This window comes from Corvus kubaryi, unplaced genomic scaffold (assembly GCF_017639235.1).
Source record: "Corvus kubaryi isolate FWS band 111438036 unplaced genomic scaffold, C.kubaryi_AGA036_p1.0 37398, whole genome shotgun sequence".
Lineage (NCBI taxonomy): Eukaryota > Metazoa > Chordata > Aves > Passeriformes > Corvidae > Corvus > Corvus kubaryi.
Window position 1 is genome coordinate 40,790,524 of NW_024581137.1, and position 72,089 is coordinate 40,862,612.

The following is a 72,089-nucleotide window of genomic DNA, read 5'->3' on the forward strand; positions in this document are numbered from 1 at the left end:
GGCTACGAAGGGCGAAGAGCTGCGGCTGGAGCCTCGGGGGACACCGCGCTGCTGCTCCCAGGGCTGGGGCTGTGCTGCCGGGCAAGCAGGGAGAGCCCCCGGGCACGGAGGAGCTGGCAGCAGGGGAGGACCGGCGGAGGCGAGACAAGAGCTCGGCGCCGGGAAGGATGCCTACAAGCCATGAGCTGCCATTTTGTCTCTTTTAAGAGGATTGTCTTTCCCCTCTCCTGGAGCGGAGTGCGCGGCGGTGGCAGCATCTCCCCTTGCCCTGCCCCTCCTCGGCCGTCCTGCAGGGAGGCAGCTCGGGGCGGCACGGGAGGTCCCCTCGGGAAAGCGCCCATCAACCCTAGCCTTCCCAGCCCCGGCGCTCTCCCTGCCACCTCCGCCCTAGGTGCTCGGGGTTTGCAAGCTGTTCAGCTGATTTGTTGCTAATAGCAACCACACGACAGCGATTTGCAGCCTTTGCTGCTGCCAGCGCCTCTCGTTACACCTTCTTCTGCAAACCGGGATACTGTCGTCTGGCTGCTGCCTGTTCCCACCCCTCTAACCGCAGCAGCCAGGGACAATAATGGTGTCAGAGGACGGGACGGCCGCGGGGCGAGCTGCGGGCTCCGCTGGGCACCGCGCAGATTTGGTCCTTCCACACCAAGAGCTAAATACTGGCTTTCAGCCGCAGCCGCGCAGGCTCCGCGCATTTCGCATTGTGCGGTAGCATTGTTGAGAGCTGCAATCCGACCGGCGCGGGGCGGGGGGGGTGGGGGGGTGGGGGAAGAAGCGCTGGTGGGTTTACATATGTAGATGCGGGCAGCGTTCAGCGCCAAGCCAACACACACCCTCCCCCGGAGCATCAGACACAAAGGAAGACCTCGTTCCTTTCAAGTCCCCAGAATAAATTAAGCTCTGGCTTTCAGTTTTGGAACGTCCCAAAAATATTTTTTTTTTTAATGGTACTGCACAAGCCCTGACAGTTCCGCAGGAAACCAGAGGTGTAACCATATGCACGTGGTAAAAAGGGCTCAGCCCTACCAGCTAATATTTCCCGGTCCCATCCTGCAAGTCAACCTGACATGTTTTGCCCTTTTCCGACTTACTTTTCCCTTAAAATTTTTATTCAGCCTTTCCTAGTATAATGGTGATGCACCAATCTCCATTAGCCAAATCTGTACCGTTTACACATTTACAGTTACAAATATCTGTTCAAATGCCAGCGTCGTCCTTCTGGGTGAAGAAAAAGGAGAAGTCCTCTTTCTAGTGCGTCTGAAGTGCCTCAACGATTCTGTCTGCGCCCCACAGAAATAATTTACTCTATAGGAAGGTCTTACAAACTAAACTCGCCACCAAAAATCTGGAGAGGGGACCCCAGAATGGCATGAGTCCCTGCAGCTCCGAGCCAAAGCTTAGGGAGAAAAAAGAGAGAACTCTCCATTCCCACCGTCTCTCTGACAGAGTTTTTGCTAAAATCAGGTAATGGCACAGCCCAACTTAAATTTGAGAAATAAACTATTCAAGGATTCAAATTAATTTTAGTAGAGGCTATACGTGGAGCTGGAGATTCTTCACTCAGTGTACTCTTCGAGAGAACACTTCAGTTACCTGCATCCCATTCACTCCCACTAACCTTTCCACGTTCAAACTCCTGGCTTTCAAAAGCCCAGGACTTCCAACTCCGATCCGTGGGAGAGTTTGCGCGTTGCTCTTCCCACCAAATGAGCTGAGTCGTGCAAATACAGGATTAAAAGTCCTAATTTCTGTAACCCTATGAATATCTCCTCAACGCCTTGAACAATTTGCCAGGCGTGTGGCAGGAGAAGCAGACCCTCCAGAGGCAGATGGGGAGACCCAGCGCCCCGCCGACGGGTCCCGGCTGACCCGCAGCCCCAGCGGGCTGTCCCGGGGCGCGGGGGGGTGGTGTCTCCCGAAGCCGGTGGGGAAGCCGCCGCACCGAGGCGCGGGAAGATCTCACCTTTTAATGGGCGTCGTGCAGTTTTAAGCCGTAGTGGAACATCCACGGCTTGACCAGCCGAGGCACAGCGGGGCATGAGCCGTCGAGGGGCAGAGAGCCCGGCCCTGGACGGGGCATCCAGTGCCCTTCCAGCCGCGGGGTCCTGCGGGGGTGACCCGGCAGCTCCCGGAGCTGAGTCACCTGTTGCCTCGCGCCCGCGGGGACGAGACCGAAAACCCACACCCTCGGCGACCCTCACCCTGCAAAAAACTCCAGGGGCAACTTCGCCCTTCCCCATCTTGGGGAAAATGATGCTTCCCCGCCCCGTTCCGGGAGTATTTCCGAGTGAATCAAAGTCTGAGATTAAAGAACACCCACCAGAAAGCGAAGGCACATTATTCATTTGGATAACTGTTGCCTATTCCCCTGGTCTCCGGTTTATTTTTTAAGCTGACGTGTGCGGTAACGCAGTCATTACTAACACTACCCATTTAAGGATACAGGTTTCCTACTAATGAGCACCCCAGCAGCAGGCAATGAAGTCTCACAACTACGTCATTTCCATAAATGATTTTCCGTCTTCAGTACTTTTGCGAGAACCGGTGACATTTCCGTAGACCGCATTTGCATGGTGTTTATTCCTCTTTATTATTATTAACCATGTGAACAGACTTAGTATCAAGCAACGAAGTGTAACAGCAAGTCTTGGTGGTACTCAGGGTGCGTTTGGTTGTTCCTTATGCAAACATTAGACTTAATTAGACAGATAAATCAATTTATCTGTAATCGACACATCTGCTTTTTTTTTTTTTAACATAACAAAAAAACCTCTGGAGGTAATTAATCACCATTTGTTTATTTTTTATTTAACTTAGGAACAGAAATAAGTATAAAGAAATGTGTTTAACAGCTGTTCCCTTCTCAAGTACACATGGTGATAATTTCCCAAAATATTTTCTGTGGCAAACGACCTTCTCACCAATCTGATTTTATTTGTCTCCTTTATTTGTAAAGAATAGCACATCGCCTGTTTAATTTGTTTGCTTAAAGAGATTTTTTTTTTTTTTTACACTAAATACTCCCAGAAACACATAGCTCATTTTAGACCATGATATTGTGTATATTAGCACCTCTCTTTTCAGCTGAGCAAACTCAGATGGTTTTTTAAAAAATCTCTTACACTTTTCTAAACTTTTAAAAGGCAGCTGAAGCAACTTCAGCGTTCCAACTTTAAGGTATGAGACAAAACTTTATATTACCTATCAGATGACATGTTTATATAGTGTCAGTCGTCTGATTTTGTACATTTAGAGCTTTGCAGGGCAAATTACCAGCCTATGAAATCCTAAAGCCACTATGCAATACTGTGTGACTACAGAAAGCGACATTCTTTATTAATATTAACTCTGATTTTCTGTTGTGGATCACAATTTCACTTGGAGCAGCCTGATCGATAGCAGAGCTAACTATTACCTTCGTTCACAAGTATCCCGCGTCTTGGGAATCGCCCTCAAAAGACACTGGGGTAGATGTAGAGTCTGTTTCTCTTCAAACCCCGATAACACTGATGCAATTTTCCAGTCCCACCGTTTGCATTAGTTGCTATACAGCCCTCCAAGGTTGTGTTTACTCGTAGATGCAACCATGTCTTTGCCGACCGGTTACAAAGAGAATTATTCGCAATTAGTCCTTATGGCCGGACATCAAGATGGGAAAAAGCGGAAGGCAGTGCACATCTTATCTACCAGAATGATACGCTGTTGGAAAAAAAAAAAAAAAATTACACCACCCGTTCCCCCCACTATTGTGCACAGGAATAACTTGTGTCTGTGCCAGGCAGAACCAGAGGGCTGCTGCCGGACCATCCTTCCCCGCCATGCCCCTTCCCGCGCCGCTCCCCCTGCACGGAGAGGGCGGATGCTGCTCCCGGCCACCTGCGGCCGAGCGGGGCGGGAAGCTGCCGCTGCGCGGGTCTTCTGCGCGGATGGGTGCGCTCGGGAAGATCATTAACTGCGCTGTGTATCGTCTGAGAAAAGCCTTTCCTTCCAGCGGGACACGGCGCTTCTTCTGCCGCACTTCTCCCATGGCTCCCGGCGGAGGCGGTGGCTGTAGCCCACGGGCTCGACCCTGCACGTCGACGCTGCCCACACTGCCCCGCCGCGTTCCGCGGCCGTGGGTGGAGGAGGGCTCCGCGGCCCTGCGCGGGACAAGTTTATTCCCCATGCGGCGGAAAAACCCCCTGCGTGGGTCGTCGCGGCGGCGTAAGGCAAGAGCGGAGATCCCCGAGGAGGAATTGCGTCGGTGGTGAGAAAGGAAAGAAAAAACTGAAATCAAAGGACCCCACTTCCCGAAGAATAAAGGCGCGGCGGGGGGCGATCAGCTCCTAGCTGCCCTTATTTTTCTTTTTTAATTTTTATTTTCCCTCCGCACCCAGGGAGCGGAGGGAAGCGGGAGCCAGGCAGGTGGACCCCAGAGGACCTGCCGGGAGATGCGCTGGATTTCACCAGAGCGGCGACGCTTTCCCTGTCTGCCCGCTGGGCTCTTGGCAAGTTGCGCAGCAGCGGAGCGGGACAAGGGACGCGCCCCCGGCGGAGCAGCGCGTCCCACCGATGCGCACCGGCGGGGCGGGCCCGGCGCCGCTCCCAAATGTCAGCGGGGGCGGGCAGGCCCCGGCCCGGCCGTCTGATAATCCGCCGCCAGCCTCCGCTGCGCGGGACTCGGCGACGCGCCGCGGCTGTGGCCCGGACACGTCCCTGTGATGAGCCCGGCACAGCTCCGCGGGCGCTGCGCGTTCCCTGCCCGTCCCCATCCGTTCCCCAGCGCTCCCGAGAGTAGCAGCTGCCTGCCGGTGAGAGGTGAGTGCGTACACCCGCTGTACGCGTTTTCATGTTACGTAATGTTGATACACCCCCTAAGGTGCCGAGTGTGTGTTACAGACGTGACACAGCGGCGATCCCCTCTCCGCGGAGCTGCTGGTCCGCACGCCCCCGCGAACCTCTGTAGTGCCGATACCCACACCTGTACCAGCAGGGAACATGTGACACACGTGTGCGACCTGCCGCCAGCCGGGCACAGCCCGCCGGGCTGCCGCTCATCCCATCTCACCCCATCCCAGCTGAGCTCGTCCCGTCCCGTCCCGTCCCGTCCCCACGGGAAAGGCCCGAGGGCGGCGCGCGGAGCCCCGCGGGGCGGAGCGGGACTGGGCGCGGCGGGCGGGCGCGCTGACGTCACGAGTGAGGCTCCGCCCTCCGCCTCTCGGCTTCCGCCCGGTTGCCTGGGAGACGCGTCCACAGCGCGGAAATCCCCGCGGGCGCGGAGCCCGCCCGGCGCCGCCATGAGCCAGCGGCAGGTCCTGCAAGGTAGGCTGGGCCGGGGGCCGGGGCTGGGGGAGCGGGGGTGGCGCGGCGCTCGCCCGCCGACCCGCTCGCTGACTCGGCGCCCCGGCGCTCCCACCCGCAGTGTTCGAGCAGTACCAGCGCGCCCGGGCGCAGTTCGCGCAGGCGGTGGCCGACCTCGCCGCCCGCCCGCAGAGCATCGACACTCTCCAAAGTGCAGGTACGCGGGAGCTGGCGGGGCCGGGCCGTGCGCGGCCGCGGGGTTTTGCGCGCCGCGGGGACGGGGACAAGGCGGAGCCGCCGCGGCCTTTCCTTGGTCTGCTTTTTTTTTATCTCCCTCCTCCCCCGTTGGCCGCTCAGTTTCCGGAGTTTTTTTTCTTCCAGTAGGATTTGGCCCCCGCCCTGCTTGTCGAGTCCCCCTGGATGCAGTGGGAAAGTAAATTGCGCTGGTCAGCTGCGGGCGGGTGCCCCGCCTGCCTGTGCGGGGGTGGATGTCTCTGGCTGTGACCTCAAGTTTATTTCAAGGAAAATTTCTCAGTATAACCTTTTTTAAAATTTATTTCCTCGTGCTTCCGATATAGCTTTATATAAAGTACAGAAATTGGAATTCGTGGTGAAGCCAGCACTGAGTTGCCAAGGAAATCCTACTTTTAGAATAAACTATTTTTATACTGGCTTTACAAGTTGTTCCTAAATTCTTCGATGCTTTCTGCCGGCAGATTGGCTCAGTTTAGGAGGGATTTGCTTTTGTTATATTGCTGTCATGGGATGTCGTGAGCCAAATTGAACGTTTTTAGAAAGAGGAGCTGCGGGAGCACTTCTACCAGCTGTTGTGCTGCTGGCATCTGGCAGACCCACTCCGCTTGGCCAAAGTTCCTGAGCTTAAAGGAGGAAAAAGAAGTGCTTGATAATTGATCACCTGAATGACAGTTTGAAAATATGCTATAGATCAGTGGTTGGTTTGCCATGTGGTATTCATGAATTGATTATGTTTCGGTGTGTTTAAATTTTGTTTTTAATACTTGTTTCCCAGATCTAGTAAAGCTGTAAGTCTTTTCTCAAATACAATGGCATCTAACAAGCAAACGAAAAAGAAAACCAATGGTGTAAATATTCACAGCTTTCTGTTATTGTATTTACAACTGTTTATTAAAATTGTTTTATTAAAAAATCTAGCACTTAAATTCTTGCTAAGGAAACATTTCCTTTCATTATGGGAGTGGCATGTTGACACCAGGCCTTTTGTATTACCTTGCTGTGGATCTTGATTTTTTTGTTTTGTTTTCCATCTTTTGGTGAGTTAATGCCACTGCTGTAGTTTATACAAGTGATCTCTGTTTGCCAAAGGGACGTCTAGGCTAAAGGAATAATTTATGCCCTATTTGTATGAAGAGGTCCCTCTGTGTCCTTTTACAGTCCTGGTTTTAGCAGCTCCCAGAGAGAGATCCCATATAGGCAGGCTTCTTGCAGCTCAGCATTTTAAAAATGCAGAAAGTTTCTATTTTAAGAATGCAATCAAAGTGCTAAGCTAACTTTAATTGCATTGTATTTCTTTTAAAAATAACTATTTTGATGTAATCTGGTTGGAAACTTTACCTCAGAACTGATTTGTTGCTTGTGCAGAACAAATAATTGGTTCAGAGGCCTGAAACTTCCTTCTGCACATAGCTGGTGTTCGTCTGAAGGTTAATTTTGCAAGGATCAGGCTCTGGGTGGTAATGTGGAAATGTGCATTTGTGTAGGTTTTCCTGCTTGGCTGTTTCTGGTACTGAGCTGCTTTTCCATAGGCTTTAGTTTTTCAGATGCTGGACAAGAGGGGAATGTCTGCAAAGATGGCTGTTACAATTTATTTGTATGGCCAAAAATATTTTACCATCTTTCCCACCTTTGTCTTTCAAAATATTTTGTAGTTATATAATTGCAATGAGAGCTGTTTGTTTTGGCCTTTTCTGGATGTGCTAGATACAAGTTTTAAAACCTCCTCCTAAATTATATATGATTGAGTGTTTTTCTTTAAAACCTCACATCAAATAAAATGTGATTTGGTCCTTTTATTAAAACATTTACACAAATGCTTTGGGACATAGTTGTCTAGCAGATAACTGCTGTGCCTTTTATGGTCTTAAATCTAGTGAGTGCTGGAGCCGTGATTTAAGAACGATGTCTGTCTATATGTGTTTCTTTGTATAAATCCATATTTAAAAGGATTTGGGGCTTGTTTCTTATTCTGGTGAATAAGAATTCTAGGCATACCTTATGGAGATCACTGTTTTAAGAAGATGAGGAAAATCTTTGCCCGCTGTCATTTTATGTTAGCTGTAGGAGTCAGGGGCACCTTGCAGGGTTCTTTTGTTGGATCTCAAAAGTTGCCAGGGTTTAGTATTTTTCTGGCAGAATCAGAAGGCAAGATTACAGTGACTTGAATCTGAACAAAATTATATCCTTAAAATGTACTGTGATGTACTCTTGTATTAATGGCCTCAGTTTATATTCTGGAATAAGAGTGAAAGATGAGTGCTCAAGGAATAAAGTATCTGATCCCATTTTAGAAGCCCTTTTGATAAATACTTAATGTCTTATAAGGAAAATAAATACTAGTTTGAGACCTTATTCTTTGTGGAGATGTCTCTGGATACCATGCTAACAGCATGAAAGATGGAAGCATTGAAAAAGTAATTCTTTACTACCCTGTAAGCCCTGCTTCTGTGGTATTAAACCAGGTACAAGCAGTGGTATTGTTGCAAATTCAGAGACTGCAGCCTGGAGGGGAGCAAGCAGCCAGGATCAGAGGCATGAGTCCTGTACACTGGCTTGACTGTTGAGAAACCTTAAGGTACCATTACTGTGGAGACTCCTATGTATAACCTGTAAGGAAAACTGATGAGAAGCTGCAAAGAAGGTCAGAGAGGGCCAACAGGAAACCCACCTTTTCTTATGGCATCTGTCTTCTGAAGCCTCTGTGTCTCATCAAGTTCCAGAGCTGCTTTTCCCACTGAACAGAAATCTTGAAGATGTTGTAACCAGGGAACTGGAATCTAGCCCTGGACTTTGACACATTTGCATGGCACTCTTTCTTGGTCAGGAATGTCCTCGGGGGGTTAGTGCCTGGGAGCTTAACAGCTTTCTGGTGGCAAGAAAGTGCAAGGAATGATCAGAGAGATTCTTTTGTTGGAACTCATTCCTGTGTGTTTTCCAAGTCTCTGCTTTGATAAAGTTGTTCCTTATGATTAAATACTACCATGAATAATTGCAGGATTTGTCTGTTGAATGTTTAATTAGTTGATACTTGGAGAAAAAAGTCTGCTCCAAAACTCCTAGACCTTTTCCATTTAGTAAATATACATGTGAAACAATGACAGACATTTTATCGAATCTTGTTTCTTGAGGGCTGCTGACTAATGGGAGAAGCTACTTTGGTAGTAACTACTTTAAATATACTTTTTAAAAATAAGTCTATTCATTTGGCAGCTACTGCCCATGAAGTTTGGTACTGAAATGCATTTTTCAGCTCACACCCCCTCATCCTCCCAAAATTTAAAATCCCAGAAACAGGCTATTTTCGGTTATAATGGCAGATGAACTTGAGCTCTCATTCTTGCACTGAGATTTAGGCAGCTCTCTGTGTTTTGGAAGAGCTAGGTGAAAATCTGAAGTGCTTCTAGTATGTTTGTAAGAGTGGTAGTCACTGAGGGTCTAGTTCTTCATTTTTTTCCTTGTGAAGTGCAGTGCTCTGTAAATAAACAAACCCTTTGAAATTGTTTTGATTTTTTTTGAGGCATTTACAATTGAGGATTAATACATGTATCAGAATAATTACTTCTGGGTATTCGTTTCTGATTGATTATTTTTTATTTATTTATCTTGCATTAGAACATGTAGTGATGAGAATGTTGCTTTTAGTATGTGAGTTATTTAAGGCTATCACTGTGATTAAGAAACAGTTTAGTCTTGCTACTTTGACTTTAAAGATATTATAAGATCAGCTCTTTAACCCCTTTCTTGGGGCTAATCACATTCTTAAGCATAATGGCTGTGGAAGTCATTGGGAAAGCTGAGTATGGAACATGGAAAAAGAAATCCAAAGCTGTGTGGTGCAGCAGCCTGTGTGCTGGGGCCCTGCACACCTGGGTTCCCTTCACATTGCTGCTAGATATTTTTATCATCTCGGGCAGATAACTTCAACTGCTGTTCCTCTGGCTTGCTGGCCAGTCTGCAGGGTTCCAGGAAAGTTCCAAAATATCACTGTAAATAAAGACCCTTTCCCAGTGAATCTCTTCCAACTTCCCACTCCCTCAGCCCACAGCCCTGAGCCCAGGTCTCCCTTCCATTGTGCCTGATATCAAGCTGCTTCTCAGGCCTTATACTCCAGGACTGAGCTCTCTCCTCCCCTTTTACCTCTGGGCATTTTCTCCTGTACCTGTTCCTCACAGTCCACGTTGGCAAGAGGCTAAGGGCTAGAGGCAGGGCTTATCTGAATCAGACTAGGGCTCCACCACCAGCCCTTGCGACATGGCAGACTTTCCCCTGTTTCGTGGTCTGTCTTTCTGTAGGTAAAGAGTGCTGTTATCAGTGTTAGTTCTCTCCTGACTCCAGACCTATTCCACTGGCAACAGATTTTAGAAGCTATATTTCCAAATCTCTAGATTGCTTTTAGGAGCCTTTATTTTTAAGAAAATACTGTTCAAATTGATTTCCCTCCTTCATTACATTGAGTTACATTGAGTCTTTTTGCTCATGCTTTTCTCAAATTTTCTTTCTTTAACTATACTTTTTTTTCTTTAAATGTAGCTTTTTTGAATGTGACAGTTGGACACTTGGCCCTGTGTAATTAGAATCAGACTCTGGAAACGGATTTTAGGATATAGTTTCATATCTCATATCATGTTAAAGACTGTGCTTTGATAGCACAGTGCTTAATAGAAAGCCTACTGGGAGCATTTGGACCTTGCAAGTGGATATGCATGGACAGACACCAGTGCCCCCATGTAGCCAGTTTCAACACTGGGGTTTATGTACCCTCTTTTGTAAAGGATGCACACAGGTTTGGGGATTTTTTTTTGTTGGTTTTTTTTGTTTTTTTGTTTTTGTTTTTTTTTTTTGTTTGTTTGTTTGTTTTTTGTTTTTTTTTTGTTTTTTTTTTTGGTTGGTTGTTTTGTTGCTGTTGTTTGTTTTGGGTTTGTGTTTTTAAAAAAATTGGTTTTATTTCGAGTTAAAAGCTTTACTGAGCTTTAGCAGCAGGAAAAGTGAGAGAGGATTATGCAATGTGGCATGAAAGGCAAAAGGTTGCCTTTGCAGTTACAGTAGATCAGGTGTGGAGAGTGGCTTTCCCAAAGGCTTGACATCGTGGTGCCTGATGAAGGGAATAAGGAGGCTGTTTTAAGGAAAGCACAAGAGATGACAAAGAAGGAGAAAATAAATGCAGCTGAAGCTGGAGGATTGACTTTTTCTGTAACTCAATCAGCTGAAAGCTCAGCTGTTCCAGGATACCTCCTCTTCTCAGTCTCCCGGCCTGTCTGGAGATTTGTAAGTAAAATGTCAAAACCAGAATTTTTTTGAAACTTCAGTCTCATCTTAATTGAGTGGATGTTAAAAAAAAGCAGCTCCTTGTGACCACCTTCGTTTTGGTGTGTCTGTTCATGGCTGCATGGTGGCCACTAATAGCCCTGTAAGGGGTATTTTCAGAAATTTGTCCTCTTGTAACAGGATTAGTTCTGCTTCATTAATGCAGAAACAGGGTCTGGCATCTAAGGAGGAGAAACTTACTGTTCCTTGATCCTTCAGGAATCTTCAGTGATCCTGTCAAACTGAATCTTCATTATGTCCCACACCATCTGGTAGTTGCTGTATGAATTACTTGATTAGCCAGAGTCTGTTACCAAACTGAATTCATGTTCCCTTTGATCTTTGAAGGATTGTAGTTGTGCTGTGCGTGGAACTGTTGCTCTGAGGAGTTCTTTCTCATGATGAGTCATACTTGAGGAGTATGTACTCGAGGCGTGCATACTCTGCTGTCTCTGGAAGAGGCTGTGTCAAGATGAGTGAGTGTGAAAGTTCTCTCTCACTGCTCTTCTGGAAAGTTTGCTTTAAGTAGGGGACTTAAAACTCACTGCTATGCAGCTCTTAGAAAGGGGTAGTTGAAGATAGAGTTTTTTTCCATTTTCCATTTTATTTCCTTGTTAAGTCAGCTGAATTTGACATGAGGAGCTCTGAAAAATCAAGCTGATATTATGAATGTTTGAGTACTAGTGTTAGCTCTGTGAATGTTCTAAATGTAACAGGTAGTGCACAAAAATGAGAAGATGTTGTCTTGGTCCAAAGCATAAATTAGAAGGGCAGCATCTTCAAGACAAGAGTGTGTCCAGAGACAACAGTAGTGTAGAATGACTTTATTTCCACATTTTAAAACAGAAATTATTTTTACTTTAAGGAAAGAGGATAAGGTAGGAGTAGTCATCTTTAGATGCAGAAATGAAAAGAATTTCCAATGTAGTGATGTTTCTCTGATTTGTGACTGGTCAAGTTTGACAAGGACTCGATGGGGATGGGGGGAGGGTAGAAGTATTCTGCATGAATTCCAGGTTGTTTTCCCCAAGAAATCAAAATGGCCAAGCAAAGATAGCTATCTCCAGAATAGTGACTGGTTTTTTACTACAGAAACTTAGAAGGAAAAAAATTGGAACCTGCTGCTGCCCTGAGTGATTTTTTTTGTTTGTTTGTTTTCCAGATAGGCAGCAGCCAGCACTCGCTTGCTAAAAGAAAGTGCATCAGGCCTGTATGTAACAGCTCCACTTGAGAAGTGTGTGTTAAGAGTGATTCAGCTTCTAAAGTGTGTCATTCTTTGAAACAAATTTGAGTGGGAAACTGAGGATAGAAAGGGGAATCGTTCCTTGCCCAATGTCAGTCAAGGTTCTGTGATGCAAGAGAGAATATTTGGCAGTAATTCTCTGTTACTCAGTTTCTGAGTGCTAGTGGGAACTCTTCCAAAACAAATCTAGTCCAATAGTCTAAATGCCTTATTTTGTAGTTTACTTTCTGTGTGGTTGCTTTTGAACTAGAGTTAATGAATTTCCTACTTCTGTCACAACAGACTTATTTAGAAGAAGACCAAAGAGTTCTAAAGTTTTCCGCAACAAGACACTGCTACTCCCTGATCTGTATGGCCCTGTTCACTTGAGTGAATGGTCCAGATAAAAGGAAGTTGTTGGAAGGTTCTTGCCTATTTTCCTGGGCTAAGTAATGTTAAATACATTTGAAGTTAATTAAAAATGCTGATAGGGATCCTGGCTTGGACCTCTTTGGAGGAGTAGACTTTGCTGTAAACAGGATAGATGAAAGGAAGAGATCAAATAGAGGAGGTGACCAAATACAGCTGTGTCTGGAACAAAGAGCTGGGTTGGGCCCAGTGCAGGAAAGCCTTATCCTGTGTCAGGCGCATCTGTCCTTTACAGCATTATGTTCAAAAGTCGTAGACGAAAAGGTTGGATATCTTGGCTTTCCTGTAGTCTATAGTCCTATAGACTGTAGAATCTTTATGTAGCTGTTTTCACACTCTGAGAATGAATTCTTTTTTTCCTGAGTGCTGTAAAGAAAGAAATACTAGGTTTGCTGAAGATGCAAAAATGATGGCAATGGTGAAAACTCCTCAAGCAGTTGGTCTTGCAGAGTAATTGGAGCTGATGGAAAGCATCTTGACACAGAGAAAGAAAGTGGTTTTAAGAGAAGGTGGAAAGTAGAGGTAAAAGCTTTTAATTATGTTCAATGCACAGGCATAGTTTAGGCCTATACACTTCCCTCAATTCTCAGTTAATTTGATGTCAATATAAGGCTTGTACAGCAACAGGAATTGATTTTTCGATGTCTTGTTTATCCAAAACTCTTTCCATTATAATTATTTGTACACTGTCTCTTCTTACATTCAAACATGACTTTAAGAAAATATAGTCTCCTTGAGGACCAGCACAGTTGCTATTATTTCTAAACCTGTTCTTTTTTTTTCTAACCCTCTTGTAGCATCTTGTGTCTTTCTTCAAACAGTAACTCCCATGTCATTTTTCATCTCTTTCCTCAGTATAAGTTGTACCAGCTAAAGTAATTCTCAGTAGAACATTTTGTGCTGATGCTTAAATGTCATCACCAAACTTTACATGTTTTATACTGTCATGAAACGAAAGGCATTGGTCATGGGGAGGCGTGCTGCTTGGGAGCATTTTCAGATTGAAGGCTTTTTAGGCTGTTCCAAAAGTGAAAGCTGTATCAGCTAATCTTGAAAATACAAATTAATTAACTCTCACATTTGGAACAACTTAAAGCATGTATGTATGTAAACCTTGTTAAATGTGGTTTTACATTTTGCAGTGCCTAAGTGTGTCATAAATGTCAGAAATGTGTCACGTGGTCTGGACCTAGCTCCCAGGTAAAGTGATTCTAGTCTGTTTAAATTTCACTGGATTCAAGATCATCAGAATTGAACTGTCTGACACATCCTAGTTTAATGTCCCAGCCATCAGGCTCTTCTCTTTTTTAGGGTCAGGGCACTGCATGCTGAAGTGCTCCGTTTCCTCTCCTTCAACTACTTGCAACAGCCTCTTTTATATCAGTAAAACTATTTTTCCCCCTCTATTTTTTTTTCTTTTCTATTTATTAAATAATCTTGTTTTCATATTATCTCAAGACAAGGGCTCAAATGTAATATCTGTACATTAAATATAAGTGAACTATTTCTAGGTGTTCCTGCTTCACTGAAATACCTTCAATCTAGACAGTAAGAACAGTGTGGGGTCCCCTTAGGAATTTCAGCAGCTATTTGACCATGCAACTGATGTTAGAGGGAAGGACAAGAAAATACCCTCCCACAGAGGATGCAGATGACTGGCTAGAAAATAACAGATGATACATGGTGTTGGCCCCAGCTCATATGTTTGTTTTTACTTTTAATTTGTCATATAAAGTATTTAGGGGTTTTCGACATGAAGCATAACATGCTAACGACACCATACCTGCTATGGAGAGTTCGTGAGAAGATGTCAGTATAATGACCACATTCTGAAGTAGTGATTTCTGCAAAGTGCTAAATGAATTCACATTGATCTTACAATAGTGGAGGATCTATCTTCTGTCATTTGGTACACAGGAGGCCTCTTTCAGCTTCCCAGTGGCTTTAACAGAAGGATGAGGAGGCCCCAGCTATATTACAGACCTGTTTCCATAGGTTCATTTTACTTTTCTGCTTTTGTTATATGTCCCCCTGAAACCTATGTTATTTTGTCTTGCGAACATGCTGGGAGGCTGTACCTCTCATGACAGTGCAGCTTTTGTCTGGAGTATTGTCCTTCCTACAAATTTGTTAGTAGATAGCATGGCCTCCATGGTTAGTTTTGTGTGTCCTCCTTCCCAGCCCCTTCAGAGCCACGTATAGATGATTTGGCTATTTTCTTCTTGCTGGGAGCAATTTGGTTTTGATGTAAAATAAAGGTGAGAATTTTACTGCTGCTCAACTTACTTTTTTTCTTTTTAGGGAAAGAAGTATGCTACAGCTGTAACTTGTTATAGCCTCCATCCCTTTGGACTATTCCTTGCTCTGAGGTCCTCAGCTTTTCCTTGTCATGGAGTGTCTGTTGAACACCTGGGTGTTTGTTACTTGCCATTAGGCAGTGATCCCCCTGTTGTGGGACTGTCGCACCAAAAGGCCTTGTTCAGTGCTAATAACCATAGGAGCCCTTAAGAAGGGAAATCTTGCTTTCTTTCACTGTACTCAACTAGATTTTTATATTAGTAAAAAAATTTAGTGGAAAGGGCTGAGAAAGCTGATACGAAGATACCTGTAGCTCTGAGTGTTCGCTGTTCTGTTGTAGCACAGCTCCGTTTTCAGAGACCACTGGTTTCTGGCTGAGGTATAAAGCTCCAAAGTATTAATTCATGCAGCTGGCTGCTACAGGGACAGCACATTTGCGGGATCACAATACAAGTAATTTTCCCTTCCCAGACCTTACAAATCACATTTTTAATGTAACCATTTGGATCTCATTTCTATCCCTACTGAAGAGTCTTAGTTTAACAGGAGGAGCTTCCACATACATATTGATCATCTTTGATCATCCTTGTTTCCTTTCACTGAACCTTTTTCAGTTCTACTCTAGTGGAAGGTGTTAAATGTAGGATAGTGATGACCCCTGCTTTAGCCTCTACCCCTTTAGAAATAATCATGAGCACTCTGTATACTTCTGTGGGTAAAGTTTCTTCTCTACTACTGAGCAAGAGCTGGAAACTCTCCATTCTAACAGGGAGATCTTTCTCCTGGTTGGTAGTAATCTCTTTGGGGTCCATTACTGCATATATGAGGTTGGAGTTGGGTTCCCTGCATGAGCTCCATTTCACTTTCCATTTTGTCATCCAGTCATTCAGTCTGTAGATGCTTATAGTTTCCCTTGCTGCTACTTTCACATTCTTTATGCTTAGCTGATAACACTGTGAACTCATCAGTGAAAACATATCATAAATAATAACATAATAAGAAAATCTACAAGTCTGCTGTCTGGAGTGTAATATATTATGGAGATTGGTCTTCAAATCAGTCATTGCTTATAACAGATGAAATGTAATTTGGTATAATTCAATGTAGAGGTTCTTCTGGCATGATGAACGAGGGACATGCCAATGTCTTCTCACCAGGATGTCCAGATGGAGTTTCCTGTGCACCCAGTAACACATGCATTTTATGTATGTTTGAATGTATCTTATTTTCTCATGTACTTTAAGATATATTTTATAGATATTTGTTTACACCTTATTTCTACATGTGAGTTTTTTTATGTTTCAGAATTGTTTTGTACCTATGAGAAATGGGCAGAAACATTGCTATATGTCAGCAGTGCTATCCAAGTGCCGACTTCATTTCAGAGGAGCACCTGGATTTCCTACATGTTCTTATTAGCTGGAAGAGTAATTTAATAGGTTTTTATGAATAAAGGCAAATGTTTACAAAAACTTCCGCTTACCAAATCAGCTTTTCTCTTCCTGCTGCAACTCAGGTGTAGTGTGTTTGCTGAGACCTCTTTTGCTGGATGTCGTCCCAAGTATTCGACAGACTACTGCCTTGGCTCTTGGGAGACTTGCTGATTATGACGTGGACCTGGCAGAGGCAGTTGTGAAGGCAGGCATTCTTCCACAGCTCATATGTGCATTGCCTGAGGAGAATGTAAGGCATGATTGTTCTTTTAAGTAGTATTTTTTTAAACTGTTAAACAGGGAAAGGAAAATCAGCGTCTGCTGTTATTCTAATAGGACATTAAATGTACTGAAGTCAGGGCAGCATGTATGTTTGAACCTATGAGAGACCACTGTGTACTGTATGTCTGACTTCAATAAGCTTGACTTTAAAATATCATATTACTGTTTAATGCACTATAGGAAATACATTCATTGCACTGTAACATTTTTAAAATGTTGAGTGATGCTTTGTAAAAGGTCCCTTTTCAAAAAGGAGACAGTTTGGAAGCTGTGGTGATAATTGACTAGGTTTTGTCAATAATACCAGACACTTGTAAAATACATATAAAAAACCTGAGCTTCTGTAATGAAATACCTAATATCCCCAAACGTAGGCTGTTGGAAATCTGTAGCATGAGAAATAACAAACCTCTGACACAGGAAAATATACTGAAAGGTTTTCGTCTTCATATTTGTCAAAACCAAACAAGTACAGTCACAATTGCAATGCAAATAAATCTGTTGGTCTCTTTCACCCCCTTCCTCACATTTTTCTTCCAGCTCTGTGTCTCTTTCAGCTTTGATTTTTCCAATGATGCTAACCTAGATTAACAGAAATACTTTCAACTAGGGTTCCTAACAGCTGGAAAGTGACAGCTGAAGGCTTAAGTGTACTGATATCACAACCATACTTATGTTGCAGCTTTGATTTAGGAAAAGTAGGTTTTCAATGGAAATATAATTTGGAAAACTATATATTTTCATTTTCAATCTTTTGAGAAAAATGAAGATGTAAATGTACTCATTGCATACTTTTTGTATATATAGAATCATTGCCTATACAATTAAAATTGAAAAAGAAAAAGCTAAAGAAAAACTTTGATGGCAAGATGGTGGTATAGTATGAAAAGAAAGTAAAGATTTTAATTAGACAAGGTTATAAGCATTTTGGTTATTTTATTTCTATTTTTAAGGGAAGACGTGGAACAAAAATCTACCCTCCATTGGTTTGGAAACTACCCCCTGCTACAACTTGCAACCCTCACTAAATTAGCTTGAGTACTCTGAGATAGCTGTAATTAGGGGAAACAGCAGCAAGACTTGTGTGAGGTCATGGAAAGCCTACTATGCCTTGTGACTGAGGGCAAGTGAAGGAAACTCATCCAGTTCATGCAGAGTTTAGCAAGCAGTTTGTCACTTCCCACTGGCAAAAAAAACCTTTTCCATTCCACTCACTCTTGGTGTATCATCATCTATATTTAAGGATGAGATTCTCTGAGCACACAGTGAATACTATTTCTGCTGATTTATGGGGAACAGTCACAGGGTAACATCCCAGATCAATGTTTTATCAATTAAACGGGGCAAACCTTGGTTTTACAGTGTGTTCTGACTGTGCGTGTGAATACGGTTTGTTTGTAAATAATATGTTTTGAATAATGAAAACAAAGAAGTGTTTTTCTTTGCCAGGAGCATAATTACTGAACAGAAACAACATACCCATATTTGTACAGACATAGACTTATGCAAACAACTATGGCCCCATCGAGTTCAGCAAAACTTACAGTAACTTACATTATCTAGGGATTTGACCATTTGTCTGTAGTGTTTCCCTTAACTTCTGTTCCCCCTAAATGAGGTTTAATGCTTTGCTTGTAAATTATGTTTAATGTACCTGCTTGTAGGCCTTAACTTAGAAGACTGGACTTTTGCCATTAAGGAATTATATCAGTACTGGTAAACTAAGGAAGGTAAGGGCATGTGTTGGAAGATGACTGTGCTTGTTAATCAGTAGCATGCTCTCTGATGTGGTTTTAGCCAATGCCAGCCATGAAACTACTCAACAATGCTTGGACGTGGTTTAAGGCACAAGGCAGGGACAGTTTCCAGTAGAATAGATGAGGCCATTGTGCTTTGAGGAAACAGGAGTTTAGGTGGATGGATGTGTTATGCTGTGTCACCTTCCTTTAGGGCCAGGGTACATTTTACTGCCTGGGGGGCCATTGCAGGTACTGCTCTGTTGCCATATTTTAGTGCTTCAGTCAGACTTTTGAAGGTGTTTGGGTACCTTACAGGATACACAAAAGCACTCACATGGTTCTTTGTTTTTCTGGACTTGATCCAGAGGGAATGTGGCCTTTGCATTGTTTACATTTTGGGTACCTTGACAGTAGAAAGTAAACTGCCAAGGCTCCCTGTGCAGAGCAGGGGAGAATCAGGCATCTTGGGATGAGATCAAAGCCAGCTGGCATATGGAGAGAGAGTCCTCTAGAGCTTGTCCATAGGGATGATCTGTCAGTACCCAGGCTGGAGGGTATGCTCCAGACACATAGACACAGCAGCAGGTTACTTGTGTCCCCATGAATCTTGTCCTTCATGAGGGAGGGAAACTGTCACAACATGGTTTTCTCTGGCCAGAGTACTTTAACTGGGCTCTGGATTTTGAAAATGTAAGGCAGTAGAGGAAACTTCAGCTTCCATATCCTAATGGCAGTTATAAAACTGCAGGAGGAGACTGAAATGTGACTTTTTTGCAGGAGGACTTAACTGTGCTTTTAGAAGAAATCACTGCTGCAGTTTATGTGGAAGCCCCATGATGTGTGCAGGGTTATGTGTTATATGTACATGCTGAAAACATGTATTTGGTCCAGCACTGAGGGAGATGGGTAGAATTGAGACAAGAGCTTAGACTTTGCTTGCTCTTATGACAGAAGGGCCAAGATGCTTAGTCTTGTTCAAAGTGAGATTTTGTCTGGACACATGCAGGAGTAAAATTGCAGGTCAAAATGGAGGGTTATTCAATATTGGATGTTGGTGGGATGGGTTTTCAGTATCCTAGCTGTATTTAGGCATTTCAGGATTCAGATCCTGAACTCTTTTATTGTATCTAATTCTCTCTGTGTCAGTTTCCTGTTTGCAAATGTAAGTAGTGTTTTCTCATAGAGATGTTGTGAGGGTATCTGTATTAGAAAGTGTAAAACCTTGCAAGTGTTACAGATGGGTAGAATTATTTTAGGAGCTTGCCCTGCATAACCTGTGTAATCTGGTGAAATATGTTAAGAGTTATTGTTTTTGCAGCTCTTGGTGTTCACTACTCACTTAAACAGACTTACCTAGACTACTGTCTTTTCCCCTCTTAGCTCTCTCATTTTTTTTCTGTTCATTTATGCACTTACTGCAGATTTTATATCATGAGCTGTCCCAAAGAACTGTAGCTTCATTGTTTGTGTGATGTCTAGTGGTCCTGATTTGGATCTGTATAAGATATTGCTTCTACTAAAAAAGTCTAATTTAGGCATGTCTGTACTATATTATGCTTTGAACTTCTCAATGTTAGTGACTGTTTGTTTCTGATTTGTCTAGCGTTACTACAAGAGAACAGCTGCATTTGTGCTAAGAGCAATTGCTAAACATTCTCCTCAGCTAGCTCAGGCAATAGTTCAATGTGGAGCACTGGAAATGCTGGTGATTTGCTTGGAAGATTTTGACCCTGGAGTCAAAGAAGGTGCATCTTGGGCATTTGGGTATATTGCCCGACACAATCCAGGTAACAAGTTTCACGTGTGTTATCTTTGAGCTTAATGTTATGTGATAATTAAAATAAATTGCATTATTTTGGTAAATAGAACAAGATGCTTTTTCTTCTCTACTGTTGCAAAGTTTTAAATTTGGGATAAAACCCTAGTGTAACTGTACCATTCCAACAATGCTGTACCTTTTTGTGGGAAACTGGCATACCTGACACCAGCAGTGCCCAGTTATGAGAGGTGCTTTAAGAGGAGATTGGGAGTAGGGCCTGTGGCCTGGAAAGGACACTCTGCTTTGTTCCTCTTCATGAAGAGATTTCTGAATCTTTATATATTGTTTAAGTGTTACTGCAGAACCAAATTTCTTTTGCTTGACATTAGTTCTTGTTTTATATACATAGTTGAATGGAGAAGGTTAGGGAGAAGCAAGTTTCATTCAGCTTACAGCAGTGTCTACAGGATAAATAGGCCAAATTTATTGCACTGACTGTTATCATTAGCCAGTGGACCACACTGCTCTCTGAGAGTCAGGAATAGATCCTAGGAATCCAATACTGAGCAGTTCACTGCTGTCTCACAGGCAGTTGTATAACTCACTGGTGGTGTCATGTTCCTATTTAAAAGCTGATCCACGTGGTTGATAGTTCTTTTACCAGCTATTTATATAGTTCAAGTAAAAGTTTAGACTGTGAATGAAAGTACTGAGGGAAGAAACTGCTAGCTGGAAGGGGTGGGAGAAATGGTTAGTGTTCATATTGTTTAAACTAATTTTAGGATCATAACATTAACTCATGGTTTTATATTTGGTTTTGGCTCTAAAATGTACATAGACTGATTTTGGAAGTGATTTTCTTTGTTTTTTAATCAATACAGTGTGTTGGACTGGAGAAGGCATGGGAGATTCCCCTCTTCCCACTTAGAGGGTTAGCTTTCTGGGACAGTCTCCAAAGTTGTTAGCACCTTTCTAACAGACTGCATTTTCTGGGGAACAAATTAATTATTGGGAGACCTCTCTGGTAAAGATCTTTTATCTTTTGGTCATCAGGATTGAATTCCACCCTTGTGGAAAATAATTGTTTGTTCCATCTGAAAGATATTTATCTAAATATCAAAAGCATTCATTTGTATAAATCTGTGTAGTGTGTGTGTGTGTGTGTTACTCTTAACATGAACATTTCTGCAGTTTTGTTATGTCAGTAAATCAATATTGACTCACTTCAATTGCCCTTCATGCTATTCACTGCATGAATGCTGACTGAGCTTTAGGGTGATCCAGTTCACTCTGTGACAGCCTTGTCTGCAAAGATGGAGGTGATGTGGGGGTATTGAAGACAACAAATTCCTTGTACAAATTTTTATTCTATGGTTATGAATAATTTATTCACTGATGGTGAATGGGTGCATACGTTATGTCAATTTACAACGACAATAAGAACAGCGTCCTCAGAAATTAAGTTGAAATTGTGAGTGCTACCAAGCTGCAAGCATCAGGACATAGATCAGTAGATGTAATCAGTAAAAAACCCCGAATGCCAACAAAAACCCACCAAAAGATCCCTGAAAAAATTGCCTGGCTACAGCCAATTTAGGGGATTTACCTGCCTCTATAACACAGTCACAGTATGTCTCTAAAATGATTATTGAAAGTAGAGGAGTTATACTGTGCATGATATGTTTCTTACACTGCTACAAGCATGCCTTTGCAACAGGATATTGTTGGAGATGGGATACAGAGATAGAGAAATGGGATACAGAGACTTTTTCTTATCAATAGCTGGTGTTTACTGTTCGTGAAACTCTGGATTAGACTGACATGCTCCTGATGACCAAATTTAGCAGTTATGATTTTCTGTCATTGACTGTCTGTGGACACATAATGCAGCTTTAAAAATAGAGCTGGGTGCGAAATGGTTTCCCCCAGCCACAAAAGGTTTTTCAGTTTCAAAAATTGTTACAGTTCCGAACTGGGACAATATTAAGACAAGAATTTTTCTCTCTCCTGAAAAGGTTGAGGAGTAGGGAGATTTGTTTGCCCCAGCAAGAAAAGTTCAATAATTAGGGCATATCTCTGGGGTTAAAGTCCTGATCTGTTTTAGGCAGGATGTGAACTTCTGTCTTTATGAGTGCAATCAAAGGCTCTCGGCATTCACCAATAACTTCAATGGTGAGGGTCTTTCTCTCTGCTTTTTATCAGAAATGCATCCATGACCTACTAAAACTACTGTCTAAGAACTGCAGTGTATGTTCCCCTGAAAAGGCTTCAATTTTGAGAAATCTAGGCTTTTTTTTTTTTCTCCCCCTCTGATGAAAACATTCTCTGGTTAGCAAGTTCTGTAATGACTTCATATAAAAATCTCTTAAAATGCAGTTCTTATGTGAACAGATATCTCCAGAAGGCCTGTGAGATTTTAGGTCAAGACAAATGTCTCATGAGGTTTTAAGGCACTAGAAATCTTGCCCGGTCAGATTCCAAAATTTAGGCAGTTCTGCTCTTTCTTTCCCTTTGAGCTGAATTTCAGATACTGATCTCACTCCAAAGTGTACAAACCAATGTGCTGTGATTTTGCTATTCATTATTTGTACTATTTGTGTTTAAACAGAAATGTAGGGTGTTTCAAATACCATAAATACCATCAGGTCCATGAAAAGTATTTTGTAACATTTTACTTATACCATATTCAGTTACTTTTAAAGTGCAAAGTTCTTTTCTTTGAAGTATGCAAATAATTTGGCTTTCCATTTTATTAGTCTACATTAAAGGTGTAACTTATTGATTGTCTCATACCTGCTTCAGTATACTGTAAATTGATGGGAAAACAAAAATAAACAACACCATTCATACTGAAGCATATTGCTAAGAGCAGAGTTTTGCTCATTTTCTGTCATACAGTGGATCATAGCTCAGCTTGGAAGGGATCTTGGGAGATCTCTAGTCCAGCTTCCTCCTCAAAGCAGCATCAGCTACTAGAACGGGTTTTTCAGCTCTTCAGTCATTTGAGTCTAACCTCCATTCTCATTATGAAAGGTTTTCCCACTGATTCCAGTGGAATCTTTAGCACTGTGGTTGTAGTGGCCTGCATAAACCTCTGATTTTGAAGTGCAGCCTTTGGGCTACTTGTGGGAATTAGAGTTTTTCTATGTGGCCATAAAATGACCACACAGTCCTCAGAAAAATACGGTATTGGTGGTTGTTTTGGTCAAAACCTGTTGTTTCCTGTGGATGCACCTGCTACCACAGCAAGGTCTGTTTGAGAACTCTGGTCTGAACTGAAACTTGCATTTCCTTCCAACTGCTGCTGCTCTACTATGTGGATTTAATATCGTATATTGTCAATACAATATTGAGCTGATTTTCTTTCTCTGGTGACAACCTGCATGTTCGCTTTCTCACCTTCATCTTTTTTCCCTCATCTGTTTTTTTTTTTCTGTACTATTATTGCCAACATGTTAATGTTAGTGGGGTTTTTTTTAACACCTTAAACTAATTTAGATAATCCTGTAAGACTTCCCATTGTTTTCAGTGGGTATGTAGGTAGGATGTTGACTCCACTTTGTTTGCTTTCCACTCTTCCTGATCATGTAAACTCATGACGAGGCTTCAGACGAGGCTTCAACTTAGAATTAATGTCTTCGTCCCTGATGAGTACTTTTATATTAACACAAACCAGCGCAACTCTAGTACAACTTCTAGTTGAACTGGTGGCATCTCAGAGTCCAAAATCTGTCTTTATTAGTCTTTCTTCTACATTCATTTGAGTCTTGTCTGCAGTCTCTCCACTTGCTAAAATCTTCCTCATGTAGATCTGGGTGAAAGTGATTAATTTATGGTCAGTTTTGAGCCATAGTTTTCTTGTCTCTGAACATATAGAGTTAGGTTTCCTACTTCCACTCACATAGGGAGAAGTTCAGCTTTACCATCATGTACTCAGACAAGTTCCTTGAGTTGTACCCCAATGTGAGTTCCAAGCCTGTAGTTTTCATAACCTTCTGTGGAATTAAATGAGGTTCATACATTAGCTCTTCTCTGCTGTCGTTATCCTCTGCAGCTGTGGGTCTTGTCTTTGCCCTTACAATACAGCCTTGGCGTAGTATTTGGAAGAGTCTTTGTGATTTGTTCCAGTTATTTTAATTTTTTCTGGCTGAATATTTGGTTTTAAAAATTTCTTCTTGACAAGTTTATTTTCTCCTCTAACTCCTTCTCAGTCTTAATTTTTTCCCACTTCTGTGTTTCTAGTTGAATGGCAAAGTTTCATGAATCCTTTGGTGTATAGTCGGCATTAAAGATATTCTACCAATATCTAGGAAGATTAATTGACCCTTTCCTTGCGGGGGAAAAGAAAAAGAATTACAATTTATAATAGAATCATTAATACTTAGAATTGTAATTTTGCACTGAATTTGCAGGGAAACATGATGGGAAGTACTGTATTTCCTTTCTTCCCTGCCTAAGCTTTTCTGTTTTTCTGACAGTCCATTTACGACTTGTCTGTCTTGACACATGGTCCAGCGCTCCATGTGGTAAGTTATTAGCCATGAACTTTATAAACACCACTGGAAGAAAAACCGTTTAATTACCCATGACCAACAGTAGCCATCAGTATTTAAATGATATCAGACTTCTAATATCAAGAGCTGATCTAAATGGAATCAGATTTAGTTTGCTCTTTTGAAATAACTTTCATGGTTGCTTTTGCATGCCTGAGTGTAGCTGTGACCTGGAAGTATTGCTCTTTCTCTCCCTGCTTGAACTTCATGATTTTAGCTCATAAGACATCAAAGAAGCCCATTCTTCTAGCACTGTGTCCCTCTTGACATCAGATTCCTGATACTAGCATTTCCCAGCAGACTGTGGCCAATGGAGCTGGTTGGTCTGAAGTTCTGAGGCACAATCGGATGGGTTGGTCTAGACTGTTGGTCAGTAGATCACCAAGTATTCCACTTGGTCAGTGTACAGCAACAAAGCATAATCTGAAGAAACTGAGCATGGCTTTTTCCACAAAAAGCTGACTGTAGCTCATAGCACTTATATTGATTAGCTCGTTTCCAGATTTGTTTTTACATACATTTCAGGTACATTTCGCTTCGAGTTTGTAAAACTGAAGGTACAGCATTTGAGTTTTGTTGAAATCTTATGATCTGAGTGTATTTTGAGGATGCATGCGATACATTTTCAGTCAAATAGTTATTTGAAGAATGAACTTTGTAGAGTTAATTTTACAGATTCACAGAATGTTCTGAATTGGAAGGGACCCACAAGGATCATCAAGTCCTACTCTTAAGTAAATGGCCTTTACAGGGGTTGAACCCACATCTTTGCTGTTATTGGCACCACACTCTAGCTAACTAAGCTAATTTCAGGGTATTGTATTAGTTTAAAAATTGCTGCTATATTTAATATTTTTGATGTAATATTTACTTTTTCTTTAAAATATTGTATCATAAAATAACATACAGTGTAAATATTTGACTTATCACATGTATTGCAGTGTGTGGCTATAACTCACTAATTGAAAACAAATCTGGTCTGGAACATTATTTGGATATTAACAACATAATGATGACATGACTTACAGATTTCATGAAAAACTATATTAGTCTATGTATATTTAATGAAGTATGCTGTATTTTTCTTAGTATGAAAATCTCTTTATGGATGGACTATAAATCAAAAGCTAAGTTAGAGTCTTGAAATACAACAGCCATATGTTGCCATGGTACTGTAAGTCAAGATAAATGTTAAAGATAATAATGGATATGCATAATAAGGTGTAGCAAAACTGAACGAAGAACCTAATAGATTATTGAATCCCCTATGGTTTTTACCACTTTTTCAACACTATTTTAAAATAGCACAGCTTGGTTATAATATAAATTTTGCTTCTGATATCCAGTAATTCTCATTTTAGGACTGTGATTAATGCTGCATACACAGAGAGAGCTAATGAATTTCTAATAGTGTAATTTTTGTCCATGTCAGCTAATCACATGCTCAGATTTTTTTTTTTTTTTTGTTTAAGGTGCAGTTAGTTAAAGATGTTGTGCTAATCTCAGACACACAATATCACTGATGATATTTCTCATTTGTCTAATTGTGTATGATAACATTTTCTTGTCATTAAGATATAAATTCTGTCTCATCCTGTGTATGGTAGCAAAGACTAGTTTTGATCAGCAAGTTCCATTTTTCCAGTATTTTATGTAAGATAAATATTTTATGTATGTTTTTTGTATTTTTGTTTTTGGCATTTGATCTATGCTAATATCTGCTTATCATTTGAAGAGGGTAAAATGCTCTCTAATTAGCTGGTTGGTAAAATTTTGGTACTTTGGCTTTCTGTGTTGTTGTTAGCCATGCATAAAATGCTTTCCTATTGATCAGTGTAGAATAGCCAGGGTTTAAACAGCTGACATCTGCTTACTTTAAAAAAAGAAAAAGAAAACAGAATAACAAACCATTTCAGCCTAATCTACCTCAAATGTGTGCATGTAAATGGGGGTCCATCTATTGACCTGCATTCTTTTCAGTTGTGGATTGGTCCACACGGTTTATGAAACCAGGAGGGCTGATTTGAAATGCAGATGTCGAGACAGTGAACTACACCCTCCCCTTTTTCCTTTGCTGTATCTGTCAGGGTGAAAAATGGCTTGCACAAGGGTCAGTCACCCATACTCACTTAATTACTTTCCTTGGACCTACAGAACTGTCACAAGCTGTGGTGGATGCAGGCGCTGTTCCTCTTTTAGTGCTCTGTATCCAGGAGCCAGAAATTGCTTTGAAAAGGATTGCTGCTTCAACTCTCAGTGATATTTCAAAGCATTCTCCAGAGTTAGCACAGACAGTAGTGGATGCAGGAGCTATCGCTCACTTAGCTCAGATGATCCCGAACCCTGATGCTAAACTGAAGGTACATTTAATTTTTTTTTATCTCCATTATACCAGTCATTACTTGAGATTGAATCAAAGACACAGATGTGCATATTTATTTAGAAGCTCTGGGTTTGGGTGTTAACAAAATGTAACTATGTAGTTAGTGACAAAGAGTTCTGAACATATTTACAAATTTAGCTACTCGTTATAAACTGCAGCTCTATGAGGAACAGCTAAACTAATCTTTAAAGTGAATAGTATGGGTTTTTTTAAGAAATATGTAGTATATGAAGAATGCAACAGATACTTTCAATAGATAAAATTGGCACATTTCAGTTACAAAAAAGGTTTTGCATACTAAAGATTATACAATAAGCCTGTTAATAGTGAACTTATTATTGTTTTAGAATGTACTATCTGATGTGAATAGCTGTTGTCAAAGGTTTAATCACTAGCGTTTAATTGACAAAAAAATTGTTTCTTGTAAGTTTTCTGTCTTGCTCTAACAAACAGAAGACAACATAAAAATGCCACAAAAATTTCTTAATATAAGATCTGACAGATCCAATTTATGCAAATAAAAATACTTTCTATAGATTTTACTAAATTTTAAATTACAGTTTTAAATGGTGTGTTTTTATTGGTTTGTATTTTTTAATACATACAAGCTTGAATGGGGTAAAACAAAAGAGAAACTTTTATTCAGGAACCAGCGAATGTTCTATGCCATTATATTTGTCCATGAATTGACTCAGTGAATTGTGAAATAGCTGTAATTGTTTTCCCTATCCTTCTTTGTTTTCCTTGATGCAATAGATTTTTGTGTGCAGGGGGAGTGTGTGTTGTGGGATGTTTGTATACTATTGATTTTATAACAATTTTTATTTACTAGCGTCAGGTGCTGTCAGCTCTAAGCCAGATAGCAAAGCATTCAGTGGATCTTGCAGAGTTGGTGGTTGAAGCAGAAATTTTCCCAGTTGTGCTCACATGCCTGAAGGATTCAGATGAATATGTCAAGAAAAATGGTGCGACTTTAATTAGAGAGATAGCAAAGCATACGCCTGAGGTAAAACCTTGAAAATGCAAATACAAGGTCATATCATTAGATTTTACACTTTAAATAAAATACAAGATTATTCTGTCATTTGCTTTTCGAAAGGGAGGGCAAATAGCTGTTTGGCATGTTCATTGGAAAATATGGAAATGCTTGCTGATATTATGAGATGTGTATTGAATATGAATTGGGTTAGGAAACTGGGAGTCATAAAATGTATACCTAGCTACTTCATTCTATGAGATATCAGCACAGAGGGGGAGTTCTAGGCTGACAGTACTGTCAGTCCTAGATATTAAAAATCTTATGAGAAAAGCCTCACAGAAGTCATGATACCAGCTAATAAATTGCAAGATCATGCTTTAACAATAATAGATGGTGTGTGTCTTTTTAAAAATCTTCAGGGGTACTGGGATCACGTTTTAATTATTTTTCCAATGACAGCGCAGGTCAAAAATTCTCTTTATTTATTATTAACTTGATGGTAACTTGAGTTTGTAATTTGAGCATTTAGAGTGTTTTTGCCTATAGGAAGGTGGGGATGTTTGGCAAAGCCAATACAAAATAAATAGGAAAACCGTATGATTATAACTATGTTAATCTGCCAGACCACAGAGATAATTAAAAGGCTCTTAATATGACTTTGGAATGAAATATAAGCCGTGTATTTGTGGAACACACTAATGCTGAGCATAGTCATTTCAAAATCATGGTACTAACTTAACAACTGAGTAAACATGAATGTTGTGCAGTTTTTTCAGCCTGCCACTCTTTAAACTGGTGATAAAAGTTTACAGTCTTGGCACATTTCCTGCTTTCTCTCTGTACCTCATGGGCAATGCAACTTCACTTCCTCAAAGAAGTGAAGAAATTATCATTATCAAAGGGTGCCCTAGAGTCAGAAGCCAGAGAGGTAAAGTCAGAAGAGCTGCTAGCACCAGATCTTCCATGCAAGAGGAACTGGCTGTGCTAGCAGCTCTCCGAAGGAGCAGTAGGAAGGATCTTGGTGACTCCCAATGGAAGGTCACAGTCCGTGTCTGACTTCAGAGTGACAGAGATGACTGTCCATCTCTGGGCAGCTCTATTCAAGCAACACGTGTTGCAGCGGAGACAGGCTGGCAAATGATATTTCTAGAGGACTTGGCTGTCAGTTGAGACTCATGGGTTCTCAATCTTGGCTCTCTATCTGTAAATGCAGTAAAATTCCCGTGAAGGTCAGCATCAGAGGGACTTAGAGCGAGCGCTGAGGGACGCGGCAGGAGCTCTGCACATGCAGGTGCACATGGCTGTGTCCGGACGTAGGACTTGGTTGCCACGGGCTGTAATTCACAATCATGTGAACAGATTTTCCTAAGTAATAACTGAAAATTTAATCTGGCTGTTTCATGAAGAAAATAATCCCCTTTTAAAGGCTCTAAGACAAAGGTGGATTTCATATTTATAGAAATCAACTGGATTGGGAATTCATGTGCCTCAGTTTTGTTAATTTAATTTTGACTTTTAAGAACATGTACCTTTTGCTTTGGAATCTGTAGGGAGAATGGGATATACCTAAAAATGTGGAAGAAAATAATAATACTACTAAGAAATAATTTTAATTTCTATGCATTATTGATATCATACATATTCTACTGCTGTCCCTCAACTGACGTGAGAAGTTTCCTTTTGGAAAAAACCCATGTTGCATAGCTTACAAGCATGGCTGTGTAATTTGGCATTCTGGGGCAGACTCCATTGCCCATCAAGTGTGTTTCCTAGACACTTCCCTCAGAGCATGCTAACATGGCGGAGTGGTGCAGCCCAAGTCGGTTTTGCACATCCAGAATAGTTGTCCTTGGCTTCATGCCTCAGTGTGAGGATCCACAAAGGATTTTATGTCACAGAGGTAATTTAGAATGCAGGTAAGAGGAGGAATGGGCCTTTCCCTCTGTTCCTGCACAGAACATAGGATGTTAGCTTGGGAATGAGGGAGCACTAGGATGAAACAGTATCTGGCTCAGTAGGTGCATCTTCAAGATCATTTTTGATAGGCTGTCATTTGCACATTCTCTGGCGTGTGATGATGGAGTTGAGAATATGTCATTCAATGCTATACAGAATCAAGAGTTCAGAACCCTGATTTCCTTGAAGTAAAGTCATTCAAAAACACAGTGGCAAATTAGCTTCATTCTGAAAACTTCATGCTGCACTTAGTTCCCAACAGTCTGTATGATACATTGCTCTTATTCTATCTTTATTTTGTAAATCAGCAGCGATACATTAAAAGACTACTCTGATGTAGTACTTTATGCCTGTTGATACTTCACAGTATCTAATCTCTTCTGTTTATCTTTTCAGCTTTCACAGCTTATAGTAAATTCAGGCGGAGTTGCTGCTGTGATTGATTGTATTGGCAGCGGCAGAGGGACTGTCAGACTGCCTGGCATCATGACACTTGGTTATGTGGCGGCTCATTCGGAGAACCTGTCAATGGCAGTGATTGTCTCCAAGGTTAGCTATTACTTTGTTGTCTTCGTATGGTTCTTCAGCAGTATTCTGTGGTACAGATACAAATTAACATAGGCAGAGAATGTATTTTGTGACAGGATTATATACTTGCTCTTGATGAATGCACTTTCTCCTCGTATTGCTGCTTGCTATGAGTGAAATTATGTGGTAACCTGATAACAGGGTGTCTTTATGGTGTTGAACCTTTTACAAAATACCCTAGTTGGTACTACAGTGCATGATTTTTCTGTGTTGCAATTGCATGGGTACAGAAAATAAGACACTGAATTTCTGTAGTCTGCTTCCCCTTAAAATGTGTATTTGTGGCTACGTCAAAACCTTCTTTGAAACAACTATGTTTAATGGCATGTTCTTCATTGTACTAGCATGACTCTGCTAGTACTGCTAGAGTATCTTGCAACAGCAGTCTTCAGACTTGGAAAGACCTCAGTTTCTAATGTAGTGTGGTTTGATTCAGTTGTGCAAGTGACATTTCAAATGAGTAAAATTAAACATTTAAACATTTTCAGGTTTAAATAAATTCTGCTGGGCAATGATATTGGAGAGGGAGAATTTGCTATGTTTGTAATAGGTGAAGTTAGTGCCTGGCATAGTAGTCTGATGTGAGTAATGCTAACTAATGACAGAAGGAAGGAAATTATTTCACAAACATTTTTGACCCATTTTCACACTATGTCAGTCATTTAAAATATACTGTATAAGTGGAAACAACAAAACAATATAAACAGAGGAACGGAAGTGTCTTCTAGTAGAAATGCAAGTTGAAAAATGACAGGTGCTACCACATAACGTAATATAGTATGCAAGGAAAGTAGGAGTGATCAAAAAAATGCTCCTCTGTATTTTAAAACTAAAGAAATAGATGCTTTTTTCTTTCCCTCTCTGGAGGCCCTTCTTCTCTGGATGTGTCTGTCTTTCCACTTTCAGGGATGCCTAGAGCAAATACGCTCCTCCTGTTGAGTGTTTTAAGTGGGATGAAACCAGGATTAAGTTCTAGAAGAAGCCCCTAAGTGTTAAATTTTTGAAGAGTAATAGTGATTCCTGTAATAACTGAGTGGAACTGCCATGAGAGCTGCTATAGGGATCTGGGCAAACTTTGATGAAATTAAATATGTTAATGAATGATCCACAAAAGAAATAATAATAAACCTGAATAAACCCAAAACCCATTAAAAAAAACTGCTTCAGAGGAAGCTAAGCTTGTGGAGCAGTTCATAGTGCTGGGGACAGGGCTTGGTAATCTGGAACCATAACCACATGCAGTTAGACGCTGATGATGTTACGATGTAAAGTGATAGCTCCATTCCATGGTACTCTAACCTAGAAAGGATGAATTTTGAACAATGATTTTTGGAATCATACTGGACAAACACTTCATTGTGGTCTTCTGCTGTAATGCAGTGGCAAAAAAACCTGCAACAATTTAGTCCTTTGTGGTATGAAAGAATAGAAGATGAAGCATTATTGGAAAAGAGGAGTTAATCTATCAGTGGTAGTAATATATATAGTTCTACTGTCTGTATTTGAAAAGGCTCTTGGGAAAAAAAACCAAAACAACAAAGCAGAGAACTGTGCAGAAAAGACTAAAGAAGGATTCATGGGATGGAGGAAAAGGTTTTTGGGATAAAGGTTTAGTAGCCTTGCCTTACATAAAGTAGCATGAAATGTTTCCTATTGGAGTGTTTTGGCATAAAATACCAGCTCCTAAGTAGTTGTTGAGAAAGTATAAAGACCCTGAACCAGAACAACTTTAGTAAGAGCTGGATGTGAGATCTCCATCTCTTGATGCCTGCAAATTATGAGTTGAAACCTTTCTGGAAGTGATTGGATTAGTCAAACATAAACTACTGGACTCAAGAAGAGGTTGATAAGTTGAAATTTAGTGCTTTGGGTAATAAAAAAGAAAGACTCAGTGATTGAGCCCTTCTGGTCTTAAACTGATTTCATAGAATTATAAGCACAAATTCTTTTATTTTCAGTCTGAGAAATCTGCAACCTTTACTCAGTACAGTCTGAACTATGTTGTGTATTCTTTTTATACCTTAAATTTGCATTTTTTTCAAACTGCCTTCTGACTTACAACATTGAATCTGTTTCTCTTTAACTGTATCTATTAAGATTTATTAAAAATTCTTGCTAATCATGATGATGTAAAAATATGACACCGCTAGCATGCATTCTCTTACAGCTTTTTTAAGAAGAAGGGTGTAAATAGAGAAACATTTTCTAACTATCTGTATCTGCTTCGCATTGTCATTCCCTGGTCTACATTTGTAAAGGTTGTGCTTTTGATTAATGCTACAGGGAATACCACCACTATGTGTCTGCTTGATAGAAGAACATGAAGATCATATTAAGGCAGCAGCTGCTTGGGCCTTGGGACAGATTGGAAGACATACTGCTGAGCATGCACGTCATGTTGCAGTAGCAAACGTGCTGCCCACACTGCTCGATATCTATGTGGACACACGCAGCTCAGAAGATCTTAAAATGAAAGCAAGTATATTTGTAGTATTTGCAGTATGGTATATTAATTGTAATCAAGAGGTTTAAGTGCTTAAAAACGACTAAATTATATGTGTTTTTATTGATGCTCACCAAGTCACAGCTTTCCTGGGTGCAGGGTGTCTGAAGGCTGTGTCATTTATTAGGGGACTGGCTGGTCCTAATGCATGTGCATATGGTGTATACCCAATCATATGCTATAGCCACCGCAGTCTAATTCCTTATTTTTTTCCCAGTTTAGATCAGAGTTGCATAGACCCGTAAATGCTGTAATTTCTTGTGACTCGTTTCTAATTATCTACTTCTTTTTTTGCAAGTATAAGCTCTTGTAGAAAATATTGTAGTCCTTTTAGAAATTTTGCTTACATTTTTATTATTGTAATAAAACTGTAACAGCTAATCAAGGCTCTGCTCTTTAAAACACGCAACTGCCCATGTTTAGGGCCTTTCCTTGTGTGGGAGCTAGTGGAGTTGCAGTTTAGTAAAGTGTGCTTTTTAGCAACAGTAAGTGAACCAGCTGAAGAGTGTAATAGGACAGGGTATGATCTCCCATGTTGCATTATGCTTCTGCACATTCCACTGAAATATCACATTCCAGATCTGTAAAGTAACTTTCATATAGTAATTTCTAGTGGTCCCAAAAATACTGAAACCAAATTAGCTGTACCTGTAATCTTGTTCAAGAAGGTCACTACTGCTTGTATCGATCAACATTGAGTTTGTTTTCAGAAATATGCAGCAATGCACAATTGTTTCACTCTCTCTTTTCCCCCCTGCCTGGACAGTACTGCACTTTGCTATCCCAGACCAGCAGCCTCTCCTAGTAAGCCACTTCTAAAATACAATCTTTTAAAATGTGTTTTGATTTAACTTTCTTATTATATTAGAGTACTTCAATTTACCTAAAGGGTCTACTCCAGCTCATTATAGTCAAAGGAAAATTGCCATTACTTTGACTGTAGATAACACAATAAGAATATAATGCACTGTAGGTTTTGAGGTTTAATAAATCTAAGTAGAAAATTGATTCTTCATTAAGTGACCTGATAGATACCATAGTTTCTATTCAGAAATTGCTCATTGAAAATTCTGATCAATTTGCTTTTTTGATCAGACTTCATAAAGATATATATATATATATATGAATTCTTGTTGTTTTCATTGATGTCTTACTAGAGAAATTTTATTTTGCATTTCAATAGACTAAGAAAGCCTTAAAGAACATTCTTCAGAAATGCACGTATCTTCCAGCACTTGAACCATTGCTTCATGAGGCTCCTCCCAATATTATGAAGCATATTATTGGGCAGTTTAGTAAGGTAAGAAAAGGCGCTGCTTGGTGTGTAATTTGTTAGTTGTTTCCCATTTAGCAAGGAAGCTATCTTTCCAAAGAAGAAGTCGCTCTAAAGGTGTTATTGTTTTCTCAGGGTGCTCAAGCATCCTCTTCAAAAGCAGTTTGGATCCTGTTCTTTTGTCTGATACAGCTGGATACTGTTTCATTTGGAATCTGTTATAATTCATGCTAAGACTGGAAAAACAGTTTCTTAAAAGCAAGGTGTTTTTTTCTTCCTTGCCTCTTGAGATTAAGTGGAATATTAACTCATGTGCAAATATTTTCGCTGAGCCAATGTATCACATAAATCCCAGTCACATCTGTTTTAGATAAAGTACAAGCTGTCTGTACAGGAGTGACTTAAGTCAGGTATTTTACAATAATATAAAGGCTTCATTCTTTTTATCCCGATTAATTTTCAGTCTCAAGCAAGTGTAAAAATTCCAAATCTTTTCTCATCCCTCTCAAAGTTTTGAAAGTTAGTTGTTAATTACATTGTTGATTTGAACACAGCATGTAAAAGTGATACAATTTAATAAAAATATTTAAAATTTGTAAGTAATTGCTAACTAATTGGGACATCTGCAGTGTCTGTCATGTTCAGCATGTGTTGGGAATCCTGTTCAACTATGGACTGTTTTGTGCAATACTCTGCAGTGTAACCTGTTAGCAGGGTATACCAAGTTCCATTGGTGAGATGTTCTTTGTGGAAATGGCCAAATAAAACACTCTTGATACTCAGTTCTGATTATGACAGATCTGGAAGCCCTGCTGTTGGTAGTGCAGATTCCTGATTATGTTGCCACAGTTGAATTTGTTCTGTCTTATTGCTAATTCTGTACAAAGAGTGGAGATTTGCACAGAATCCAATCCGTTTTGCTTCTCCATGCTGACTGGAGCTATTAATGAGCCAAGTGCATAGCAATTGGTTACCCAGGGTATATTTGAACATTGCTTGCTATTGAAATGGCTTTATGCCCTTCATATTAGCTGATATTTTGTTTTGTTTTGTTTTTCTCCTTTGCCTATGTGTTATTGAACTATACTTGTCTGGCATTTGCTCTTCTGAAGTATACTTTTAAAATGAAGTTCTCTGTAGTAAAAGCATTTTTCTTTCCTGTACCATAGCTTGGGAATTTCCTATTCTTAGAGCTGTGGTCTATTACTTCTGAGGGCTTATTTATAGCACAGTAAAAGCCTTATTTCCAAGCTGTGCTTCAAAATGGGGTGCTATTTGTTTTTCATGCTGGACTGTGCATTTTAGCATTAGCATTTTCAGGATTTGTGCAGTTCTGTGCTGTCTCAGGTTGGACTAGGGGAAGGGACTGTGTCTCAGAGGTGCTCTCTCTCTTTAGGGCCCCTTCCAATAGAGTTTTCTGCTGTCTTATCCAGCCTGGAAGTCACAGTGTGGAGGAGGAAGGCAGGGAAAGGGCCATATCCTGTCTCCTTGCTAGTTTCTTCTTGGCAGTTCTTGTTGTGGGAGATATGTGAAAACAGACGTCTGTTCAGTTCCCACAACGAAAAGATCACAGTTGCTCCTGACACTTCTGTGGAGTATATAATAGAGAGAAGTCTCTGTGCTCTCCTGCTTTTTCTTTACCTGTCTGTTGATTTTGTACAGCCTAGAGGGACCACAGAAATGAAGGTTGTTTGCCTGTATGCATGGAAGAAATCTTGTTCTTTTTCTTCATCCTTTTAGGCACTCCCTTCCTCATTTGAGGCTCTTGTTTTACACTGAAATACTGTCACACTTATGGCTTAAAGTCTGACCAGTGTGGAAGCTTACAAAATGCTTTTGCCTTCATAATCTGTAAATCTCAGAGTTGGTTTTAAATGCATCTGGTTTTGCTGTAGATGCAGCTGACATCTTGCATTATCTTTCCGTCTTTCTCTATCTCTCTCTCTCTCTTTTTTTTTTGAATAATATTGCAGCCCTATGGGCCTATGGACTACATGCTGTCATTCTCGCTTGCCTGGCCCAGCCCCCGCCTCCCTCCCTTCATCCCTCCCTCTCTCCCTCCCTCCAGTCCTCTGGACAGAGCTGCGTATTGGCATCACTCAGGGAGCACAGAATGTTATTGTCTGATCATTTCTGCTTCTCATCCCCTTTGGCTGCAGAAACTTCACATTTTTGCTTTGTGTGTGTGTTTGTAAAAGGCTTCCATGGCTACAGTGTGTTAAAGGATTTTAATATCTAGAAATTTAATAGTAGCATGTAATGCTTCAAGGCTGTATTGTTCACTTGCAACAATTCTCAGTATTGTTTTCATGCACTAATCTATACTAGATCATTATAATGATATAAAATTCAGCTCTACAATTAAACTATGGGAACTGACATAAAAGACCTGAATAACTTGGTTTAAGTGGAACAGATGCTGTTGTTATTCCATGTTAGTGTTCTGTTTTTATTATCTATTTATTCTCCACAATCTTATTGTCACTGTAGGAATAATACAAGAAATATTATTTATGTAAGGATAAATATTAAATTCATTATTTTATGTATGTTATGTTTTAAAGTACATGTTAAATTATGTTGTTATCATAAAGGGCTGGTTTATGGTTTTTTTCCCTATACAATGGGGTGTTACAATACAGTTGTCATTACAGATTTTGTTTCTCTGATTTTCCATTTTATCTGTCCTCTGAATTAAAAACAAATAAGCAGTATTTGAATCTAGTGGCATACAGATTCCTTCAAACGAATTTTTTTTAATGTACTATTCTGTGTGTAGGTGTTACCACATGACAGTAAAGCACGTCGTCTCTTTGTAACAACTGGTGGACTTAAAAAGGTTCAGGAAATAAAAGCAGAACCTGGGTCACTTCTTCAGGAATATATCAACACTATTAACAATTGCTATCCAGAGGAAATAGTAAGGTAGGGAAAATGAAATCTAAAGAATTCCTATTTATAACATTGTTAGATGTTTTTCACAGGAACAACACAAAGGAAGGATTTAAAATAGTAATTTAACTCCTCTGTGAATTTTGGTTTTAATAAAACCAAAGCATAACATTTGGTTAATTGCCCCAGTGGTTACACAACCTTTGGACACATTAGAACACTTTCTCTTTTTGTATTTGGAATCAAATTTCTTTGTCTGTAGACAAAGCCCAAATAATCAGGCTCTTGCAGGAAAGTGTGAAGAAAAGTCAGTCCTGCACTGCCCAGATGGACTCTGAGTCTTCAGTACAACCACTCATATTTATGAATGTCTGTGGGAAATTTAGTTTATTTTGGTAACTTATTTGTGGATTACTTAGGCTCCAAAATACAGGTATTGGTGAATCTTTGGTTGCATCCTTGACTTTCCTAATAACGTGTCTGAACTAGTATATTCAGAGGCTCCTTTGAAACTTCCTCTGATGTACAGAGGGTCCAGCGGCTCTCCTGCACAGTTGGTCTGCCCACAGCTGCCCTTCCTCCCTGAGCCTCATCATGAGGCTTAAGTGTTATATAAAAGGACCATACACCAGCTGTCTGCACCAAGTTGAACTTTGCCCTTAATGAATACAGAAACACTATTAAATAGCTTACAGTCAAAATGTCACCATCCTAAATTGTAATAATGAGAGAAATGCCCTCCTAGATTCTAGATATCCATTTACCAGTCCTTCACTCCATCAACACATCAGAAGGATGTTGTACTCATGTACTCCCTCTACAGGCTCTGAAAATCTGCATCATGAATTTTAATTATAGCAGCAGAGTTCTTCAGCCAATAGTAGCTACAAACTAAGTCACACAAAATGTAGCCCTGTTTGTCTCCACAAAGAAAAGCCAGTGGCTGTCAAATGGGTAGAAGCAAAGTCAAAGAAAATTTATTCTGCAGCTAGTACTTCAGAGGGAAAGAGGATGTTTGCTTATGCCTTTTTGGATATTAATACTGTTTCTTTGTTATAGCTATTTTTTCACCCCTGTAAATGAAAAAAGGTTACTCATCTAGCCTAGGATGTAATAAAGAAAAAGGCCCCTTTGAGCATCTCCTGCTTGCCTGTCTGTGCTACTGCCTGATGTTGGTTGTGCTGCCTGAGGCACAGCAGCTGTGATAGAATCCAGCTCTGGGTTTTTCCTGGAGACCTGTTATTTTAGTCTGTTTGTGGGCTGAATACAGTAATGCATTGGAAAGTTATCTTTACAATCAGAGAAGTAATGTGAGGTTTAAAAAGAGTTGAATTATGCAGAAATTATCATGAAAATGAAAATCAACAAGATAAATGGATCTTCCTTTAAGGGAAAGCATTGGGGATTTTTTTTTAGTATATTTTAGGCCTACATTACATGGAGGTGTGTTCCTCTCTCTTTATAGTTGAAGCTTTCAGGGCTCAGAAGTGGCAATCTACGTGCCTGCAAAACAAGAAATATACTGAGATGTATGTTTTTAGAATAATACGGTATTAAATTTCAGATATCCTTTAACCTGTAAAACAAGAACTAAATTCAGCTTTGATGCTTGCATATTGGATGCATGTAGTTGGTCTATTGTGGAAAACCAGTTGAATAACAGCAGGACAATAATTGCACCATAGAGTCCTACTCTAATGAGAACTTCTGGATAATGTCCATCCTTGAGTGGCATTAGAGAGAGAAGGTCACCATGACAATTTTTTTTGTTCCAGAATCAGTGTCCCTCACACGGATTTAGACTGCACGTGAGTTTTGGGGTGTGTGCTTATGTCTGACAAACAGCAGTGAACTATTGTCATTTGGCAGCCCGCAGTTCTGTGTAAACTCATGCTTTTTTATTAAAGGCCATAATTTCAAAAGAACTCAACATCTACATTTCTTAGTAAAGACAGTGCTTATGGCAGCTGAAGCTGAACCTGTCTAAAATGTAGCCACTTACCTCCATGCCCTAAAAGAAGCTAAATATATTTTTAAAAACCTGACTTCCAAGTATAAATGATAATGTAAGTTGAAATGCAGGTTGTTAAAACATTGTAGGGGAGTAACTGTAGAATTCCTTGACTGGTGTTTAATGCTAGGATTTTTTTCCCGATCAGTAGAAATATGCATAGTGTTTCATTACTTTGCACAGAACATGCCTTGTAGTCTAACACACAAACAAAATGTTTCTCTTTCAGGTATTATTCCCCTGGATATTCTGAGATACTTCTGGAAAGGGTGGAAAAATACCAACCAGTTTTATAAACTTCAGTCTTTTATTAGAGCTGCATTTCACATTTATGCCTTTATGACTGTAATACAAATACAGCTGTTGAAAGCCTTGCTTGATTCTCAAATCTCCTTCTACTGTTTGAACTACTGAAAAAGCTCAGAAATTCCAGCAAGCTTTATTTTGTTCTTTATAAACTTGTTTGTTGCTAAGTTTTTGTTCCCTTTTGTTTTTCTTTAGCATTACTACCAGATATTCCCACATTTATGAATGGAATTTCATGCAAGAGGGATGATTTATCACAGAAGCTTTTTTAGAATCAGTTCCTTTTCCTTCCACAAGAAAGATTTGTTATCTCATTCAAATTTTAGCCTTCTCAGTACTATTGCCATTTTCCCCTTTTGCCTTTGCATGTTGTTTAAAGCTTCCCAAGCTTGATGAGGGTGGAAAAAGCTGGCCCCTGTGCTTTTTCTAATTATGGTGTTTTTTCTGCACTGAGGTATCTCCTACTGCTACCTTTGAGGAGGTAAAATGTTGTGATTTTACATCTCCAAACATGTTAGTAGCAGCTAAAGAAAGAAACAATCAGATCTGAAGATGATACAAGGGCTGAATTCTGCATGATATGATAGTGTGGTGATCCTGGCCTGGTAGATAGTAAATCTTCTGCAGAAGTCCTCCTAATTGAGGCAGGATTTGCTGTGGAGGAAAGGAGCAATATGCTGTTTGGCCTGTGCGTTGTTGTTCCACTTGAGAAGGACAGAGTGAAGTCAGAACTTTTGTGGAACACAAAGGGAAGGACTGCAGGAGTTTTGGCTCCATGGGGGTCAGCAGCACATTTGTGTGGCTGCAGGAACACTGTTAGCAAAGTTCTGAGCACATTCAGAGGAAATCTGAGCACACTTAGGTCGCACTGATTGGAGTGATGGGACTAAGGTGGCTTTGGGACTTGTCCTTCAAGAACTGAAATAGCTGAAGAGTTGAGTTGAAACACATTTGGAACTTAAGTCTTGAAGCTGCAGATTACATTGACATAGAGGTATGAGCTCTTTCCCATCTGTAGAACATCCTGAAACTATTTTTACCTTCTTGTGGAGAGTGAAAAGACTTTTACATTCTGCTTACTCCTCTGGTGTATCACACAACAAACAACCCTCTAGTCTTCCCTAATATGTAACTGTCATTTACCATTTTTTGTTCTAACCATTTTTCATTTTCTCGTATGCAGCAGTTTGGGGTGTGCGGTTTTTTTAATTTCTTTTTTTTTTCCCCCAAAGACTATTAAACAATATTTCTGGAATGGGATATCAAAATACTGGAAGCCACAAGGAAAGACAATATTTGAAAACCTCCCCAGGAGAGAAACTTGTCTACTTTTTTAAACATAACTGAATGGGTTTATAAAAGAAGGATAGTCTCATCTATTACTTATAAAGCAGGAGCAAAGACTGATTGCAGTTGGAAATTATTTAGAGTGGCTTTTCTTTGCCAAATTCCGAATTACTATTTTTTAAAAATTCTTTTCAGCATAGTTTTCAACAGTTCACAGAAACATTGGTGGGCTATCCTGTGTTAAAATTTATTTCTACAGAGGGCTGTGCTCCTGCTGTGAAGTAGTTGGTGCTCTCAGACTCTGCTTTTCAGGAGGAGCAGGGGATGCACAGTACCTTACTGTATGGAGACTGAGACAGAAACTGTTGGTGTCATGAATGTTGGTATAGAATCCACACCAGCTGAGTTCTTTCCTTAGCTCACAGCTAAGTGAAAAGCCTTGGAACTGACTAGCTTCTACCAAATGCCTTTTTGGTTTTAGTGTTTATATTCTGAATGCTAGGACACTAGTGGAAAAACTTTGGGACTCTTAACAAGATTGTTGTTAAGAGTAATTTTCTCATGTGCATTACGGATATTTAAAAATCAAATCTTGTACAATCTCTGAAACAAAATGCAATGGAAGGGCTTTGAGACAGTCTCGAAGGATCTGAAGCCTCTGTTTTCCCTGACAGAGCAGAAGTGGTGCAGAGGGCTGCGTGCAGATGGGAGGCAGCAGAGACATGGAGCTGTGCGTCCCCATAGCTGCCTCGTGTGCTCGGGAGCACACCCACCCCACACAATGCTAATGTATATGTTTTGTGCAGGGAGAGCAAAGAGGCTTCAGTCCCCTGACAAATGTGCTCCTGCTGTGTCACACTGTGCTACACTGTAAGGATTCCACAGGGTTAAATTTCAATGCCTAAACAATTTGTTCACAGTCTTTTCACAGTCTTTTTCTGATTCCTGACAAAGGAAATGATTGCACAAGGCAAACCTTCAAAGCGATCTGATTGTGTAGAGTACAATCTAAATCAGACCTAGCATAAATACATCTTTACATCCACTGGGCAGCTCTGGCCTAGGCCAGTGGCTGTTTGGCCTCTTGTTGCAGGACTCTTGGACGATGCCACATCCCATTAAGCTGCGTCAGTGCAAAGTCTTCTCCCACGTAGTTTGAGACCCCCGCAGTTGTTCTTTGCTGGCAGGCTGCGTCCCTGCCTTGCACAAACACCTTGTGGCAGAAGGCTTCCCTGGAGGTACATGTCTGCACAAGACAGATCTGGCCCTTTACAGCAGAATTATTGCTAATTTGTGTTTTACTAATGTAACTATGGCAAGAGTTGCTTTTTTCCTGTAGTGTTTCACAAGGTGTTTCTGCAGTGTTTCTATTCCATCATCTCGTTTGGTTTAAGTCATCTTCTAAAACTATATTAATGTTTGTAATAGCTACTCTGGCAGGCTTCAAGTGTGTATCATTTGTCTCAATTTCATATAATAAAATGTAGATTTGCATTTTAATTCATTCAAATTCTGTTTTCATGCTAGTGTGTGACTGTGGTGCTAGAGAAGATGAACAACAGGCTCATTTTGCAGCTTGGGCCTTACACTGCCTTTGAATGTTTGTCTCGGTTTCCCACTCAATGGTGCCTACTTTGAAGCTTAGGACGTACAGGCATTTCAAGTAAGAGTCCCTCTCACAGAGGTGGCTTATTAAGACACACAAAGAAAATTAAGCCAGTGCTTTGGCAGAAATAAATGTAAGCCCTTAAATAATTTTGCCTGTTCCTTTGACTGCAGCATTGGGACTTTTCAACTCAAGTCTCTAAAGATCTTCTCTAAGGGCCCGAGCCATGATTTTTGTCTGCATTACTACAGTTATTATTACATCTACAGATGTAAACCAGAGCCTTGAAAGAACATGTGGATGTGTAGAACTTTTACCGTATTTCATTCAGTGGATGGATTAACTGGCCTACAAAAGCTCCATTCTTTATCTGAATGACTGGAAACCTAGAGGATCTGAAAAGGGGAAATTCAAGGAGTTCAACTCTTGTGCATATAATATGTTCTGCATGTCCAGAGGGATTTACCAAGGCATTGCTTTGTCTCATCTGAAGTGATCAATCTGCTGGAGATCTGCATCTTAACAAACAAATGAACAAAATGTTGAAGGAGTTGAATGGAACTAGTAGAGGAAATGAATCTCATTTTGTGAAGTAAAGCATAAAGTTACTGCAATTAGGAAGTGGATGGAGTGTGAGTAGATCTTCAAGTGTTCTTGATTTGGTCTAGGGGGTTGTAAATTAGCTTGGCCGAAGGGGAGTTTTAGGCATGGAAAATGCCATGGGATGCATTCAACTTTGTTATAAATTGGAGTCCTCTGATTTCTGGGTATGTAGGGGTGGCAGACAATTGTCTCACTGTGTGAGGAATCTGTGAAAGCGTGCTTGCCTCAATCTCTTCCTTAATGGCTGCTTGGTTTCCAGTATCTTGGTTGTTGGAATTTTAGCTCTCCCTTTGTGACCAGGGGAGAAAGGAAATATGGAGTAGGACTGGATTGCAAAGCCAGCGGTTCCACTTCTTGCACTAACATAGGATTGCTTTTATGGTCTTAGATAATTATTACAGATCCCTATGATTCATCATCTTCATCTGTGAAGTATCTGTTCTACTCCTTTGTTAACTTACAGAAGTGCTGGGAAAATTAAATTCATATGAGACGGATGCAGCAGAACTTAAGTTCTTTATAGCTAATACCATATTCAGAAAGAAATATTGTTCAAGAACCTATAAAAATTTACCTAGGAAATCTTGGAGATGCTGATTTTAGAATTAGAGTTGAACTAAAAGTCAGTGGATTTTGCGAGTTTCCTCATCTGACACAATTTAAAGGGATTATGGAGAAAGAGAAAACTATTATATCTTGTGACTATACTAAAACTATTGATGTTATTTTTGTATAATACTTAACTGATAATATTGATGCTACTATGCTTTATTCTGCAGCCAGCGCTGTAATTTAGCCAGTGAAAATACTAATTACGTTACTACTGCTGTAACTGCTGTACTGTATTTCTAGATACAGCACAAAAGACTGAGTTAGACAATATGTATAAGCAATACTAAGGCACACTTTGAGGATGAGAATGCCTTTAAATCAGGAAATGATTTTGTGCTGCCTTTCACGAGAAGTGACTCCTGCTTGGGTTAAACACATTTCTTCTGTGTCCCCCCCACCTGGAGAGTGGATCACGAGGCTCTGAGTGCTCGGCGAGGTGCTGAGGGACTGGGAGCTGCTGTCCGTAGCAGAAACTGGTTGTGTTCACTCTCATGCATCAGCAAGCCATGGAGAGGAACAATGTCATCAGTTTAGCATATTTCCACGGAGATTTTGAAGGCTTGCTTTTTCTTCATAATTCTATGCTTGTTCCTGCTTCCAAATTGAGTTAAAGTGTAGGTACCCAGATTAACATTAGGTGTTCTGTATTTTATTCCTTTCGTAACAAAAATTAAATTTCAAGAGGTGACAAAGGTGTGTTAGCGTATTTCTTTAAAACAAAGCTTTTGATTGCTTTTTTGTGTCAAAATTAGCAGCAAAACTCTTCATAATCTTGTGACAAGAACTGTGCCCTTTGCTCTCAAGGAAAGTTTTGTCTTGAGTGATGCAGACTGTTTTCCTATTTATAATTAGGTCTGATGCCCTCTGTACATGTTCACCTTTCAATATTAGGTCAGTGCTAAAGCCATTATCAACCTAAAAGGTTGGATTACTACCAGGATCCAGCCTGTTGCCCCACAGTGCTATAAATTATATTACAATCTATTGTTTAAAATTAATAATATGCAACATAGAGGTCTGATGGAATCATGTTAATGAGAACACTGAAGCTTCATTGACTTGCAATATCATTAGAGCTCTGAGACAGGTTTATAGCCTTGTGCAAAGTATATTTCTGTTGGTTTAGACACAGTATTTATTTGGTCACACCCAGCCAAATGTTTCCTTACTAAATTAAAATAAATGCTGGTTAGTTCAATGAACTACAAAGATGTATAGTGTAATTTCAGGTTCTCAAGTCACAGAAAATAAGCCCCAACAATGGAAATCAGCAGAGAATCAAAAATGATGGATACACTAGAGTGAATATGAACAAAGAGGGAAGGGAGTTCACTGGGTTGGGTGCAGTTAATATTTTGTGACTCAAGTAATGTATAAAATTTGGAAAGAACAGCTCCCATTTGTAGTCTGCCCTGGTCTTTATATAACCCCTCCCTGTATACACATGTGTACACACTCACAAGCATAGTCAACCAAAATGTAATCAAAATTATTTCTGTCTGCTTTCACAAGACTTGCCTCTGTAAAGTATCTGTAGGGGCTGGTGGAGAGCAGGTCACGGGCAGCTCCTCTGCTCACTAATGCCAGATTTTTGGTACTAATTTCCATCAAGGCCAGCAGCACACATCTGATTTCCATTGCAGTGAGAATCGGGCACTAGATCTGCATCACCTGTGCTCTGAACAGCTCTGCTTTCTGCTGGAAACAAAGCAGAAGCAAGAAAATACTTCCCTCCTTTCTTCTCCAAGAGTGCTTCAAATGAGGGAATGGTAAGAAAATCTTTCTAGGCTTGGGGAGTGGCTCATGCTCTGTGTTGGAAACATAATCTGCAGCCATGCAGAGCATGAGATAGAAAGGGAGGTTTGAAGAATCAGTAATGTGCTGGTGTTGCAGCTCTTACCTGCTTTGGGAAGTGGCTATTAAGGAAGCTTCAAGTTTCCCATCTTTTTTCATGGGTAAACACCTCCTTGCTGTAGCTGTCCCTGAGTTCGGTCATGGGGCTCTGCCTCCTGCTCTGGGGACAGGCGACTGCATCAGTGGCACTGTGGCAGTGCTCATGCCAGCCAAGTATTGGATCGTGATTCCTAAAGACATTTTTATTTTATGGAAATGGAAAGGAGGATAATTTAAGCGATTTTTAAGCAGTTTAACAATATGAAACTTCCTTGCTTTCAGTCACTCCAGAGCAAATCCTAGACCAGCTTATCTATGAAGGCTACAAGGTCTTCGAGCACACAAGAAACAGGGAAATTTGGCAGTGGAAGGCTGAAGAGGGTTCAAGGGTAGTGGGCCTTGTGCCTGTGCTGCTTGTATGCTGTCACAGCCAGAGCAGGGTAACTGAAATCTGTCCTTAATTTGCATGGATTAAGACCCCACCCTGCCTTAGAAAAGACAGAGTATATCCATACCCAGAGCATTTGTCTACAGGGCAGAGAGATTACAAGTTCTTCTCCCTGCCTCCATCCCATGTCCACTTGGCATCAGTGCGCCAACATTACCTGGCTGGCTCTGGCACAGTGAGGACTTCCACCTCCTCAGGATGTCCCAGGGGTAACATTCATAATGCTTTGAAGTTGGAAACTGCTATGAGTGCTAAGTGTTGTTACTGTTCACCAGTGCCATCAATGTATAGGTGACCATAACTCATTTTCCTCTGATAATTCCCTTGGTTAAACTGAAGAAAATGAGCTGCTTTGATGACTATGTTTTAAGAAGCTGCCATTTCAGAAGCTACAGCTATGCCTGTGATATATCATCCTGACTGACAGCAAGAGCAGAATCTTGGCTTTCCCTCTGAGGTGTGGAGCTCCAGAGCTCCAGTTTGGACCATCTCCCCTTATTTTTGTATTTTTTTTAATATCATGCCTGACCTACTAGTAAAAAAATCTGTTAAAATTTTTGCCAAGGACTCAAATTATCATGAGCTCATGAATCACTACTTTAGGCCTAGCCCTTCCTCTCCTAAGTGTTTTTTAAAATCCGGATTTGTGTTTATTCTAATGTAGTCGTGCAATGCAAATGTTTGGTAAAATTGCCATTTAATTTACAATAGAAGAGTGCTTTAGCAGCTGTTTTATAGCAGTTTAACTACTCTGACCTAAATGACTGTTCTTAAGAGATTGAAAAGTAATTGAAAATGTAAAGTCTAGGACCATCCTTTTTTTTTTTTTAAACATCTTTCACATGGCTTATAAACAATTTGAATTCCTCTGCAGAATTCAGATCAGAGAGGAAAGAATGTCAGTTTACTGGGAATTGTTCTCTGACCACCTGAGAAAAATGAGGTTTTCATCCTCTTGAACATCATCTGGAGTTATGATAAAACATGCTCTCAGCTGGATTCCTTCTGTGTGAAAACAGACAGAGCTACATCATTGCACACCTAAAGGAAGGGCACAAAACTACAAAAGCAATCTAAAATCTGGATTTTTTCCTTCTTCTTTGAGGCCACAAGTAATTTTCTGTAATCTCAATGAATATTATTTGAATCTTGAAAGAAGGATATACATCTCCCTTCCCCTCAATGTGAGCAGTCCAAATGAACAGACCTAGACATCTTTCATACAGAGTTAAGTCACCTCTCAGGATCATAGTGTGAAAACCCCTAAGCAATAACTATTGAAGGAACTGCAAAAATCTACAAAACTAAAAGGTAATTCATGAAAATCCACAAGTAAATTAATAAAACTTCAGCTGAATGTTCATTCCAATCTGTAGCAGATGAATGAAATGTGGTGCTAGTGGTGTTGGAATCCTGTGGTGATAGACACATGAAGAATAGATAAAAGATGGTTGTTAGTCAGCTAATGGTGCAGACAGGCCATCCTACTTGTCTGGGGAGCTGGTCCTGAAAACCCTGAGCCAGGCAAAAGCTTTTGTTGATCTGAGGGTGGCTGTGCACTGGCAGAAGGTTCCAGGCTGGGGCATATGGGAGTCAGATGACAATGGTGCAGCTCCCATTATGTACTCTGGACTGGTGGGCTGGTTAGATGACAAAACTCTGCAACTTCACACAAGTGCGGTGTAATTCGAAGCTGTTCTGCAGGGAAACCGTAGGCAGCAAGTACAATTTCTAAGCCTGATATAAATTCCATCCTGTTTAACTGCCACCAGTTCTACTGCTGCAGATGAGCAAACCAAGTGGAAGAACAAAGCAATGGAGAGAATTGATCTGGCTTCATATGGCAGTTGAAAAACTTTCCATTAGAAGAGCATCTGCCATAGCCCCAAAAACACAGAACTCAGGTCTTTGCTGTTGTGTGTTGCCATATTGCTGTGCCCTAAGTGGGCAGCTGGTCCATTTGCTTCCTTCCCTTTCTCCTACTGAGCAAAATAGTGGTTCAGTCACTGTCTTCTGGATTACCTTACCTCTTCTCTGTCTCTTCCCCCCCCCTTTCATTTCTTTAACTGAAATTCACTGATGCACATATCTCCTACATGATTTTTTTCTGTGGAACAAATGCAGGAATCTCTACTTTAGCCCCTTCCAATGTTTTTCCAGTCCTCACATACTCCCTCTGTTCCTTGATTCCAAGTCATGATGCACTTAAATAATTTGTCCCGTTTTTATTAGGCTAATTACTCTTCACATCTCCTTCAGCCCTTCTGAATTACCACTCCACACACTGCTTGTCATATTTCACACTCCTTTTGTTTGACTTTGCTTTATCCAAGGCTAGTTACTGAGTGTTGGCAGAATTGTTACAGCATCTCACAAACAGCTGTTTTTTGCTGTGACAATAGGCTGATGTATGCTCCAGAGCGAACACACAACCTGCATATTAAATACTTACAGTGTCATGATAAGCACAACCAAGTTTTCAAATACTTAAAAAAAAATTAAGATGGTGATTCAAAATAGGAAATAATTGAAAAGAAACATTCCCAAACTGAGGAGCAGGCATGCTTGAGACACACAGTATCAGCTGTCAGGCAAATCTCAAATAAGATCTCTTGCAGTAAAAGACTTTGAGAGAAAAACACCATGGGCCCCATGATGTCCTGTGCATAGGCAATGCAGTGTGTGGATGCCTGCAGTTTCTGCTGGGTTGTATCTGAGTAAAGGAATCATGGAGTAAATGCTGCTCTACTTACCCAGCAAGAGAGGATGCTCCTATTTTACGGAATTGATTTATTTATTCAAATAAACTTTTATCATACAACTACGTCACAATCACACTGAGAGGATATTTTAATGACTGCTTTGGTTAAAGCTGTGTGGATTACACTGCTGCTTTCATCTTTCCCTCTCCTCTCTGTATCTTTCTTCCACCTTTCCATTACTTTTCCCCATTAATGTTCGATGCACGCTCTGAGGTATGTCTGTCGGTGGGTATTACTTTCACCAGCCTTTCCCTGCAGTAGTGTGTCTATAAATGGCAGACAGCATCATTCCTAATTACATGTTGCCCCCAGATGCTCCAAGGGTGATGCTGATGGATTGCTGTGTGGGTGGTGTTGAAGGGGCTGGGGGAGGGGAGCTGGGATGCAGCTCCTCTAAGTGGTAGCAGAGGTCTCTCTTCGGTCTGGGCTCATCAGTCCTCCCTCGGTAAAGTGAGCTCAAGGATCTCTGAGATCATGGAACTGGGCATTGGAAAAATGGGACGCAATGCAGGAAAGGCTTCAGAGTACAGCCCAAACAACGGGGGAAGCGGGAGGAGCTGGGAGGCACAGAGAATTCATCCGTTACCTGTCCGTGCAGGAGGCACACAGCACGGAGGGCTGACAGGGTTCACGTGCTGCTACATCTTGCTGCCCTGATCTCGCTTTCCCAGCCCCGGTTCCGCGCCGGGCGCGGGGCTCAGCGCGCAGCCGGAGCGCGGCTGCCCCGCCGCTGCGGGGGCTCGGCTCCTTTCCTTAGAGGTGTTTCGGACAGGGACCTGCTGCGTGGGGTCAGAGATCCCTGGCGTGGTAGAAGGCAGACTGGGCTTTGGAACTGAATCAGGCCGAATTTGGCTGCCAAAAGTGTGGCTACGGAACTGGTTGAGCCACTCCTACCAACTCCGCGGCCGGGCTGTGGAGGAACAGGCAGAGCCCCGGCAGCCTCTACCCACGAAAAGCACCCCCCTTCCCTGGCCCAGGGACTGGCATTCCTGCACCGGGAGGCTGAAGAGGAAAAATGGGATGGTGAGTGATCCTGGACCTTAAAAGGATGCTCATCAAACCCCAGAGAAATCCACAGAACGATGAAGAACTGAAGGACGGCATCTCCAGTCAAGTGTTTGTCGGTTTTGAACGGACCTTTACTCCGCAATGTCTGATATTGGGGAAGGAGGAAGTGAGAGAATGCACGTGTGCAAAAGCACATCTGCAGGATCTGATTCCTTCTCTTTTTAACTGTTTTGTGGTCCGTGAAGGGGTTTATATTTAGTGTGCCTGGCAGGTCAGCCTGCCAGCTGGGCAGCTACTAGGAGGACGTGGATGGAATAGGCAGTACTTTGGGGACTGAAGCAATTGGTCTCCATGGGTTTTTACATCTCAGGCTTAGTGCCAGGCTGGGAATTTGCTCCATCACAGTGTGCACTGAAACTGGGAAGTGTCTTGGGATGGTGTGCTGGAGCACAATCAAGAATGTAAGGCATCAACCGCTGCATCAGATCAGTGGTCCATCCAGCCCTGAGTCTGACAGTGCTGCCTACAGAGAGCAGGTGAGCCTGTCCTCTCTGCATTCCCCCAGCATCCCCAGTGGTTGGGTTTGGATGTTAGAACTCATCACTGCCTAACTCTTCTAGTGTCTGCTTATAGAGCCATTGCCAACTCACTCAATTTTATGAAGTCCCTCTAGAGCTACTTGCCTGAAAGACCTTTGTGACATACAAGCTGTTGTTGTACACTCCCCTGTTCGGGTATTCACTGAAAATGTTGAGTAAAGCCAGTCCTGCCATAAATCCCAAAATGTGGAGATCTTGCTGATGCCTGTTTTCCACCCTGAAAAGTGGCTGTTAGGCCTTATCTTTTGCTTCATGTCCTGCCTCCAATTTTTTATCTGTAGAGTCTTCCCATCATGTGGTGAGTTAGTTTCTCTGATAAGCTTTGGTATAGAACCTGATCAAAAGTTTTTTCAAAACTGGACAGTTCTGTGTCTGCTGCACCCACTCTCTGTCTTTTCTGGTGCATTGTGAGGGCTGTGGTGGGTTGGTGGGGCAGAGTTTCTCTCTGCAGAAGCCACACTGCTTTGTTCCCAACAGATCATGTTTATCCTTGTCTACTTTAATTTTTTAGACCCTCCTGCCATTAGTAAGGATGGATGGCAAACTTCCTGGTCTGCAATTCCCAGGGCCCCTTCTGAAGTCCTTTTTGTGGCTGTGAGTTGCAATGGCAGGCTGCCAGCCCACTGACAGCCTGGGCTACCCTCCCCATCCTGTGCAGCCTGAGACCGAGGGGTGTGGATGAATGGTAGTCAGGGACAAAGTGGAGCTTTTCTCAGGAGTGGAAACCACTATCCAGGGAAGTGTCAATAACTCATTTATTTTAAGTTCAAAACACAGTTGCTCAACTTCTGAAGGGAGTACTTAGGTGCCAGTTATTTTTCCTGCTCTTCCCTCCAGAGGGACAAGGTATTTTACATGACTACTCATACAGTGGTCAGCAAAATACAAAGATGAGTAGAGATTAGGTGGTAATACAACTTCTGTCATGGGTCTCATACCTGCTATTGATATATAATTGGTACTTGGTGGGATATTCCCTACAGTGTGATGGAAATACCTGCATTGGCAATGTATTGGAGTGAAGGGGGAAGAGAGAGACTATACTCTCAAATCATACAGATCAGGATTTAACCAAAGGCATGAGCACAAAACTGAATAACATAGTTAGTACAGACCCTTTGGGCTACAGAAACACTGCAATGAAACGTTTTTGGCTTGGCTATTAATGGAGGTGTCTTACGTGACACCTGATGAGGGACAAATGCTGCTATGAAGCCTCTGAGAGGATCCAGCTTGTGAAAGAAACTGTAAGGCAGCAAAAAATTTTCTTGTGCCTGCTCACAGGCAATGCAGTGTTGCCGGTAATGCTCTTTACTGATCATCACCAAAACAGGAAAAAATGAAAATACAAAAGCAAAAAAGAAACAGCAAACAGTAAATAAAAACACAGGAGGCAGCAGTAAAACGTCAATTTTTTGTTGTCCTCGATGCAACTGCCAAGGAGCTTTGTTCTGGGAAGAGAAAGTGCCACAGCACAATGGGAATGCTTGCATTGGATGGGTTGTCATATCTGTCATCATTATAAACATGGGCAGATGATGATCTCTCCATTCTGTTTCTAGTTTTTCTTAGTCTCCAGAGATGCTCATCCAGCTGTTTTCACCAGAAAATTTATTCAGCTAATTTGTCCACTTTTCTTTCTTGTTTTCTTACAGTGCTTCTTTCCTCCATCAAGCTGGTAACATCTTCTCTGTGCTCACTGCTTCTTTAAGCCCTTCCTGTTCCTGGAGATGCTGACTACTTTCTGGTGCCTGGAGGTGTGTTAGTCTTCCTCCTTCACTGCTTTTTCTGCACAATGTGGCATCCCATGCTGCTTGAGGAGGGGGCAAGGTGGGGGAAGAGAAACAGGCAGTGGCTGGGGCTCTTTAAGTGGGTCACTTCTCACTGATACAGGCTCCTTCCTCTCCTCTTACACACTCATCCCTTGGGTACTGACCCCACGTTTATTTTCTAGCCTGCAGCAGCAGTGTGTCTAAACCCAGGCAGATGACAGCATAGCTTGAGAGTTCAACTACTGCTGTAAGATTCTGGAAACAAGCAGGTTTCACAAGGCTACAGCTTGAGGGAAAGTATTTCTAGAAGCCAGTTCCTCTCCAGAGTTTCCAGAGAAGATGTGTATGATCACTGATATTTTCCAGTCTTGGTTTTTGGTAACTGAGTTGAAGAAAGGTACTCTAAGTACTTTTCTTCTTTTTTTTCCCAAATGATAACTAGGATATAACAATCCTTCCTAATTATGTAGCTCTCCTCACCCTGAGCTTGTCACAGCCTGTGTCTGAGGAGGACCACTTCAAATGAGATTTATGTGCATTTGGTATAATTTGAAACAGACTGAAACTTAATGTCAGGGCATTTCATGACAAAATTATGATGGAAGTCATCTGGGGACCTGCATCGGCAGCACACAGCCCTTCTCACTGGAGCTGTTCCTACCTGCTTACCACAGCCTGCAAAACAAACAGCCCCGCGTGCAATCGCAGTGCAGGGAAAATGCCGCGGTGATGGATGATGTCCAGGTGTGACCTTTCACCTGTCACGGTAGCCAAAATCTTTGTGGGAAGAGCGCAAGATGGAAAATTATGGGATAATAAAATTTAAAAAGATCAGTCAGGTGTAGAATTCTGTTGTTAAAAGAAGTATTAACTATTTTTGAAATACCCAGTCATCTGACAGGCCAGGCCACACCTGAAAGGACGACTGGTAAAGCCCCAGTTGGCTGCAGCAATTCAATCCAAAGGGCAGCTGGCTGATGGCAGGGGCAGAGCGTATCGTCAGTGAGCTGCTACAACGGATGCAAGAAACTGAGCACACAGTCTATTATCAAATGCATGGTGGAAATTTGACATTTCAGCAATGTAATGTGCTTGTTTTTCCGGCAGAATGAGACTAATATGCTCCTTTTCCATGCAGCGTCATTCACATCTGAGCAAAATAAATGGGGAAGAAGACAATTTTGGTATCTATTCTAGGCATTGCTAATTTTAGTGCCACCAAGAAGAGGGATTTTTTTCCCCCTCTTTTTTCCTTTTTTTTAAAAGAAAGTACAATAAAGCACATGAATCTTAGAATAAAAATAATTTTGAAGGGCAACATATCTTCTGGTTCTTTGATACTGGCACCTTGATAGCTGCAGTACATCCGTTATGTTGTCTGGAATGAAAACCAGCTGTCAAACTCTGACACAGTGGAGTTATGAAATCTTTCCCGCTTCTCTGAACCCCCAAAGCAAACCAGTGTTTGTGTAGCTGAAATAAATTGAGAATCACCATGAATGAAACCTTCTTAATTCAGTGCCATCAATACAAAAGATTACATCTCTAGTCTGTGTGCAAGAGGTTTTGAATCCTAATTTTTGAATCAGTCACCTGTCTCCCTTTTGCAGCTCCTCCTTCTACCACTGTGGTAGTACATAAAGAAAGAGATTTGCGTATCGAAGGAAAACGGTGGAGAAAGGCTTGTGCTTGGCCTGGCTTCTTTGAAATGCATGCAGACATATTTATTTCCCCTATGATACAGCTCCTATTATGTGCTTTGCATCTTTAAATGTGTGAAGCATCATGCCTGCCTGGCAGGACCCTGAGATTCAAGTCAGAAGAGAGACAGGCTTTGTTTTCTCTCTCATGGAGATTTTGCTTTTGGTCTTCTGTTACCATTATGTCGGCTTGTTGAGAGAGTTAGTAAAAAACCCTATAATGTTTTCCCAGTTTCTTTACATTTTCTGCGCACAAAGAGCAAAATGCACATTTTCCCCCTGCACAGGGATATGCTGCAAAAAGAAAATGTACAAAACCTCAGTGCTAGAAGCAGTGTCTCCTATGCTGCAGAGCCTTCTCGCAGCAGACAGGCAGGCTGCACGCTTGCATTGGAAACTGCAAAACAAAGAAAATAAACTCACAGGCAGACATTCTGGAGTGCCTAAGGACTATTTCTGTTCCTATCAGCCTGCTCCCAGCCAGGACAATAAAGAAGACATGCTGCTGCTGGAGGCCCCATACATGCCACTGCATTTTGCAGATGAGGCATTTGTCATCGCAGTTTCAGATTCTTTCTTTTTTCTAACTGGTTCATCGATATTGTAGAGTACAAGAAAGTAAGAATACTATGGAAGTAAATCTTCACCTGTGGTAGATTACTAGTTAAACTGGTTAAGCACTGATCTGATTTTGTAAGTTCCACATGAGCAACTGAAAGGGTTGCAGTCAGCAGGGAGCGAGGCTTGGCTGCATCCGGTGGGGGTAGCTTTCCTGCAGGGTGAGAAGTTTGAGCCCTGAGTTTTTCAAGAAAAAGTTTCCTTCTCCCCACTCCTATATGGGCTTCTGAAGCTGCATGGTGGCTGTTTCCTGAGAGGAGGTGAGTCTAAAGCAAGCCAAAGTGTGTGAAGCCACATTAGCATTAGGGTTTGTTTGTATGGTCAGAGGCTTAACCATGCTGTCAGTCCTGATGAGTTCATGAAGAAGTTATGGCAATTTGTGGGGAGGCCTCCAGGCTTTCACATGAGGTGTGGACTGACTGTGGTTGGAGCTGCATTCTTTTTTCCCCCTGTAAAAGTGACCCCCTTGGAAAATAAACCCTGGGACTTATGTCAGAGGAGTAGTCTGCATGCATTGAATAGTGACAGAGCTGCAGTGTGTGTAGCTGTGTGTGCACATGGAATAGAAGTGCTCATACCAACATCCTCCCTCAAGAATCCTGTTGTGGGAGGACAGTTATAAATAACTCTTTGGCCACTATAATTGTTCTGCCGGTACAGGCTGCCAGAGAAATACCTTGACTCAGCACATGCCTGAACAAGGTCCTCTCCCAGGCAGCACCTCCCACCGTACAGACGTCCCTGCAAAGTCGTGTGGGTGCCTGGTGGGGCAGCGAGCCCCATCTGGCTGCTGCTGCAAGCTGCCATAAGCCAGTGCTGAATCAAATTAATGTTTGTAAAACATACTGAAGACCAAAAAAAAGCACTGCTTAAGCACTAGTTAATATTATTTCAGTGCCCCCAGTTACAATTCTGTTGTTGCAAGAACGGCAGGTGCCTTTCGCCACAGTGGTACTCTGGCTGTTCCCTGTGGAGAAATGGACGTTCTTCTCCCACTCTCACAGAGCCACACTAGTCTTCACTGAGCCACGTAAGATGGCCTGGCCTCTTCACTGACAAGAGGAACAAAATTGTCCCTCGTGCTAGTGTTCTTAACATCTACTGCTGCAATGATTTTTATGCCTCTTCTGGCTGCCACAGTCTCACCAAAGAAAACTCCCTGGCCGTGTACCAGCTAGGAGGCTACAGCTGAATTTTTTTGCTGTTGTTCCTGAAACGATGAGAATTCTTTTTGATGATTACATGGGACACTCTTTCTCTTATTTTAAAAATTGCTCTCAAATTTGTAATTAGGAAGTTGTCATTGGTCTTTTTTTCAAAGCAGGTTCTACATGGAGTAAAGAACCTAGAGATGTGATTTTTTTTTTAATCACTTGGAGTACCAAAATGGCTATAAATGAATCCAAATGTAATTTTCTTGGGAAAATAATTCCTTTGTTATACAGGCCCTTTTTGCTATATATTTCAGGGCCTGTTTTACTGGTGTAATTTGAAATTTTTCAGAAAAAATCCCTGCCTTTTTTGTTCATGCAAATAACGATTCTGGATTTTTTATTCTGCGAATCCTGTCTCTGAGACTGCTTTTTTATTAATGTCTACAAGTAATTGCAAAAGACTTATTATCTTCAGAATATCACTCTAACTTTCCAAGAACCTATTTGAACGTACACAGCGTGTTCCCAACTGCATGGCTCAGTTTAAACCACTACAATTACTTGGAGGTACATAGGTCTGCTAGTGTGTTACTCTTACATTGCTGTATCTCTTTCCTGAAATGGTGATGCATCATACCTTAATGTGAGTAAAACTGCATGTACAGTAAATGTTTTACCAGTATAACTACTTTAGTAAAATAAAATTATACCCTGTCTAATTATAATGAAAAAAACCCAGAGTGTTGACCAAGACTCACTTGTTAGTTCTTTATTACAGTACATTTCCAGCTGCAACAGAATTTAAATATCATATTTTCTCGTGTGTGTTATTTTAATTTTTTTCCATAATGTCATGGATTTTTTATTTCTAAATGCAATTTCACCATCAGTTACAATGGGAACATTTTTATCTTTGCCCTGTGTCCCATAGAGACAAACCTTGAGAAGTCAAACAGTAAGCTTTCAAAAATGAGCTTATCTGTGAGGTTAAACAAGGTGTGGCAACCCTGACATGGGGCTCCTGCCTCAAGAAAATATAATTTTTCCAGCCCCTTGAAGTAATCCTCATTCTGTAATGTGAAAATAGTTTTATAAATGTGTATTTATGTATTTTTAGCACTGTCATATACTGTGTTTTCAATGGAGATGTTATATTTAGAAGTTTCTCAAAATGTGGAGCATGTGTTAAGTTTCTTTTGCATAATCCATCAAGACTAATTTGATTCGAGACCGGTGCCTTTTTTTTCCCCCCATCTGTTTGGAAAAGTGCAGTTGTAGAGACATCAGTCATGTAACACTTTCTGTAAAACAGCTTTACTGACAGTTGGGAGTTGTCAGTAACCATGTGGATTTCAAGCTCTCAGTCTGGCTACGATGAGGAAAACCCTCCGACACATCATTTCCACAGAGCCACAGAATTTAAGGCTGGAAAGACCCAGAGTCCTCATCTAGATGACCTCCCGCCTAGCCTACCCAGAGATAAGTCATGTTTCAAGCCTAATAGCTGCAGAAACCACCAGGTTTTGGGACAAACATACACTCAATTTAATAGCATTTGCTCACCAATCACCATTAATTTATTTCAATAGTTAATTACAGTTATTTATTTCATATAAATGTTGTGGACATAACTGTGGCTTGTCTCCTGTTTCAGCTGGTCTAGCTTCGACTTCCAGCTTTTGGGAAGCTTTAAGAGATGCTGAGTCTGTGTTCCTTGTCTAAATATGTAGAGACCAAACTGTGTTGGGTGAGGGTAGAACAGACAGATGGCTCAGGAAAGCAAATTCCTGGAAGCGGGAAAGGAGTTCTGCAGGGGTAAAACCATATCCCTGCGGCCCTTGCCCACAGTCCACTGAGTTTCCTACTCAGTGCTGGGGCAGAGGCAGGAGCAAGGGCTTGGAGGGCTTGGCACAGGCTTGGTGGGCTGGACATGGGCTTGTAGAGCTCTGCCTTCGTGTAGGAGATGGAGGAAAACACATCAAAGTGCCCATAAAAGCTCTTTTCTTTCCAACTAAGAAGAAGCAAAACTCAGTTTTGCCCCCGTGTTGTTGAGAAATGTGGGATTGTCTCTTCAGACCAGTGCAGCAATCTCCACTGTGTTCACCTTTGGGAAGATACCATCCTGAAATGTTTCCAACTCGTACTGTAAGATGTTTTGTACCCTCTAGGACTCACTCCTGTTCGTTTGTGTCCCACTCAGGAGGTGGCCAGCAGAACAGCCCATGAAGGTCAGTGTCAGAGGTGACATAATTTACTGCAGCATAATTGGCCTATATTCAAGTCCTTTCCCTCACCTCTGCTCCTCAGCATGGGCTCTCTTCTGCTGTGAGTCTTTCATCATTCTATGTGTCTGAGCTTGCTTTTGGCTGCACTGGAAAGCTTATGGTTCCAGTGTGCCCCTGGAAATGATCAAGTTGACTCTTTGGGTTACAGTCTTTCCTCCTTGTTGCATACTGCTGCCCTGATTTTGGAGTTTTTAAAAATGTTACTCAGGAATCACTGTATCACATATTTTGTGAAAAATATGAAATGGTGTTACCTTCTTGCAAGTTGGAAATGAATCCACTTAATCTTATTTAGAATCATATTGTCTATCATTTCATACCTTTATCATTTTGTTTAATTACTTCTAGAATCAAGGAGTTCATCTAGGTCAACATCCTGCTTGAAATGGGACTGTGACCAACAGTGGATGAGGTCAGCAACACTACAGCTAAATCTTGAAACACCTTCGGAGAAGAAGTTCCACAGCCCCTCTGGGCAATCTGTTTCAGGGTTACCCTGCCCTCCCAGTGAACATGTCCTGTCCAGACCTCAGCATATGTCCACTCCTACAGCCTTTAGCACTAAGAAGACAAGTTTGACTCTTTTCTATATAGCCACCCTGTTCCAGCAGCCCTTAGCCTTCCCTTGATCAGATTAAACAGGCTCAGCTCCCTCAGCCCCTCTGATGTTGCTCCAGGCCTCTGATGACCTCAGCAGCACTTTACTGGACCCTTTCCAAATTGACACATTTGGCCTTATGCCCTCTGTAATCCCCAACTCCTTTCAACCTGGATGGTTCCTCAGAGAGGTGCTTCCCAGCGTGGAACAGATCATGTTTCCTTGTTGAACATCATGAGGTGTCTGTTGGCCCAGATCTCAAGTATATAAAGGAGCCTCTTCATTGAAGCGTTGCCGTTTGTCAGTGCAGACAACTTAAGTTATCAACAAATCTGACTGTGTCACCATCAAGGTATCTGATGAAGATACTGAACAGTGTGGATTTTGGTACTGACCCCTTGGGTGCACCTCTGCTTGCTGGTGACCTGTCAGGCATGACCAGAGAGTTTTCAGTCCCTCTTTCAACCTGTTTTTCTAGCCTACATCCTCTAAGCTTCCAAATGACATTATGTGGGATGGTGTCAAAACCTTACAGGGTACATTACAGCCAGCACTTTCATCTTCACACATTCAGTAATTTCATCTTAGAAAGCAGCCTGGTCAGTCAAATTTGATTTGCCATCAGTAAGTCCATATTACTTGTTCCCAAATATCTTTTTGGCCTCTATGGCCTTAGAAGTGGACCCCAAGAGGGGCACACTCCCTGATCTTCTAGTGACCGAGATGATGGTGATCAGCAGATAGTTTCTTTCTCGCCTTTCTAAAGATAGATGAGGTGTTAGACTTTTTCAGACACTGGGGACTTCCCCAGTCTAGACAGCTGTCACAGACAGCAGTGTTACAATCCCACTGGCCAGTTTTTTCAGGAAATGGGTACTGACCCTCATGTCCATCTCTTGTATGTTCCCGTTTTGCCTCTGGTTTCGTTAAGAAAATGCTTCTGTAGCCAATTAAGTATTCTGCTGAAATTCCATCTTCCTGCACAACAGGATAATTTTTTGCTGAGCTACTCAGTAAGTTGTCTTTAAAAATCATTCAGAACTTCTGGGCACATTTCCACGCTATGGTTGCATCTCAAGGGATTTTATTTAGCAACTCAGTAAACTGAAGTTTCTTCTTCTGAAATCCAGAGTAATTCTGTATCTTACCTTCCCAGCCTTGTTCTGGATCTGGAATTTAATAATGGTGACAGAAAATAAATCTAGGCTGATACTATGACCACATTCAGCACTGGAAGTCAAGGTCAGTGTAATCCTCAGCTGTCCCCTCCAGTACTCACATGATGGAATTATCCCTTGTGCAATATAAGGAGCTCCTGGATTGACTGGTCATCGTTGTATTACCCTTCCAGCAGATGCCTGGATGTTTGAAATGCTCCATAAGAATCAGGGCTGAATAGAAGGACACTCCTGCCAGTTTTCTGTAGGAAGTCCTGTTCGCAGCCTCCTCCTGGTTGGACATGCTGTGAGAAGCTGCCCCGTTTCCAGGAGGTGTGTCCCCTCTGCTCCTCACCCAGAGGTTCCCTCTGGTCTCAGCTTTCCTGATGGAGCTTGGTACAATCAGGGAACTCCTTAACATGGAGCACAATTCATATTGTTCATGTTTGATTCACTGTGAGTCACATCTTCTTGATTAATTTTGAATCTCTTGATTCATATCATTCTTGTTTCCTAATCAAGATGTCACTGATCTCTAACCATACAGTCAAATGCAGTCGAGGATAAGACATCTAATTCCTTTTCTTATTATCTGGGCTTGGTATAGAACTGTAATAATAATAATTACATATATTTCTTTATCCTCAAGTGCTTTGAACCTGACCTGCACAGAATTTAGTGTTCTCCAAGTCAAGCTACCTGCATGTGATGACATCAGATGAAGTTCTGTTTGCCAGAGAGAACTGCATTTGCACCCTAGAATACTGCAGCTGTGAAGGTGGAAGGTATTAGAGGGGCATGTGAGCAAATCTTTGTGCTAATGAAAGTACTGCACCAACATTAACATCAGGCTGAACAAGCAGAATTTTTTTCTTTTTTGGTTAATCCCCCAAAGCCCCAAACAATCATGCAAAGAATAGACTGTTTGAATGAAAGTCACACATTAACTTTGTTTTATATTTTGCTCCCACACCAGTTGAGGGTTTTTTTCTTCTTCTTTTCCCATTCATTCTTTTGACCAGATTTTTGTGTAAAAGAACTGAAGTAAAGTTGGTGGGGTTTTTTTTATTTTAGTTTTTTGTGGGGTTTTTGTTGGTGTGGGGTTTTTTTTGTTTTGTTTGGTTTGGTTTTTTTGGGTTTGGGTTTTTTTTTTTGTAAGCAGAAAGCTTGATGCAGATCTTGGGCTGTTCCTGTAGCCAGAAGGTGCAGCAGCCTGGCTGCACGGTGACTCATGGCCCTGTGCCACATTGCAAATAATGCTCTTATTAATCTCCCCAGGCTTTGTTCTGGCCCCCCTCCTAGTGGTGTCTGATTTCATGGTGTGGCATAGCCAAAGGTCAGATAAACTACATGATGGCCAGAGCTGCTACTGCAGAAGGAAATCGGAAATGCCTCTCCCAGCAGTTTCAGCAACGAGAATCGAGAGAAAAATAATTTCTTTTACTACTAACCTGCCTGATGCGTCATCTTGTGTTGCTGTTTCAGTAGAGGAAAGCTGTGGTATAGCAGTAACCCAGGGAAGCAGCCAAGCCCAGCTGTGTTGCAAATGCTTCTGGATCTGCCTGGCTCAGTACATTTTTCAGCAAATATGTTCTTTCTTTAGGTGTTTGATCATTTGCAACAAATGACAGTCCCAAGCTAGAAGAGATACTGAGCTTTGTCCCTAACTGAGCTGGTGTCATTGACTGATTCATTAATTACCCACTTTCCCCCAGATTAGATTCAACATACTGTTCACAAAGAGATAACCAGTCACAAATTAGTCAAGCTGAAGTTTGATGTGCTTGGCTACAGGGCCATTTTTTTGTTACCAGTTTCAGATGAGTGATTACTCATGTGAAACTAGCAAGTGCCTCTTGCAAGTTGTTTCCTCCATGGCTACCCAAAGTGTTTTTATTCAAATGAAATGGAGCCCATACGCACTGGGCTGGGCGCTTTGTGAGCAGCTAGCACAGCCAGATCAAACACGTATGCTTACTGTAAACTAGTGCGTGGTTTTCCTTGCTCTCCTTTGAACCAAGCTGTCTGTGGTTTCTGGTGACTGCTGTCTCCGTGCTATAGGCTCTGTCTAATGCTGACACATAGAGGACTTATCTGGAAAAAGAGAGGGGAGAACAAGACAGCATCACTTCCTGCACACACAGTTCTGGCCATTTCTATCAAAGGTTGAGACCTTGCCAAAGCTCTTTCCAAGAGAAGCTTCCTGGGTCGCATTTAAATTATTTTGGGGGCAACAGAACCTGCTGTTGGTTAGACAGATGCAGGAGAGCAATAAGATTGTTCTTCTAAAACGCCATAATTTCGTGGACAGGCATTGCAATACCAGCCTCGTGTAATGACTTTCAAAATCACGTTTGGGCAAGCCTGCAATGTGTGGGGCTCTGTTTTTTCTGTCACACAGAGACAGCAGCCCTGCTCTCCATTGCTGTGCTTGGGCTTTCCCATGCAGCAGGGCTCCCACCGCCTGTGTGGGCACAGGGCTCTGTTGGTCAGAGCCAGCAGTCATATGTTCCCATCCGGAGAAATTGCCAGTGATTGCATAAAGCACAGAAAAGGGGAGAGACACATCCAAGTGGTCTGTGTTAAACCTGGCCTCCATGACCGTCAGGGCCACGTGGGGCTTTGCACTGAGCAGATTTGAGGCTTGTCAGTCTGTCGGCTGCTTCCAAAGGAACAGCCCCCAGCTCATCACCCTGTTTCCCAGCTGCCAGCAGCTGCCCCGGGCCGAGGCCCTGTGGGACCCTTACCCCAGAGCTCGCCCTGTTTCTGCACCTCAGTGCACTTGCTGCACCATGGACCATGGCAGGGACTGAGGAGGTGGCAGCCAGGGCCAGCCCTCCAGCCTCAGCCTCCAAAGTCCCCTTTGTCACTGCCAGCCCCTGCCTGGTCTCAGATTAACCTGATGGCTGGCTGGTGGCAAATTGTGCGGGAGCCCTGCCCTCTTTGGCTCGCTTAGCCAGGGGGGTTTGTTTTGCCGAGTGTGATTATTACTGCTCTGCTTTTGTTCTTTGTCATCAGTCCTGCCTTATTTTTATGTGCATTAACTGTTAATAACAATTTGAAGCGTTAAGCTTTGGCAACCATCTGAGCTCTGCACAAATCCGAGGACAACACGGCCGCTGGCACAAGGCTGCTCGCTGCCACGGCGGGCGGCCGGACACACGGAGCGCTCGGTTTGGCGACCGACAGGACCGGGCGCTTCCTGACATCCTGACAGGGCAGCAGGGGAGGCAGGGGGGGCAGCCCAGCGCATGGCGGCACAGGGCTCAGCACTGGCCTGGCTCCTCTTCAGCCCGGGCTTCTCCCAGCACTGCCCCTTGGGCTCCTTCCCACTCTCCCGGGCTCCTCGTCATCCCTCAGGAAGGCGGCGGGAGGAGGGAGGAGCAGAGGGATGAGAGCTGGCTTTACTCACAGATGCTGCTGCTGCAGAGGGAGGTACCACCACGGGAATGTAGGCGAACAGGCAGAGGTGATTAATAGTGATACATATTATTTTAATTGAGTCATATTTGGCCTCTTGCTTTGCCAGTAGTCAGTTTTTTTACCATTGTTGTGATGTGAATTTGGAATTAATTTAAAGTATAATAAGAATCCCTCAGCTGGCAAATGCAGGCAAGACTGAAAATTAAAATGCTATGTAAATCTCACAAGATTAGGGCATAAACTGCAGCAGGCAGTGGAATGGCTGAAGCTTCAAGAAGCCGGAAAAGCCTCTCACCACATTATTCCTGATAATACAAAATCAATTTACATTGAATGATTTTTTTTCCAAATAACCATCCACCACATTCTATTTGATATTACTAATGAATGCAGAAATTGGATCTTAATACATGTCAGGGAAATATTCTGCGGAGGTTTTATTAGTTCTAAAAATATTTGGTGGCATCACAGTACTTTGTCATTAAAATTGCCAGGTTTTAGATAGATGAGATAGATATTGTGGAATTGTAATGAGAATGCTGCGGTGCTGGCAGTGGCAGCATTTTGTTTTGAAATCCCAGGTCCTTTTCGAGGGTTTTTGAAGCAGCGTGTATGAGATGCTGCCACCCCTTGCTTTCAGCTCTGCTATAGCTGAGAGCACGGCAGCAGTAAGGCAGGGTGGGGATGGTGAACGGGGACAAGGGAGGTATCAACCAGACCCACGGACAGCACTGAGCTTATATACGCGGCTCTGCCTCGGAGCTGCCTCGTCCTTCGCTGACACCCCTGAAGAAAAGGCATCAACAAACAATTAAATGAGTTTCTCCCAGCTGGGATGCAGCGGAGGCTCAGGGCTGCAGGGTCCCACCGCTCACCTCGTGCTTTGGGGGGTGCAGGGGCAGCAGGCGCTGGCTGAGGCTGCTTCTCCCAGGAATCCCAGCAAACCCCATCCAAAGGAAGGTATCTAGCGTGTGGAGGGCGGGAAATCCCAAAGAGCCTGGCAAGGAAGTAAGACCTCCAGCCCCGCAGCACGCCCTGGGCTCACCATTCCTCTCACCACCTGGATGGCTGCTGAGATTGCCAGGAGCTGGCAGTGCTGCTGGATGGCACAGAGCCTAGGGAAATCGCTGCCGAGCCCTCTGCGTGTAGGGCATCCGCTTCGATCTGCCTCCGGTTAGGAGGAGGTGGAAGTCCCCTGCCTTGGCTGTTGCTTGGAGCTCCATCTGCAGCACTGATGAGGAAAGTATCATTCCTCCTGCGCGGAAGCCATTAATTCCCAGCTGCGGGAGAGTGATCCGGCATGGGGCAGAATCCAATCCGCTGCCTGGAGGAAGGTGCTGCGGAGAGCGGGCCTGGGGCTCCCGGCAGGTCTGTGTTGCCACATGCTATTTCTGACCTGCCCAAAAGCGCTGCTTATCTCTGCAGATTAAGGGCAGCCCGAGGGCGGGGCTCCCCTGCAGCCTCTCCGCGGGGCTGGGGCGACCAGGCAGCCCCTCCCCTCCCCTGGTTCAGCTTCCTCACCTGGGGAATCAAGATAATAACATCTGCCCGTGGGAGCTTCATCACTTACAGCCAGTGGCTAAAATTGTCAAACCAAGTGAGAGAAAAGGGCCATGCATTGTTAGGTTTCCCATCAAGATTCTTGCCCCCTCCCCCCCCCCCTTCCCCTTTTATTAGTAAAAAACGACGTGAACTGAAAACGAGACACCTGGAAAAAGATCCCCATGGGATCTAGATAAGACTCTGTTTGTGTGAGGCTTCCTACTGTCTCTATTCTGTTGTGCATACAGACAACAACACAGCTCCAGCTGAGAGTAAGAAGATCCCCAAAACGAGGGCTGTTGGAGGCAAAGTGGAGAGATGAGCTACAACAGCAGCATTAATACTTCTTTTGACATCCTTTTCAGACATGGTTACAGCTCCCATTTACTCTGCTACTGATTAATTTGATCAAACATTGTGAACAAATAATTTGTATTAAAAATCGTGTGAGTTCCACCCTTCCTGTAGTTGGCTTCAGGCAGGTATTTATTGGATAACATTGTCTCAGACTAGTGAATGTTGACATTTAATTAATATGGAAGCTTAGCATTGTGAATATGAAGAACAGAAAAAAGGCCCAAGAAAATCCTGTGATAATGAAAGGAGATGACAACCAGGTTCTGGTAGTCAGACATTTCTGTTGACAATGAGGGGTCAAATGTAGATATCTGGTGGAAGGCTGCAAATAACGCTGCGGGTCAGGGTTTGCATGTACAGATAGCTCCACACAACGCCTGCCTTACACCCGAGCTGCTTGCACTTACACTGGCAGTGCTAGGGTGGATATTTTTGTCATGGCTATGCTAGGAAGATGCTACCAAGGTAGGGAGAGTGGTGTGATGTACCAGTACAGTCCTACAGCTGTGAATGCCCACCATACAACCACGGGATTGCTTTCCACAGAATTTAGAGGTTAAAAACGCCCAAAATTAGGCTAGTAAAATTGACTCTATGTTAGGGGATTAGGTACTGTGACCAAAAAAAGCAAAATTAGGCTAGTAAAACTGCATTTATATTAGGGGATTAGCCACCATGACCTACATGCCTATGTCAGCAGAACTCTAGAGTATCTCAAAAGTACTTGTGTCCTGTCTAACTTGTGACAGGTAACATCCATGCTCATGAAAAGCAAACAAACTGCAAATAACTTAATTGTAATACAAAGAGAATGGTTGATCATAGAAATGTAAGAGGAAGTGTTTCTCATGCATAAATCAGGAGCATGGGGTTGCCTGAATTTTCCATTCCATTAACTCTGCACTTTTTGAGTTGAGATGAAAATAGCTGGAGAAAGGAAATATTCTCTGCTGTACACTGAAGATACCACAAGGCATGTTAAATTGCCCTGTTTCTTTGTTGGGCATTAGCCTGCCACTAACTTCTGTTTATTATGTGGTTTACCTTACAAAGTAATTGTGTTCAGAATCCCGTTTATTGCATGTGCTGGAAGGACATTGTTTTTTCCTTACATTAGTGGGCTTTATCCCCTATACTTTCATCTACTTCATGCTGAAATTTGACCAAAAAAAAAAATTAAAAATGTGAGAGTGAATCTTTTGCTCTGTTTCATGTTTAGATTCAACAGAGAGGTTTCTGCTTAGTGGAAACAGATATTCCATTAAAAGTCCACTGCTGCTGTATAATTTAAATGCTTTTTCAACACCGCAAACTACCTCAAGCCAAACAGCTGGTGTTGACAAAGAACGGTATTTCAGCCTGTTACATGCTGTGATTATTACTTTCTAAACAAGAGTTTATACTTAATTTTCAGTGAAGATTAAATTAATTAGGATGGCAATGTGATACAGGAATAAGGAGGTGAGTGAAATTAACAGTTTTCACCTACCCTGAGATTTGTTTAATTAACTATTTTCATTCGGAAGTGGTGGTCTGGGACTATATCTTAGCAGTAATACTTCCTTTTGGGCAAACAGTACACTTCACAGGTCATGCAGGAAAACACAAGATCATCAGAAAGCTGATCAGTACTTTCATTTTGACTATGTGTGATATACTAAATGAAAAAAATCCTACTGAACAGATTTAAAAATCTACCTTTTCATAGCATGCATTGAAAATGAGTCATATCCTCCCAATAAGTAGGAACAATTGCAGTGCATGAAGAAATTGTGTTCTGCTTGTTTATTGTATTTGAAGAAATTCCTTTCTCATGTTGCTGGAAAATTGTCACACTAGAGAAAGCTACTAATTCCTCTTCTCTCCATTAAAATGTAGTGAGCATTCTCCTAAACCATCAGTATTATTGCAATGTTTCTCTCTCCACAGATCAGGGACTATTTGTTTCTCATCAATACTAAAGTTTAGTGTTTAAAATATTATCTCTGCATTCATAATGAATTGTTGATAGAAAAAAAAAATCTTCACTATCTTTTCAGTTGTCTTAAGATTTCATAAGTCATTTAAAAAAAGAAATAAAAATGAGAAACATCTGCTTTAGAGACCAACCCCTAACAATGTGATTCTACAACAATGCTGGCTGCCCTCACATGCCCTTAATGACCACTTATTGGCAGTAACATAACTTAAGGTTTTAATTGATGTTTTAGCCAGGCTTTTGACTTCAGAGTAGTATTTGTAAAGATTCTAATTATCATGATATAGTAGAAATTAGAAGGCAATTTGTAAATGTTTAGATCATGATTAATACAGTAAAACTAGAGCAGCATGAACATGTATATAGCTTTACTTAGGGGAGCAATCTGTGCTTAAAAAAATACCTAAAAATAACTGCAGATTCAGGTCTTAAGAGATAAAACACCATCAGTCTGACTAGATTTTCATTGCTACAGAAAGCTGGTGTGTCGTATGACTTGTATTCCACCAATCTCACAAATATAATTTGTATTCCATCAATTATATAAACAAAATTAAGCTCTTCTCCTGTTTGAATCTCGACCACAAATGCATGTTGAGAGATCTGAATATATTTGTTATTTTTAAATATATAAGCAAGTAAATCTTAGTGTACAGCTTCTTCATGGGTTTTTGAGAAGCATCTGAGGTATTTTGACTGAGCCTTGAGGAATGTTTCTTTTCATGAAACACAGCCCTGGAAATCTGTATTTCCACCATGTGCCATAGTAAATTCCAGATTCCCTTTCTGTGAAGATTTTCTCACTTTAAGTTAAAAATTACTGTATCAGTGACAGTGTCACCAAAACTGGACAATATTTTATCCCTCTGAAGTGCATTTGAAAACACTGGATAAAAAAGGAATGCAAACAAACTGAAAACAAATCAATTAAACAGCAGAACTGTTTTGTAGTAATGTTCTAAGGCATTCTCAGCCTTCTGCCTTAACACTCACTATTGAAGAAAAGACCAATTTAGAGGTTGCATTTGCTGTTCCAAACAAGTGAGAAAAGCTTTAACTGTGCATTACTTACAGTTGTACAATTCCTTAAAAAATGTAGTCATTTAACATTTCCTGACCATAGCATTTTTGGTCATCTCCCAAACTGTACTTTTTGCATGCAAAAGCTAGCCATCAGAGTTTAAATAGGCTCCCCCCTACAATTCTTTTAAAAATTACTTTCCTTTCATAATTTTGGTACAACCTGAGGCACCTTTATTTCATAGAGGCAGAGAGGACAGAAGCAGTTTGTTTCTGGGCAGCACAGAGTACCTGTTTTGAGTTAGCTCTTGCTTGTCTGACTCCCCTGAATGATTCTATTGATTTCAAGGGGTCCACTTGCATGAGAAAAGTGAGCAGCAGAGACTGGATGCTCGTTTTATTGTTTCATCCAACACAGATTCATTTTATAGGATCAGTTATTCTGTGTGATGAATGGGAAGCGTAACTAAAAAATTGAGCCTAGAAATCTAATGTTAGCAGTGAGCGTATGAAAGTCTGATTGTGAAATATGATCCAGAATGCATTTACTAACAGACAAAACTCAAGACTCATTTCTCACACAAGCAGGACTGTTAAAGTCAGTAATACTTTGCTTTTCCATTACAGCCAACAGGATTTCTGCTGCACAAAGGCTAAGCAAAGCAAAGATAGAAAGATTTGGTACTTGGAGAAGTAATGCTTTCATTTGCTAAAACCTCATGTGTGCAGTAGGTAGAATTAATTTAATTGCAAATAAATGTCAAGAAATAAATTAATGAAATAATACTAGATTTTGCTAAAAGAATATGTTATGGGTAAGATATTCTTTTGTGTCAGTCTTCCTAAAGAGAGGGAAACAAAGGAAAATGGGTAGGGGAAAAAAAGGCTGTACTGAAAGCACATACAGAAATCAAACACAGGAAAACTGTTGGGGACTTAATAGTGCTAGAGGTAAATTGGCCACTATTCTTTCTATCAGAAAGGGACCAGAGAATTTGATTAAATTAAACAGGAGCCATTTCTTTGTTCCTGAGAACAGAGAAAGCGGCATTTTAACCAGACAACTGAGACAGAGAACCCAGAAAAAAAAAATCTATTAAAGAGATAACAAAGGAGAAAAGCACTTATACTAATTCTGTCAAAACTCATGAAGCATCCTGAGAGGTTTACAAAGGTGATGTTCTTCTAAGGCACGTAGAGACAGCTATAGTAGAATATTTGTGGTAGGTCCAAAGGAGTGGTGATTTCCTTACAAGTTAAAGGCCCAGTAATCCCTATGAAATAAGCTAAAATGCTACATCTGTGAGGGTCAACAAAACAGCACAGCTGTGTGGCTTAGAAATTAAATGCCATAAAGACAAAAGCACTCAACCTCTGTAACACTGAAATTATTTCAAGAGGCTCTGTAGAAAGGCAGGCCAGCAGATTTGATGAATATTTTAGTTGTTTTACCTAGAACAGGCACCTGTCATGTCCTAAAGAAGGGGCCAACACTAGTATTGATATAAATGAGAAGAAAAAAAGCTTGTGCTTTCTTGAAGTTGGTAATATCAATTCAGTATCCTCTTATCTCCATGATAATTTATAATATTTACCAGAGTGTAAAATAAAACAAAACCCTTGCCCGAACCTATATTCACTTAAATCATTGTTTACCCTCAAGCAGAAAATAATTCTAGCTGTCTACAGTTATGTATTTGTCAGATTTTCAAATGTGAAGAAATAGTCAGTTATCCTGTAAAAAAAAAGTCTAACTCTCCTATTTCTGATAGATCCACACAGAATGTATTTTACAACGGTTTGTAAACTAAACACATTTTGTGCAAATACAAAGGTATCTTAGTAGGGCTAATTTAGGGTAGATACTGATTTGAGAGCAAAATATGACCCATCAGCTTCCATATTTAAGTTAATGCAAAGATTTATTAGTCTTCTAGGTAAACATTGACCTTGGCTTCACCTTGGTCAATATTTACTTCTCAAGTTAATAAATCTTTATATTAACTGCAATTGAAGTCACTCTCTGCTTAAAAGATAAAGACCAAACAGGTCCTCATATGAAGACAGCATTCGTCAGATAAACTCTGCAGCTTGATTTATCTTTTTGCCCACTTGCCTTAAAAAAATGGTAATCCATAGATGGTGAAAGATGCTCCTCTCTGGAGGGAAAGTGGTTTGGTTTTTTTGGTTTTTTAACCTGCAGATTTGTGCATTTTACTTATGTTTTAAGGTAATGGCACCAGCTTTTTGTCTCTTGCACTTAGGAATCTTCAGTGTTTCCAGGATGTTACATGCCTACACAATCCATTTACCTATGGGCAAGCCTGGAGACTATTTTACTCAGTGGACAGCCCTCTTGCTCACTGATGCGGTTTCTATTCGGTTTCAAAAAGATGACATGTTTAACTTTTTGAAATTCATAGCTATTTTGGAAAAAGGTGCTGACTGGGGGTGATGAGAATGGCACTGCAATGAAACCAATAATAAACAAGTCAACTAACATGTGATGACCTTGTGAAAACAGGAAACGTTGAACTTATCAGAAGAGAAAAGACATCAAAGACTTGACTTAATCCAGCTACCAGAAATGGGAATCTGAATTACTGTAAAAGAAATTGTCTCAAGGAGCATTTGGATAAGTAGAAGATGAAGTTACAATTAGGGATTTTCTTGAAATTAAAAGTGAAAAGGAAAACCAGACAAGAACAGATTTACACATCTTCTCTTTCCATGATTTAAAACATTATTGCACTGATTAAAACCTCACCATGCTGTTTTCTCTGCATTTAACTCGTGCTTTTAAAAGCCAAAACAAACAACATATGTTTTGTCCATGGGTCTCTCTGATGGAGTCCGGATTAGATTATACCATAGTTCACTTTTTACTGGATTCTGAACAATATCAAGTCTTTCCACTTGCAGAAAAATTGAGGACTTGATGAGAAATACTCAATTACAGAGAAATTAAAAACTGAACTTACAGAGAAAGAGAATCAAAGCCGAAGTAACTTCAGAAACTAAATGGAAAAGCTGTTTCATTTTTTAAAACATATTTAAGATCTCAAATAAACATCAACCACTTCACTTATGCAGGCATTCCCTTTGAAGTCAATGGGATTAGCCATGGATAAAATTCATCCTAAATTCTGTGTAGAAAGACAGGTACAAAGTCACTGAATCACTTAAATCCCACAGAGTCTCAGGCTTAAAAGCTGCAAAGGTTTCTTGTTAGTCCTTTGGACTGGAGTGCTCAAAATGTGGAAAACTGGGGGCAGGATTTGTCCTCACAGGGAGATGCTTTAAGTCTCTCCAGTTACAGTCCTCTCTTCCATCCAGCTGTAGTTTCAGCATCCCCTTGTTTTCCCCATGCAGTGCTGATGAGTTTACAATGATGCTGTGATGCCTTTCTGCAGGCAGTGCAGGGAAATGTCATGCAAACTCCATTAATAAATCATCCTATTGGCATAAAGTCTTTGAATGGCACAGCCAGCTCTACTAGCAACACAATGTATTTGCATGGTGTTGTGCGTGTAAAAAGTATATATACTCATCTCTCAACCCCAAAAAACCTGATCCACGGTTTTATTTCTTTTTTTTCCCTTTCGTTGAAAACAGCAGCTTAGTCAGTAAATGACGAGGCATACAAAGGGATACAAGCTCTATAAAGCCAATGGTGACTGGTATAATACACCTCTGACTTTCATTGTAAATGATGTAACTATTCAGAGCTGTACTTCTCTCTACAGTTTCTTATTTCTAGTTCATGAAAATAAAACAGATAGAATTTCAACATAGTGATAAAATCTGTCAGGATTTTAAAAGAATTTTTAAAAGAATAAACATTAATAAAGATGGTTTAATTTACTGGCATGAGAACTGGGGGCTGGGAATGTAGTCTGTTTGAAGGCTATACTGCGAGCAAGTGGCAGTCCTCAGAGACGGAAAACCAAACAAATTATGGCTGCTGACTCCCAATATTCCACTTTAATTGGTGGGGGTTGTCCCGAAGAAAGATACATGAGCCTTTCCCGGCGGCAACAGGAATGTGACATATACAAATACAGGGGCCCATTTGCTTTTGAGTCATTCACGCACCCGCATGAGACGTTCGCGCCGGGAGGCGGCCCGTGTGCCCCCCCGTGCCGCTCACGCCGCGGTGCCGGCGGCAGCGGACGCGGCCCGCAGAGCTCAGAGCCCCGGCTCGGGACGCGGGACCACCCCC

General features: G+C 41.4%; 1 protein-coding gene across 5 annotated transcripts; it reads left to right on the forward strand.

The window, feature by feature from the left end:
* The first annotated feature begins 5,191 nt into the window (after window positions 1-5,191).
* On the forward strand, window positions 5,192-53,300 carry SPAG6 (sperm associated antigen 6). 5 transcript variants are annotated; one of them, XM_042043531.1, is made up of 11 exons: window positions 5,192-5,301; window positions 5,402-5,497; window positions 16,305-16,471; window positions 19,846-20,029; window positions 26,709-26,914; window positions 27,770-27,943; window positions 30,269-30,421; window positions 32,744-32,935; window positions 34,147-34,263; window positions 37,016-37,161; window positions 51,919-53,300. In XM_042043531.1, exons 1-11 carry the CDS (start codon window positions 5,277-5,279, stop codon window positions 51,998-52,000), a joined length of 1,542 nt encoding a protein of 513 aa, XP_041899465.1. In that variant the 5' UTR covers window positions 5,192-5,276; the 3' UTR covers window positions 52,001-53,300. The 5 variants fall into 5 exon arrangements, with proteins under 5 accessions (XP_041899465.1, XP_041899468.1, XP_041899469.1 ...); XM_042043532.1 differs by lacking the exon at window positions 51,919-53,300 and adding an exon at window positions 39,369-42,236 and having other exon boundaries at window positions 5,194-5,301; XM_042043534.1 differs by lacking the exon at window positions 37,016-37,161.
* The last annotated feature ends 18,789 nt before the right edge of the window (window positions 53,301-72,089 follow it).

Coding starts and splice junctions, on each gene's coding strand:
- SPAG6 (XM_042043531.1), top strand. CDS start 5,277: ATGAGCCAGCGGCAGGTCCTGCAAG. Junction 27,944..30,268: donor TAGCAAAGCATACGCCTGAG/GTAAAACCTTGA, acceptor TTATCTTTTCAG/CTTTCACAGCTTATAGTAAA. Junction 30,422..32,743: donor TGGCAGTGATTGTCTCCAAG/GTTAGCTATTAC, acceptor TTAATGCTACAG/GGAATACCACCACTATGTGT.